The sequence below is a fragment of the Pleurodeles waltl genome, chromosome 9 (assembly GCF_031143425.1).
Source record: "Pleurodeles waltl isolate 20211129_DDA chromosome 9, aPleWal1.hap1.20221129, whole genome shotgun sequence".
In the NCBI taxonomy this organism is placed as follows: domain Eukaryota; kingdom Metazoa; phylum Chordata; class Amphibia; order Caudata; family Salamandridae; genus Pleurodeles; species Pleurodeles waltl.
In genome coordinates, this window is record NC_090448.1 from 218,822,092 (window position 1) to 218,894,180 (window position 72,089).

Below are 72,089 nucleotides of genomic sequence, written 5' to 3' on the forward strand. Positions count from 1 at the left end.
ACCCTTTGAACTTCTGTTTGGCCACCCTGTAAGGGGACCACTAGCTCTTGTGAAAGAAGGCTGGGAGAGACCTCTTCATGAGCCTAAACAAGACATAGTGGACTATGTACTTGGCCTTCGCTCAAGGATGGCAGAGTACATGGAAAAGGCAAGTAAAAACCTTGAGGCCAGCCAACAGCTCCAGAGGTTTTGGTATGACCAAATTTTGATTTTGAATTTTTGAATTTCAACCAGGGCAGAAAGTCTGGGTTCTGGAGCCTGTGGCTCCCAGGGCACTCCAGGACAGATGGAGTGGCCCTTACCCAGTGCTAGAGAAGAAGAGTCAGGTCACCTACCTGGTGGACCTGGGCACTAGCAGGAGCCCCAAGAGGGTGATCCATGTGAACCGCCTTAAGCTCTTCAATGACAGGGCTGATGTGAATCTGTTGATGGTAACAGATGAGGATCAGGAAGCTGAGAGTGAACCTCTCCCTGATCTTCTCTCATCAAACCCTAAGGATGGCTCAGTTGATGGAGTGATCTATTCAGACACCCTCTCTGACCAACAGCAATCTGATTGTAGGAAGGTCCTGCAACAGTTTGCTGAGCTCTTTTCCCTAACCCCTGGTCAGACACACCTGTGTACCCATTATGTGGACACAGGAGACAGCATGCCCGTCAAAAACAAAATTTTCAGACAGTCTGACCAAGTTAAGGAAAGCATCAAGGTGGAAGTCCACAAGATGCTGGAATTGGGAGTAATTGAGCACTCTGATAGCCCCTGGGCTAGCCCAGTGGTCTTAGTCCCCAAACCTCACACCAAAGATGGAAAGAGAGAGATGAGGTTTTGTGTGGACTACAGAGGACTTAATTCTGTCACCAAGACAGATGCCCATCCCATTCCTAGGGCTGATGAACTGATTGATAAATTAGGTGCTGCCAAATTCTTACGTACGTTTGACTTAACAGCAGGGTACTGGCAAATCAAAATGGCACCTGGAACAAAAGAAAAGACAGCATTCTCCACACCTGATGGGCATTATCAGTTTACTGTTATGCCCTTTGGTTTAAAGAATGCCCCTGCCACCTTCCAAAGGTTGGTGAATCAAGTCCTCGCTGGGTTGGAGTCCTTTAGTGCAGCTTATCTTGATGATATTGCTGTCTTTAGCTCCAACTGGCAGGATCACCTGGTCCACCTGAAGAAGGTTTTGAAGGCTCTGCAATCAGCAGGCCTCTCTATCAAGGCATCCAAATGCCAGATAGGGCAGGGAACTGTGGTTTACTTGGGACACCTTGTAGGTGGAGGCCAAGTTCAGCCACTCCAGCCCAAGATCCAGACTATTCTGGACTGGGCAGCTCCAAAAACCCAGACTCAAGTCAAGGCATTCCTTGGCTTGACTGGGTACTATTGGAGGTTTGTGAAGGGATATGGATCCATAGTGACAGCCCTCACAGAACTCACCTCCAAGAAAATGCCCAAGAAGGTAAACTGGACTGTAGAATGCCAACTGGCCTTTGACACCCTGAAACAAGCAATGTGCACAGCACCAGTTCTAAAAGCTCCAGATTACTCCAAGCAGTTCATTGTGCAGGCAGATGCCTCTGAACATGGGATAGGGGCAGTTTTGTCCCAAACAAATGATGATGGCCTTGACCAGCCTGTTGCTTTCATTAGCAGGAGGTTACTCCCCAGGGAGCAGTGTTGGAGTGCCATTGAGAGGGAGGCCTTTGCTGTGGTTTGGTCCCTGAAGAAGCTGAGACCATACCTCTTTGGTACTCACTTTGTAGTTCAAACTGACCACAGACCTCTCAGATGGCTGATGCAAATGAAAGGTGAAAATCCAAAACTGTTGAGGTGGTCCATCTCCCTGCAGGGAATGGACTTTATAGTGGAACACAGACCTGGGACTGCCCATGCCAATGCAGATGGCCTTTCCAGGTTCTTCCACTTAGAAAATGAAGACTCTCTTGGGAAAGGTTAGTCTCATCCTCTTTCGTTTGGGGGGGGGGGGTTGTGTAAGGAAATGCCTCCTTGGCATGGTTACCCCCTGACTTTTTGCCTTTGCTGATGCTATGTTTTGATTTGAAAGTGTGCTGAGGCCTGCTAACCAGGCCCTAGCACCAGTGTTCTTTCCCTAACCTGTACTTTTGTTTTCACAATTGGCACACCCTGGCATCCAGGTAAGTCCCTTGTAACTGGTACCCCTGGTACCAAGGGCCCTGATGCCAGGGAAGGTCTCTAAGGGCTGCAGCATATCTTATGCCACCCTGGGGACCCCTCACTCAGCACAGACACACTGCTTGCCAACTTGTGTGTGCTGGTGAGGACAAAACGAGTAAGTCGACATGGCACTCCCCTCAGGGTGCCATGCCAACCTCACACTGCCTATGCAGTATAGATAAGTCACCCCTCTAGCAGGCCTTACAGCCCTAAGGCTTTGTGCACTATACCATGGGTGAGGGCACCAGTGCATGAGCACTGTGCCCCTACAGTGTCTAAGCCAAACCTTAGACATTGTAAGTGCAGGGTAGCCATAAGAGTATATGGTCTGGGAGTCTGTCAAACACGAACTCCACAGCACCATAATGGCTACACTGAAAACTGGGAAGTTTGGTATCAAACTTCTCAGCACAATAAATGCACACTGATGCCAGTGTACATTGTATTGTGAAATACACCCCAGAGGGCACCTTAGAGGTGCCCCCTGAAACCTTAACCAACTACCTGTGTAGGCTGACTGGTTTTAGCAGCCTGCCACACTCGAGACATGTTGCTGGCCACATGGGGAGAGTGCCTTTGTCACTCTGTGGCTAGTAACAAAGCCTGCACTGGGTGGAGATGCTATCACCTCCCCCTTGCAGGAGCTGTAACACCTGGCGATGAGCCTCAAAGGCTCACCCCCTTTGTTCCAGCGCCACAGGGCATTCCAGCTAGTGGAGTTGCCCGCCCCCTCCGGCCACGGCCCCACTTTTGGCGGCAAGGCTGGAGGAGATAATGAGAAAAACAAGGAGGAGTCACTGGCCAGTCAGGACAGCCCCTAAGGCAACCTGAGCTGAAGTGACTCTGACCCCAATAGGGATAGGAATGTGACCCCCCTCCCCTTGGGAGGAGGCACAAAGAGGGTGTAGCCACCCTCAGGGCTAGTAGCCATTGGCTACTGCCCTCCCTGACCTAAACACCCCCCTAAATTCTGTATTTAGGGGCTCCCCTGAACCTAGGAAATCAGATTCCTGCAACTTACGAAGAAGAGGTCTGCTGAGCTGAAAAACCCCTGCAGAGAAGACGGAGACACCAACTGCTTTGGCCCCAGCCCTACCGGCCTGTCTCCCTCCTTCTGAAGAAAACTGCTCCGGCGACGCTTTCCCCAGGACCAGTGACCTCTGAATCCTCAGAGGACTGCCATGCTTCCAAAAGACCAAGAAACTCCCGAGAACAGTGGCCCTGTTCAACAAAGACTGCAACTTTGTTTCCAGAGGAGCAGATTTAAAGACCCCTGCAATCCCCGCAAGAAGCGTGAGACTTGCAACACTGCACCCGGCGACCCCGACTCGACTGGTGGAGAAACAACGCTACAGGGAGGACCCCCCGGTGACTCCGAGACTGTGAGTAACCAAAGTTGTCCCCCCTGAGCCCCCACAGCGACGCCTGCAGAGGGAATCCCGAGGCTCCCCCTGACCGCGACTGCCTGACTCTAAGATCCCGACGCCTGGAAAAGACCCTGCACCCGCAGTCCCCAGGACCTGAAGGATCGGAACTCCAGTGCAGGAGTGACCCCCAGGAGGCCCTCTCCCTTGCCCAGGTGGTGGCTACCCCGAAGAGCCCCCCCCTTGCCTGCCTGCATCGCTGAAGAGACCCCTTGGTCTCTCATTGAAACCTGTTGAAAACCCGACGCGTGTTTGCACACTGCACCCGGCCACCCCCGTGCTGCTGAGGGTGTACTTTTTGTGTGAGCTTGTGTCCCCCCCGGTGCCCTGCAAAACCCCCCTGGTCTGCCCTCCGAAGACACAGGTACTTACCTGCTGGCAGACTGGAACCGGGGCACCCCCCTTCTCCATTGAAGCCTATGTGTTTTGGGCACCGCTTTGACCTCTGCACCTGACCGGCCCTGAGCTGCTGGTGTGGTGACTTTGTGGTTGCTCTGAACCCCCAACGGTGGGCTACCTTGGACCCCAATTTGAACCCTGTAGGTGGTTTACTTACCTGCAAGAACTAACATTACTTTACCTCCCCCAGGAACTGTGAAAATTGCACTGTGTCCACTTTTAAAATAGCTATATGTGTTTTATGTAAAAAGTATATATGCTATTGTGATTATTCAAAGTTCCTAAAGTACTTACCTGCAATACCTTTCAAATGAGATATTACATGTAGAATTTGAACCTGTGGTTCTTAAAATAAACTAAGAAAATATATTTTTCTATAACAAAAACCTATTGGCCTGGAATTGTCTCTGAGTGTGTGTTCCTCATTTATTGCCTGTGTGTATGTACAACAAATGCTTAACACTACTCCTTTGATAAGCCTACTGCTCGACCACACTACCACAAAATAGAGCATTAGTATTATCTCTTTTTGCCACTATCTTACCTCTAAGAGGAACCCTTGGACTCTGTGCATACTATTCCTTACTTTGAAATAGTGCATACAGAGCCAACCTCCTACAGAAGCCGAATAAAATATATCTAGGTTAAGGTGCTAACGTGTTAAAATAACGTGCATGGATCTATGGCTAAAATGGCTACACAACAGTTTGACCTGTGGAATACAGTAGAAGGACTGCACCTGCTGTTGAGACCTTTTAGGAGACCTGAAAAGCTGGCCCTGCTCCCACTTTTACCCGGGACAAAGAGGTTTACTTCAAGGGTTAGTTGGCTGACCTCCTATTAAGCTACTGTGATACAAGTAGCTTCTAGAAACTCTTTTCTTGAAGAGCACAGCTTACCAGTTCCGAGTGGACCTGCTCTGGACCCTGGTGGTGGCTTCTGCCAGAGTGAGTCATGGCCCACAAGAACTGTTCCTGAGGACCAGGGAACCATGGCTTTATCAAAATGTACTCCTCCTACCATCCTGAAAAACCTGTGACTTGAAACCTTTTTGGCTCCGTAGACCTCTGGAAGAATTGGACAAACCTGCCAAGTCAATCCAATGAAGGTGCGTTGGGCCAAAGATGCAGGTTGCTCCCAATCTGAGCTTTTCTGCACCAGCAAATCAGTATTAGCGGGATGTCGCAGAAGGAGTATCCTGCCTCATAGAGCCCAGTTTGGCTACAGCTTGCAGTCTTGCTCTGCTGGAGAAATCTGAGTGCCAAAAAAAGTGATGAAAAAGCCTGAACATAGAAATCTGTACTGGGGTGAGGTGCCAAAAGTATACAGGTGGTGAAATTTCTCCTGCTTTGAGCTTTCCCTGCAAAAGTCAGTGGCTTCACTGGAACCTCCCATGCCTACCTCATGGACTCCTTCTCAGCCACAGTCTCCTAATTTGACTCTCTAAGGATTTTTGACCTTCATTTCAGAGAAGGTAACACTTCCAATCAGTTAGAACATGCTTTCTGTATCCGATCCGCACTCCTTAGCAGTCGGCCTTAAATCGCACCTATGTACCGGTCAAACGCAATGAGTTGACCGCGATTGGCGCTTAACCCCTTTTGCCCAATTTTCATTTAAACCTTTCAAAATTAATTTAACCAATTACCCATATTGGATTTCTGTGGTTTTGGTGTCATTTGACTCATTAATTCATGCTCTATTTACATAAATCAGGGTGGGATTTTCATTGTGTTTTGTCTTTGACATTTTAACTAGTTTTTAAATTCTAAATGCTTTACACATTTTCTTAAGTTAAGCCTATCTTCTCTGTGACATAGGTACCAGGAGTTGAGATCAGGTTTAAATGACTGAACCCTTTATTGGATTTAACAAGAATAGTGACATTATTACCTGTGGTGGACTATGATCCAACCCACCTAATAATTCACTTTCTCACAGCAGCTTTTAATTGTTTTTCTTTTTATCTATGTATGTATAGTTTTCATGAAGCACACACACAACATAGTGCATCTCAATGCACTAAGAAAAACAGACTTAGTTCAAATCATTTTACTCATTTCCCTGTTGAAGCTAGGGAATGATAGAAGGGTGTTGTTGGATGAGTGGAAAGGTCTGTTGGGGTGTATTGGGCCATCATGTTTCCAAGGAGCAGATGAACAGTACCTGAGAGCTGCACACCCAACAGGGGGAGCACGATTATATATATTTAAAAAAGTCAGTAGCTCTTCATAATATTTGTCCAAATATAATGGAGTAGTCCATCAAAATTGTTGACCCTTTGTTCAGTCCATTAATACACAGGAGACAAAGGTGTAGAGCCTGCTAGAGATTTCATTTAAATAAAATTCATTTAATTAGTAACCTGTATGAGTAAAATCTAGGTCTATCCAAAACCTGCACTTATTAATGTGCACTTTACTTCCAAAACTTTGCATGACCCACGTTTGTTTGACTTGTTTAATTTGCTAATGTTACATATTCCAAACAACTTTAACTCAGCAGAAATGTTTCTATTGTGAATCTGGCATGGTCTTTCCATGAAGCAAACCTCCTAGGCTAACAAAGAAAGCTATATTATGTTATTCTTTTTAACTGCTTGGCCTTCATTGGAGTTTCAAACCATGCTAAACTAATCTTAAACTTGCTGCTTTATTAATAGGGTTTAGTGTGGGTTGTGTGAAATACAATATGACCTAAGCTATTTGTGCACAGATTTATGTCTTTTCATTCAGAGACCAAGACAACTGGGAAAATATTAAATCTTATGAAATGTATCTTAAGTCAAAGCTGTATTTGTTAGAGGTTACCGTCTCAACATAAACTGTTTGTGTCTCATAGAATTTCTTGTCCATGATTGACTGACTAGTATCTCAGCTGAAACAATTGTCACAAATTGCATTATTTGCAATATATTATAAAACGTGCCACAGGGAAAGAACAGGGGGCAACAGCAGTTTTCAGATTTGGATTCAGTCTTTTTTTCTCAGAGCCACTGACTGCAAGATTCAGACAGACTTTGCTCTCTGACTAGACTATTCCCTATCAGCTTATGTTACAGTATTCTTTATGAGTATTGATAGATTCACTGTCCAGACTGCCTTCTAGTTATTTGTTCTTTTTTGCTATTTTCTGACTAAAATGATTTTTATTTACAGATTTGGAATACTAGAATAGGGCTAGATTGTGGGACACACTGTATGCAATGTTCTGTAAATCTTACTTGCCTAATAAAGAAAAGATTTAAAACTTATGATAAATAAAACCTTTAAAATCTAACTAAAACTCTCCTTATTGACTTATTGAATTATATATATTGACTTGATAGTTGCAGCTTTCATTTCCAGCCCACACAAAAAAATCCCCTCCTGGGTGTCTAAGAGTTACGGAGTATTTTATAGATTTAGGATTCTCCGCGAACTACTGTGAACCTAATTCTGGCACAGATCAGAAGCCCATGCAGGTTTGGCTGAGAATAGGATAAGTTATGTCTAATTTCCGTCAATAAAGTGGCCCTTGTAAACACGCAGAGGTGAAACAGCAGCTCCTAATAAGCATTTGATCCCTGTATTTAGTCACATGCTTGCACTTTTAATTCTATCTATGTATTCCATTCTAAATCCCTTTGTTAGTAATGACTGATAGTCCTTCACAACTCCCCACTCTGAATAGATATGTCTGTGGGTGGGATGCATTATTTTTGAAGTGGAGTTGGTCTAGTTTACCATTTAAATATGGATAATGTATGTCCAGTATTCTGTCAGTAGAGGGCTTTTGTGAACAAACTCTGATGAAACCATAGCAACAACAGGTTTAAGAGTTTACTTATTTTGTACAGGGCCTTACCTTTGGCAGCAACAATATTTGCAACATAGACCTTTTCGAGCCTTCTACTGTGATAGCAGGCTTCACTGTTTGTTTTTCTTTCAAGAGCAGTTATGTCTGTTTTCCATTTCAGACCTGATTAACATATGTCCATTTTATAAAACTTTATTCAGATGATATAACTGTTACTACTTAAGTCATACATTGATAATCACTACTGAATTCTTTTTAATAATGCAAAGCTGTAGATTTCCTTATATATCAATTCATCATGGCTGTCCCCAACCCCATATATTCATTCAATGAGCACAGATTCTAAGTATCAATTACAGAGTGGCAATATTTAACAGCATCATATTATTAGATAGCGGCCCTTGGTCTGTCCTGTGGCCTGGAAGGAAAGTGCAAAACAGGCCCCAGAAGTCCCATGACGTAGCTGCAGAGTTGGTGTAGCTGCATAATTTTAACCATTTCATTGGAGTGTATTAAATCTTTTTTCCAAGTCTTGTCTAGGGGTGGACTGGAACTCATCTGTTGCATCAAGACAAAGTAACAGTGTTATAGAGGTAAATTTTCTAGTGGACTGTGATATTTCTTCAATATACCTCACTAGGGCCACCAGCTGCAATATGTCTATGCTGGCATTTTGTGCACTGAGAAAACTACTCTGTGTCAATATACCTGCATATGAGAACAGAGCCAAGCAAAGTGCATGAATCCAACATTCTCTTCATTGTATTTTATATATCGGATGGGACCTTATTTAGTAAACCTGATATTTGTGTTGTATATCCTGTGCAGGAATCTTAAGTGTATAAATTTGTGGCATTGATTAAACAGGATATTCCACACTTAGGCACAGCTAAGCTTCCAGCATATGTTTGAAATTGGTAATCCAGTGCCTGCCTCCCAATTACATTTTGTCCCTAGTGATGTCCCTTCATAGAACCTGATAGTTTTGGTGAATTAAAAGGAGATCATTTTCCCCATCTCAATTAGTTGAAACATTTTAGTGAGAGAGAAGGGTTCCCCAGGAGATTGGAACTGTTGGCCAAAGTACTTTGGCTGCAAGCTGCAGCCGGTGGTGAAGAAGTATATTATTTGAATTGTCTCCATCACAGGGATTACATTTGCATCTATGTCCATTCTTGCAAGCAGTCTCTGAAAAAACAGCACCCATCCTACCCTTGCACTTTCAATCACAATCTCACTTCCTACCCTATCACTGATACACTGATAACAATTGATATCCCTTCAGTGGAGACGACACAGCTCTTTTCTCCTGGCAGTGGATAGACACACACATTGCCACTATCTGTCAACAAGTGTGCTGCTATCAACTTCTTCTTCAATGAAAACACAGAACATCCGACTTCACATCTACCACACCAAGCCTGCTTCTCTTCTGACACCCACCTCTCTTACTGCATGACGCAATTGTTATCCTTATAACCCTTGTCTATGGCAGATTATGCCAAAATCCTGACCTCCTCAAAGCCACCACCTATAAAGATGATGTCTTATATTCATTCTTTATGAAGGTCCTCCTCACTCATGACATCTTTTCCGAAGCTCTCACTCCAGGAAAATATTCCCTTACTCTTGAAGAAATCCAGAAAAAACCCTAATGATCTCACCATTACAAGCCCGTTACTCACTTACTCTTCATCAGTAACACCATTGAAAAAGCAGTTTATGCACAACTTCAAGATCACTTCAACTTAAACCATCTCTTGCATGATTACCCATACGGCTTCAGATCATGCTGCAGCATACCTTAACACGTACTTTAAAAATCATGAGGTCTCAAATGGCAACATCCTTCTGTGATTCTTCTCCTATCTATCCAACTGACACCAGTTTGTTCACATGGGCAACTCCATGCCCAAAAGATCCCTGTCACTCCCCCAGGGTTCCACTGTGCCACTGTCTTTTTCAGGCTTGAATCTCTACTCACAAATAACAGCATCAAAATTCAATAATACGCCAATGGTACCTGAAAATCTTCTCTGCTTAAGACATCTAATTTTTCAAACAGTACCCGCATTTTATCAAAACCTGGCTGTCCAGTTCCTATCTGAAGCTAAGTTCAACGAAGACAGAATACCTGTTACTTGCCAATAAGAACAAATAAGAAATAGTACAAATGTGGCTCAATCATATGAACCTTGACAGCTTTTCATCCTAACTTTCTCTGCATGCCAAGTCACATGAATTCACCTTGAACACCAACCTCACTCTGAAGGAACACACCGCAAAAAAAAAAAAAAGCAATGACAGCTTGGTGCAAGCTGTCTCTGCTAAAGGAAGTAAAACTGTTTCTTCCAGAAAACCACTTCAAAATTGCTGTACAAACCCTTGGTCTCTTGCATGTGGATGGCGGTAGCACCCTACTCTGTGTCCTTCCGGACTCCACACCCGCACCCCTTAAGGGCAGTCTACATGCCACAGCACATCACATCCAGAGCCTGAATTTTTTTTTAGCACATCACCCTCATCTCAATGGAACACCATTAGCTCTTGTACCTACCCGCTCCATATTTAAAACCAGCTGCATCATTTACAGAGCCATCATGACCGGTATTCCCTCTTATCTTCAATCCAAGTGCACTAACTCTAGTGGTTTTGGCACACCTGCAGCCAGGCATAGGTATGTTGTTAATGGGGGTGAATTATGTATTGTTTTTTTTAGCTCTGTTATCATTTGATTTCATACTTGTTTTTCATCCAAAGGTACATGTTCTTTGTACACCCTATGAAAAATAATGTAATCTCTTACAATTTTCTGGCAAGCCCTGATTGAGAATGTATCTGGTTTACCACATTCCTTATGACGATCTTCCTAATCTACTTTGGGTTTTTCTATTAATTCTTCAGATTAATTCTTCAGTTCTTTGTACTCATCCCTAAATTCCCAAGTGGGTGTCCCCTATGAATAACCAATGTTGCCTGTTGGGAAATAGTGACATGTGTAGTCCTAGATTGTATCTCAGCAGTGTTTTTATTTCTTGCAGTTTGTGCTGTTTGTCGTGATTCCACTGGAGGCCGCTTAAATGATTAATGTGTATTAACCAATATTTCTGTTTGTACTCCCGTTATGGTTTTGTTCATTGTTATTGAAGACTCTATTATCAATTGTAGAACCTTCTGCATTAATAATACTGTATCCAAATTGTATTTTACTGGAGGATCCTAAGTCGTAGATTTTGAGGTATCTTGATCCACATGTGTAGCAGTACACCTGGTGCACATGATTTCATAGCGCAATCTTGAAAATCTTTATTTTTCCAATTCAAATTTAGAGAATGTATTCATCTAGCATACTCTTTGATGAGAAGCAAGTTCAGTGATGAAGAGAGCTTGGCTTTTGTTGAATGAAAAATATAGTGAACTTAACTCCCCACCCTGTGAGTCAGTCCTTCTGGTGTTTATAACATTGGCTGCCAACTAATGGAGTCTTTTCACGCATTTATCGAAACAAGCCTTTTTCCTTGTTTTAAAATATTTGGTGACAAATAGTTTTACTGAGTCTGCGAAAAGTGAGGTAGAATGAACAGTTTTATCATCCTTTATTTCCACACTTACATTAGACTTCTTTATTTTATTTATATTTATTTATTTATTTTTGGGAAGTGAGGGACCTTTTGTTTACAGCTTATGCCATCATTAATCATACCTCTCTTTCACTGAGAGAGATCAATGCTACTCCCATAAATTTGTGGAGATTTAAATAGGAGGGCAAACTACAGATACCGAGGCTTTCTGAATGATGTCAAAAGTAAATAATAAAGGTACTCTAGAAGTTGTGTGTTAAATAATTATTCACTTGAGGATAAAGGGTTAGTAAATTTGATCCTACCATGAATAACACATTTTGCCTTTCAGATTTGGGATGTTAATGTCTCAGAGTGTCTTAGCATAAGACATGCTGTTTAAACAAAAATTGAAACATGCATTTAAAAGTATATTATCATTATACTACTCAGATCTCAAAGGCAATCAGACTGTATGTACGGTTCAGCAAAGTTCATATCAGCCGTTTTAATGCTTCAATCGACATTTAGATTAGTAAGCATATTATACAGGGATTGGGCTTTGAACACACTAACCCTTTGAGCGCTCCACTGACCGTCCCCACAGCAGGCAGGAGTCTATGGAACAAGCTGAGATCCTCCTGCTGTTTGGCTGCTGTTACTCAGAAAGACAGCTTTAGGCCCAAAATTCACCACCTCAGAGCCCCAGTAGTGCCTCTCACTCCCCTGGCTATCGAGAGAGGTGGTCTGCAGCACCACACAAGTTTGTGGTGCAGAGTCACAGGGAAGTGTGGCCAAAAGCCACAGCCACAGGTGACCAGTTGAAGTCAGCAAACGTCTGCTCTTCAGGCACGCTGAAGCAGTGTAATGTCAGTACCTGCAAGCTACCACGAGGAGGGGCACAAGTACACGTGGATACCTCTGTGGCCTTTCCTCTGGAGTGGGGGAGATCGAGAGGCACTGGATCCTTCCTTTCCTCAATGTTTGTCATGTCTGTACAAAAGTGTGTGCTGTGTGGTGGTTCATTCAATTACAAAGTTGGAAGGTGTCATAATCTGTTTTTGTGTTTGTCAGAATTCACTCTTACGTCTCCGCGTTTGTTTTCTGTGCAGGGAGTATGTTCCTATAAAGGAGACATAAAACCTTCTTTGTTGATGCTTTACGAATCACTAGGCCTAGATACCCGCAAGCAAACACACAAACCGAAAACGACAAACAGATTTACAACCTTTTTAGGAGGCCCTCTGTGATTTATACCAGAGTGTCAATTGATGTGCAGTGATGTGAAAAGTGACACATTGTTACAAGAAAATGTAGTCAGATCATGAACTGCAGTCTATTGATTTTAATTCAGACATTTAAATGTGTACGGTACGTTGGTTTCTTTATTGAAGAATTGATTTTAATAAGGCAGAAGAACCAACAAAGACAGATTGCTTTCATTGAATTTACATTGACCTGCATGAAAAAATATAGTAGTTATGAGAAAAAAATGCACGTTTTTTCCCTTGTTTCCGAGCAGACTATATTGTCTTCGCTTATTTATTGGTTTTATTACTATGCATAGGCTGAAGGAACAGTGAATCTAACAAATCCAATCTTGTGTCATCCTGCTGTGGTGTTATTAGACAGTTAAAAATGTTGTTGACTTCTCACATAAGGTTATGCACCTAAAGCAAAGCACAGGTGAAGGCACTTTGCCAATATAACAGTGAACATGATTGCATCTGTATTATGTGTTCAGAGTGATAACCCAGAGATAAGGCAGAGATATAAACAGAAATATTTTTATTTTTGCATTGGTATCGGTTATTAACTGTTAAGAACAAAAACACGTATTTGCGTTATGATTACATGCTTGTGGCATCGCCTAAGAATTATGTGTGCATCTTTCGTGTGAATGTATTAAGGTATTTATTTCAGTACTTTGTAATATATGCCCATCCATGGCTCGGCTTACTTTTTAATAGGGCACTGACTAGCCTGGACTGATCCTCTTTGCAGTGGTGCATTTTTAAAGCCGGAGCTGCACAAGTGCTTGAGTAAGGCAACACCTTGCCTGAGATAATATCATACGACGGCTGTGTGACAATCTGCAAGGCTTATTTCCATTTCACAGGAATGAGACCCTAATGATAGGTTCACCTAATCAGTTCCTGTAGGGTCTATTGACTCCAGTTGTTGGACTATGGGTTTTTAAACATCACTTGAACTGTCAGTTGCATTTTGGAAGTGGTTACTCGTGGTACATATTTGTTTCATTTGGGTATCTGTAGTCACCCAGTAGACGCACACCTATTTTTCCTACGGGACATTTGAGTGTCATTGTGCAAAAGATCCATAAAATTAAATTAGATACAGGGGAAACCATGTGTAACTGGCCTGCTGGAACATCCACCATGGGAGTTGAGCGTTGACTGATGTTGGTCCCCTGGTTGTGTAAACAAAGTGTAGCACAAAAGAGATGTGCCTTGTGAGCTCAACCAGGGTCCGTTTTAAGAACTCAATCTAGAAAGTGAGAACCATATGTCAAACAGCAACTTTGTTCGTACAACGGCTTGAGAACTAGTACCTAACAGAGAAAGGTTTGTGACATCAAATCAAAACTTTCCAATTGCCCTTGAACCTCCCCGGTTTGCGGGTTGAGCAGGCGGTCACATGAGCCCATTTGTAGACGGTAAGCTGTCAAAATGAGTGTCTGATGCATTCACCGTGGAAGATACAACTGCAAACGTATTCCACTGGTAAGGGACCTATCACGTCTTATGCCTACACTTTTATGTGTTGTGTACGACCAAGTGATTGAGAATAAGGTCCCATAGTTAGCCAGTAGTTCATGCCCAATCACCTTCACCCTCACTTTCTCGAAGTGAACTTCTCCTGGGGCTGCTCCTCCGTCTCTTGTTCCACATTTTTGTAAATGTAGATATCTTTAATTTACCCAGAATTTAGTAGGCTGAAGAGCTGCTTTCTGTCCATACAGACTCAGCACAATTTTAGTTTTTAAATGTGTGCACACATGCATTGCAATGTGTATTCACGTGTCAGTTATTATTCATCAATCAATGTGTAATGTGTGATTTGTGGATTAATGTGGCTTCATAATGCTAGTTTATATTTTCCGGGCTTTGAACTGCATATTCACATATGGATAACTTATCTCTTATCACATTCTTTTCAGGTGGTTACCAGTGTACAAGACTTTGTGAATCTCAAGCAACGGACGTCACTTAATAACGTTTTGTGCCCCTAAGTTAATCATTAGTCTCACTTAAGTAATTGTAAATCTAGTTCTGTGGTGTCAGGGGCAGCTTCTCTGAGTACGTCAACCACTAATCCACTGGCCAGAAACACATTTTTTTCGGAGGAGCTCCGGCAAACCTTCTCTTCACGGGAACAACAAAACACCAAAGAAAGCTACTGCAGTCTATTGATAAGTAACAGTGGATCAGATGCTCCTACTAGCAAGAGAAAAACAGTGCTGGGACACGTGTGTACGTTGACTGTTCTGCAGCCACCCAGAAATGCTTGCTCTTCCAAGGAAGCAACCAATGCTATCACCCTCAATAACTTGCATGTTACCACATTCAGTCCCGCAGCGAGAGGGGCCGATGGCCTTGAGAATGGCGCCCTGCAAGAAGTCGAACGTTATGAGCAAAATGCCTGTTAAGAAATGCCCTTGCCAGCGCCGTATTTCCTCATGAAAGCGGTGTTTGCAATGGGAAAAGAAACACAGCGCTCAACGTAGTAAAGTTTAAAACTTTCAAAATACACTGTATTCAAGTTTATCATACTTAAAACAGCTCCAGAGATATAAAACGTATACTTCTAATTAATGATAAGACAATGTTAGCAGCACCCATACACTCAGGAAAAACAGCTTTATATATTTTCACAGCAAGACAAGGAAAATGTTAAGAGTCCATAGTCTTCAGACATAAATAAGACTTCACCTTTTTTTTGCGTTCAGGAAAAAGTGTTACTCATCAACTGCATTGCTAAAATATTCGCATTGTATTTCCCTTCGCGAGTCAACAGGTGAGACCTGTTTCCAGCTGTTTACATATGTGGTGTAATCAGTGCTTAATTTGTAAATAAAAACGTATGGATGCCCAAAGCTCTCCTCTGAAACAGGCGGTTGCTGCAATTAAATGTGCGAGCACGGAATTTTGAGGCAGCGTGATCCCGAAGCCATCTCGGGCCTTTTTAATCTATTTACTGCCGCTCTCTGTCCCTTCAGCTAACTTTTGCAGCTTTCTGCTTTTTTCCCTTTGTGACGCTTTTTCATTTTTCTCTTCCTCTGTCTTTTCCATTTGTGGCTTTTGCTGGCAGTAAATGCTTAAGACAGAAAAAAAGTACCGTCCCTCAAAAAAAAGTGGTGGGGCCCAGCAGCGGAAACCACTGGCTCAAATTAAGCACTGTGTGCAATGGAAGAAAGACCCGGCCCTAGTATGAGGACAGCAAGGAAATTAAAAAGTCAATGAAAGGAAGAAAGCATGTAAACAGATACATCAGACAGACAGACAGACAGCAAAGCTTCACTTCCGTGGGACATGCTCAGCATGAAAGGGATTTCTACAAATGTACAGTGCTTAATTTGTAAAAGGGTAAGTGCCTAAAGTTTTGCTCAGAACCCTTCATTGATGATATCCAAGGACGGGGTGCCAAATACACGACTGGCTTTTGCACTGGTGATGGCTTGTATGACAGTCTTTTTTGGCAACTCTCATCCTCATGAGCTCCTCTTCAGATTCCTGCACTACCACCCGGCAAAAATGCCCGCCTCCCTCCATAGCCCCTCTCTCACACACATTTAATTCATTTTGATGGTCTGGTAAAGGCTAGCTTTACTGATCCACTCAGTTAGCCAGATAAAGTACACATCTGTTCTTTGCAGCAGACATATTAACCCTCTGCGCAGCCAAAACTGTGACTGGACAAAGCACTGATCTCTCTGTGTCAGGAACATTAATCACAAGAGTGAGCATGACATTTTTATTGTTGCCTGACAGTTGGTGCACATGGAACTTTGCTTTCGGTGTTTTTAAATTGTAAGTTATTGCTAAGTACAGCGCCCCCTCCCTTAAGGTTAGTGCTCCCTCCACAGGTCAGCACCCAGTGCGGCCACACTAGTCGCACCCCCTAAAGCCAGCCCTGTCCGAATACCATGGCTACATAATCTTGATTCCACCTCATGCATCTTTAGTCCTTTCCACTTTATCTCACTCCTTTCCCTTTTATCTCACTCTTGCAAGTTCCTGCTTGCCAGACCACGCCCGCAACCTCTGAATCCTCCTGGACAGCAAACTCACAATGAAACAACAGAACGCAGTCTCCTCCGCCTGCTTCCACACACTTTTCATGCTCCGAAGAATCTTCAAATGGCTCTTTATCGGCAAAAGAAATACCATCACTCAAACCCTAATCACCAGCCGGGGGGACCACAGCAAATCACTGCACGCAGGAACTACAGCTGAACTCATTCGGAGACTCCAGATGATACAAATCTCAGTGGCCAGACTCATACTCAACCTGCCAAAATGGACACATCTCACCTCACACCTTAGGAACCTCCACTAGCTCCCCATCCAGAAAGGATTCCAAATCAAGATATTGACATTCCTACAAAGCCCTCCTAGACCTAGGACCAGCATACATCAATCACCACCTGAACTTCCACCAACCATCTAGAGACCTTCTCTCTGCCTCCCTGTCACAGACACAGCCTATCCACTGCAGCCACAGCAAAGAACATTCTTTCTCCTACCTCGCTGCCAAGTCCTGGAATGGCCTTCCCCTCCACCTCTGGACATCCCCCTCGCTGGCAGAATTCAGGAAGAGACTCAAGACCTGGCTTTTCGACTGAATCCGGCAAATCTATTGTCTAGATACCCTCACGGCTGCTTAGCAGCGCTTTACAAATACTGATTAATTGACTGATATATTAATTGGTTTGACCATTTGTTTTGTTTTTTCGTCTTTCTCTTCCTCCTTCTTTCCACCTTGTGTCTTTTTAACTCTATTGGTCTTGGTCAACAACTGATGAGAAAAAATAAGCGCCAATCCCCAAAAATGAGTGCAGGAGGGCCCCAACTCGAATCACCAGCCCCGGGCTTATGACAAATTGAACTGACTTAAGCTTTTAGAGTTCCTGGAAGGTATCCACAGTGGTATATTCTAGTTGCAGAATATATTTCCACACATGGTTGTGGACTGCCTGCTCTGCCTCCTTCTTCATGGGATGCCCTTGCAAATATTGCAGGGTGCATAGAGGGATGAGAAAAGTGTGATAAAGTATGTCACAGTTGACAATGACACTCGCCAACACATTGAATGCAATCTCGACCACAGAAAGGTTGCCTGCCAAACACAAGTGAAATGCATGGATGATACTGCAGGGGTTGTAGATTTGTTTCACCTCTCAGGTTTGGGCCCACAACTAGAACACTACTGTCAAAAACAATACATTTAACTATTAGGGTCCTAGTGAGAGTCATAGGAGCCACTCCTTTGCTAATCTGGTCAGGCTGCACAGACTACTTTTTCATTGTGCAGAAGATCAGTAGTGAGCTCGATGGGGAAAAGGGAATGGTTATCATCTGGCTTAACCTAATTCCAAATTTGGCTTGACAGGTATTTTGTAAGGGTTACCAGGGGATAAGGATAAGGAAATATATACTGTGTACAAGTGAGTAAGCAAAAACAAGACAGCAAGAAACACTGTAACCTTAACTCTGCACTTCTACTTGTCTATGCTATGTGATGTCATTTTCTGATTACCCTGTAATGCAGACCTGCTATTTACTACAGGATGCTAGTCTTTTGAATAGTAATCAGTCTTGCACTCTAGACAATACTTATGTACCATCACACAAAAGGTCCACCTAACCAGCGGAGGAAAAAGAAAAAGGTACATTACATGTACTATAATCATACAAACTTAAATCATTAAGCAACTGCTAGTTTAGGCCTCCCCATTGCACAGTTACATATTAAGGGGCCCTAACTTAGTGTTTTTTGTCGCAGTACAGAGACTTCTTTGTAGATCCACGATAGCATGTAAAATATGTAAGATCTTGATATGTGTGGAGGACAGCAATGAGCTAGTCAGATTGGGTCATTGGGGGTTGCTAAGCGGCCGCTTGATGTGGTGTATTTGTGTGTGTGGTTTTTAAAGGCCTTGAGTTGTAATCAGGGAGAAGTTACTGTTGCTGTGATTAATGAAAATGCAGATTTCAAGAAGCGTCAATGGATGTACTTCATTTGTTTTTCAGGTGATCGAGCATTTAAAAAAACTTTATCTTCTCCCTTCCCTGTGGCCTACTGGTAGGCATTTGCCTGGTGGCCATGTATTAATTACTTTTATGATCCATCTGGAGTATGGTTGGTGGGGAAACTATGTATAGAATTTAAATAACATATGTCTGCTATGTATGTCTGTTATCCTCTTTATCCCCTTCAATATACAGGTCTGGTGCATAAATGGGTGAAACATGGCCCTCATGCCCTGTTGAAATTGCCAGTAAGCAAAAGATGGCAATGAAACATGTTGGCCTTTTTTCCTAAAATTGTCTGAACATGGTATGCTGTTTTAAACCATGAGTATGGGTATCAGAAATTAAAGACAGTTGGTACATGCCACACAACTCATTTTAGCGATTTTTTTCTGGTGAGGAGAAATCTCTCCTACCTATATGAGGGCCAAGGGAGGATTTTTTGAGAAGTGTGCTAGATGCAATAAGGTTTTATAGATGCACACTCACAACGTTGTTCTGATCTTTTATGGGTGTTGGTTCCTTCGTCTATATAGGAATGTTGACAATGATGCCAAAGCAATTTGGTAAGAATCTGCCAATTGCTCTATGATGGTTGCTTACGTGAGGCACTTAATATACATTTTTGTAAATCTTTATATCAATCTTTTCCTTATATGGTGTGTCCCTAGGCGCAGGACCTGCCTTTCTAATGTAACACACACACTCAGGGTGTCCTAAATAGACAGTAGAACCTCTGCCACCTCATGGAATCTAGGTGGTCCTCCTGTAGTTATAGATAGCTGTGTGAGGCATAATAAGGGCTGGTGTGATGAATAAATACCCTTTATTTATCACATTCGTTACCACTTGCTACTATGATGGATCTTGGTTTTTGATTCATACAGAGCATTAGCTTGCCCCTCTGCACAGTTTAATCAAGACAGAGTAGAGGTGTGTTACCTGACTGGTTGCCTTAATGGGCCTATCTTGACCACAGCAAGTTCTCTAGTAATGACTTGAGATGTCTATTTAGAGACTTATGAAAGCATCTTACTTGCATTTAAGAAGACGAGTATCTGGATGTGGAGCATTTTGCTGAGAAGAAATTTAGCATTAATCATCAAGAAGTCACTTCTGTGACTTGATTTTGTCAATTAGCAGCTGAAATTACTTGGTATGAAAAATTACTTTTTCATGAGTTTTGAAAGAAGAGATGATAGATGAGTTGGTTTGTCCGCAGTGTCACATTTCAACTTCTGACACAGTGATTTGTTTTTTGATAACCAATTTCCTATTAGTTTTCCATCCTAGAAAAATAAAATGTTACATGTTGTTTCTCTCCCTACATATCCAACCTCCTCCATCCTTCCCTGTGAGTGAGGCTCATTTAGCATATATTTAACACCTACACAGTTTCTTTTACAGTTAATCCAACACCTCAGGTCCTTGACCCCCAGTCCATTTAGACAAAACTCATATTTCTGGGGGCATCCCCTTGCCTCGTACACAGGCTTCTCCATCTGGGTGCACCAGTCAACTCCCCTCCTCCACTGCGCAACTGAATGTGGGCTGCTCACCAGACTGGATTTTGCAATGTAACTCTTTAAAACCATCAATACTGTGCCTATCAGTTATTTATGTACTCAGGTGCCCCCCATTCCCTCCATCATTCCCAATAAAACCATGATCGTAGACAACTCCACAGTCTGCCCCACCACCCTGTCTAGTGTTGACACTACCTGTTTCCAGTACTATGCAATAATGTGGCAAGACCATACCATGTGAAAGAAGTCTACCGGGGACCCACTACATCTCCTGCACTTGGGTGAGGGCCTGAGTCCTGCATGGTGCACGCGGTTTGGGGTTAGATACGCACAGTGCAGGTAATATAATTGAACTGGCCTAAATTTAGTTGCCATGACAAGCACTCGCGGCACCATTAAGGGGTCCCTCCAGCATTCTTCTTCCAGTGGGCCTACCAAAGCCTCCCATTTAGTTCTCAGAGGAAGAAGGGTTCTCGGGGCATTCAGCACAATCAAACAGTAAACAGTAAATTTGGGAGATCCCCCCCTTGCCCTGCGCCCCAGTAGTACCATGGGACTGAATTCTGGATATGATGTAGCCTCGGGTATATGGGATTTCAATGCGTGTCTTAGCTGAACACATTTGTGAAATTGCTTTTGTGACATCTTGTAGCCTTGTTGAAGCTCCTGAAAGGATTGAATATGGTCCCTGACCCATACATCACCCAGCACAGTTATACCAATTGTGTCCCATCTTGAGAAGCCCTCCAGAGCACTCACTTCCCTCAACCAGGTTCCCTCCCATAGCAGAGTTTGGAGTGTTAGTTTCTTCCACCCTCTGTTTGGCGCTGGGCCTCTCTCCACCCCCTGAAGACCATCCTTGTTACTTCCAGGAATGTCCTGCGTGATTGGATCCCCATACATAAGGCCTACAATTTGGGACAACCCCAGACCACAGATTTCCAGCCTGTAGGCCGGATCTGCCCAGCCCCCTGTGAGCCATTCATGAAGCACTATGACGTGAGATGCCAAGTGGTAGTAATATATATTGGACATTCCTAATCCCCCCTCATATGTGCTTTGTTGACAGACATTCTTGTTAAGGCGTCATCACTTGTCCCGCCAGAGGAAGGTAGTCACCAGCGCACCCATCTCTCTGATCCACTGGGATGGTAATAGTATAGGAAGATTTTGAAGCATATAAAGAAAGCGTGTCATCTGAAATAGGACAATACGTCTCAAGACATTGAGGTGCAATGAATGCCACTTCCTCAGGTCTGCGTTAACTCTATGAACAAGGGCCTTGACATTAAGCACCCAGGTAAGTGAGGATTCCAATGCTATTTTGATCCCCAGATACTTGAAAATAAGCCACCGTGTGGGCAGTTCTGAATGCCAGGCGATTGCTTCCTGTGCTCCAGTCATTGGGACCAGTAGCAATCTCTTTGGATTGAGCATTAATCCAGATGCTTCCACAAACAAGTTCAGGAGATAAAGGCTTCTGGGCCCACTCTCCGCCATGTTGTACAAGTACAGCTTGCTGTCACAGGCTGCAGCGGAGTTTTTTCTGCAGTGCTCCTCCACAGCCTGGCCTGTGCCCTCAGTCTGTGAGGACACCAGGAGGCCAGGTCCTGCTCTCGCCGCTCCTGCCAGGCCGGCCAACCAGCCTTCACAGAGGCCCGCCCAAGGCACAGGCTGCCACCATCTTGTGGGCCGCTGTGCTAGGCCCAAGAACCATCACCTTTTCCAGGGACCCCAGTCTTGGGGTCACTGTCTCTCGCTGCTGGCGCCTGTCAGAGGGATGGCAACTTCGGTGCGAGGCAGCTATTTGTGCCATATGGCTCCTGTTGGCGGCGGATGACGGAGGGGTCTGGAGCACGGAGGGGTCCGGAACACTCGCAGAGTGCGACCGACATTTTGACGCCCCAAGCCGCGCCCCCGATGACACAGTGATTTAGTGCTGTTAATTGAACATTGTATACAGGATAAGAAAGAAGAAAGAAGTCCTGAGGATGTTATTGGCATTTCCGTTCCCCTGATATTGCTGGACCTCTCACCTTCCTTCAACAAAGGTGACCAACCCTCGATTGGTGAATGGTGTTCACCAGCAATGTCCTTCACTGATTCTCCTCCTACCTTTCCAACCAACACCACTTTGTTCACAGGGGCATCTTCAGGCTGCAAAGGATACCTATCATTTGTGGAGTGCCACAGGATTCTACACTGCCTCCTGTTATCTTCAGTCATTACAAGGAGCTCCTTGGTGCTCTATCCATAGATAACAACATCAAGATTCACCAATATGCCAAAACTCTCAATAAAACACTCCTCTATTTCAGCCATACAGTGCCTCAGACACTGATTTCACATCATCCTGACCAGGATGTCTAGCGCCTATCTATAGCTCAACCCAACCAACCTATTATTTGTGAAGAACAACAGACAAGATACAGTACAAACTTGCCTCAATTGCATGGGCCTTGATGGCTTGGAATCCCAACCCTCGCTGAAACCCATATCACCTGGATTTACCCTGGACACCAACTTTTCACTCAAAGAACACATGATCAAAAAAACAAAGACCTGTACCAGCTCTCTTTTCTGGTGAAAGCATAACATTTGATCACACCACTCCCATCCTGATGAAACTCCAGTGCCAGGATTTCTTACCACCTCCTGTCATCTTCAATCATTACAAGGAGTTGCTTGGTGCTCTGCCCACAGATAACAACATCAAGATTCACCAATATGCCAGTGATACATACGTGCATGAAAGGCTCCTCTGCTTCAGACATCCAATGCCTCAGATGCTAATTCCACATCACCCAGACCTGGATGTCCAGCGCCTAACTGAAGGTCAACCCAACCATGACAGAATTCCTATTGTTTGCCAAGAACAACAAACCTGCTTTAATTGCATGAACCTTGATGGCTTGTAACTCCAACCCTCACCAAAAGCCATCTCACTTAGATTTACCCTGGGCACCAGGTTTTGCCTCAAAGAACACTTTGACAAAAAGGAAAGACCAGTACCAACTATCTCTTCTGAAGAAAGTAAAAATGTGATCACACCACTGCCACCCTGATGTAACACCATCGGCTCCCCTTGCCAGCCCACACCATCTTCAAAGCCAGCAGCATCATTTACAAATTCATCACAAACAGCATCCCCTCTTATTTAGCAGACAGTCTCTCTTGGATCTCAACACAACTACAGCCAGGACACCATGAGACAGCAGAGTAAGAAGAATAAAAAAGAAAAAAACAAGACAGGTCTTTCCATCTATTCACTCAGGACCTGTAACAACATTCCTGTATGCATCAGGACCTCCCCAATGTTGCTCCAATTTAGGAAAGAGTTGAAGACTCACCTCTTTAAAGAACACTAGGTAACAATGCTATAACCACCCACTACTCAGCTTCTTCTCCATGTAACACGATCCACTGTCTTTTGGTTTGGTTTGTCCTATGGAAATACCTACACATACATACATTAATTTTGCTAGTGTTTTTTTCTTTTGGTTGACTAGATGTTCTGGAAGACCCATTGCTTCAAGAAGAATGTATGCAAGCTGGAACAGCAAGGGGGCTTTTCATAGAGAAAAAAATAGAAAGCCAGTGTAAAGAAAGGTTGTGTCTATATTTTGTTGGTGTTGGACATACAATTCAGATTTGTCCCAAATGGCATCATAAAATGTATGAAAAGCAGAATCAATTCCTGAGAAAGAAAAAAAAATGTAAGTATGTTGGCATTCTCATTATCCAAGAGTATTGCTAGCAGCTGTTTTTTTCTTGTTCCAATCACCTTGAAAACAGAAGAAAGGAAAGTTGGTAATGCATCTGTATTGCTTGATAGTGGTGCATGATGTGTGTTCATTGATTTAGACTGGCACACTCAGGGGCATATTTATGAAAAATTATGCACAACTGAGCTAGCACAGTTGTGCATCATTTTTATTAACGTGAGCTAGCATCATTCTTTAGTGCCATCCTTGTGCCATATTTATGAAATGATGAAGGATGGTGTTAGGAATGCATAGCGTAAAAAAAAGCTCTAACAGCTGTGCAATGCCATAAGGAAAAATGACGTTAATGCTGCAAAAATGGTGCTACTCCATTTTGCGGCATGTAAACACGTCGCAAAGGGGTAGTAACATTTTAATACTGCATTAGCGTCAAAATAAAATGCAAAAGCAGGAAAGTGTGCAATTGCGACAGAAGATGGAATCAACAGGCCAGGAAAGACACCAGGGAGACCCCAAACACCCAAGTACCAGCCAGAAGGGTACAGAAAAATCACAGGAGAAGGAGAAGAGAGAGCGCAAGTGTTGCTTTAGTGAGGAGGACCATAACATCCTGGTCAGAGAGGTGATGAAGTACCAACATCAGCTATTCGTCACCTCCAAATTGCCAGTTGGTAGGAGAGACGCAATATGGCAGCAAATAGTGGACAAAATAAATAGTATCACTGAGGTGAACAGAGCTATCACTGAGTGCAAGAAGTGCTGGCACGATTGCAAGCGCAGGACTAAGGAGAAACTTGCCAGGAACAGTAAGGCAGCACTGTAGACTGGAGATGGAAGTCCTTCACCACAGAAGGACCTGGATGAGCTGGAGGAGATGGTTGCAGTGGTCATACCGGAGGAGCTGGTAAATGGAATCACAGGAGAGTGCAGACTACCAGGAAGCACCACAAATGCAGGGTAAGTTGCATGGGGTGATATCTGGAACTCCACTAATGTCAGAAATAGGAGGCACATATGACACCCTCAATGCATGCTAAAGGGTTGCATCCGGACACATAGGCCCTGAATCAAGACGCACCATTTTCACCCAAGCCACACATGTACTGATGCTTTGGTTGTGCTATGCCCTGCAACATATACACAACCTCAACATAGGACACTCACTATGGCTAAGCTCCACCATGTAAATATGCACCATATAGCCTGGTAGGCACATGCAAATAGTGTGGCTGTGCCATTATAACACCCATTGCATATAGTCAAAGCCCCTGTACCAACACAACAAACACATCAGAGACTTGGCTGGAAGTCAATATCACCCGAAGGGTGGTGTCAGCATGGTGTATCAGGCTAAATTGCTTCCCTAACTTAATGTCACATTGCCTTTACTCATGTGTGCTGCATCTTGCAGCACACATTGAAATGCCCTCTCCTCACAAATTGCTTGTACATGTGCAGGAAGGGGCACCTCCCTGTACATGAACAAATCATCACTTCAAGGCAGCCACCCCATCATAATGCTGCATCACATGGGAATGGCCACAAAATAAAATGCATACAACACATTGTGCATGTATGTGATCATCATGTGTGCAGCTGAACAAGTGGCTTCAATCTCAACATTTGACAAGTTAGATGGCTTGATCAAACAGAAAATGATGGTGTGCACTCCTGTGAAAAATTAGGCAGCATCACGCACCAACATTTTAAAAAGGCAGGGATGCACCATATACATAAGAATACACTGCACCCCTGTATACCTCTCTGCACGAGTGGTAATCAGACCATAATGTAATGTGCAACTCACCAGAGTATTTAATCAATGAATCAGGAGCCTGCAATTATTTGCTTAATCCAAGTATGTGGCCTGTGATCAAGGACGAGCAGTCTGAATCGCGTAAGGCCTGGAAATGTAAAGCATTCTTTGGAAATGACTGGTTTTGCTGCTTTCCAAAATAAAATGCAAACTGCAACCTGTTTTATATATATATATATATATATATATATATATATATATATATATATATATATATATATATATATATATATGTGTGTATTTTTTTTAAATACACAAATACCCCAACATGACCCCCCACCCAACTCCCAACAATAAAATAATGTTGAAAAACCCACCCCCTACTATACGTAACCTAACCTATGCCTATCCTACACTAACCTAAGACTACACATCTAAGGCCCCATATAAAAACTATACAAAACAGTAAAAGGGAGGGGAATTAACTGGGAGGTTGTGTGATACAATATTAGTTCACTTTCTGCTTTTCTTTCCATTTTTCTTTCTTTATCACAACAACCTGCAGTCCTCTGCTGCATCCTCCACCAATTTGGTCAGTCTGGCCAAAATCTGCCCAATGTCCCTTCGCATGTCCTGCTCAAACTGGCTTTGGACTACTGCTGCAGGTGGCTGTACTGGTGGCTGTGTGATCACTGGTGTAGCTGATGTTGAGAGCCTTAATCCAGCTGTGGCCCCCGCACCCCTGATGACTTGTCTCCAGTGTACTTTTATGGCTGTATTGGAGGTCTCCCATGGGGAAAGACATGCCGTTCCCCTGATGCTTTTTCTATTCAGAACCTCCTGGCCATTCGGCGATATGCAAAAACAACAAGTGATGGACGGAATGCTGAACATTGTCAAACATTCACCCCCAGTCACAGATCTGGGTTTAATCCATCGTTTTTTTGCTGCCCACGCCATTCCAGTTTGGACCCAGCCATATGCAAATCAGTCTTGACCCTGTTCCCCATGGGAACAGTCCAGCCCGAACTGCTAGGCCAGGCCTTCCCTGGACCGGAAACAAGCATCCTGGGACCGGTTTCGGGGTTTCACCCCTCATCAGCCAGGCTAGCTTGAATCCAGTGGCATGGGAAGCACGGGACCCACGTCTGGGCATACCCTTCCCACTTAGGGCGACAAACCTTCCCACTTAGGGCGACAAATGCAAAAACAACAAGTGATGGACGGAATGCTGAACATTGTCAAACATTCACCCCCAGTCACAGATCTGGGTTTAATCCATTGTTTTTTTGCTGCCCACGCCATTCCAGTTTGGACCCAGCCATATGCAAATCAGTCTTGACCCTGTTCCCCATGGGAACAGTCCAGCCCGAACTGCTAGGCCAGGCCTTCCCTGGACTGGAAACAAGCATCCTGGGACCGGTTTCGGGGTTTCACCCCTCATCAGCCAGGCTAGCTTGAATCCAGTGGCATGGGAAGCACGGGACCCACGTCTGGGCATACCCTTCCCACTTAGGGCGACAAATGCAAAAACAACAAGTGATGGACGGAATGCTGAACATTGTCAAACATTCACCCCCAGTCACAGATCTGGGTTTAATCCATCGTTTTTTTGCTGCCCACGCCATTCCAGTTTGGACCCAGCCATATGCAAATCAGTCTTGACCCTGTTCCCCATGGGAACAGTCCAGCCCGAACTGCTAGGCCAGGCCTTCCCTGGACTGGAAACAAGCATCCTGGGACCGGTTTCGGGGTTTCACCCCTCATCAGCCAGGCTAGCTTGAATCCAGTGGCATGGGAAGCACGGGACCCACGTCTGGGCATACCCTTCCCACTTAGGGCGACAAATGCAAAAACAACAAGTGATGGACGGAATGCTGAACATTGTCAAACATTCACCCCCAGTCACAGATCTGGGTTTAATCCATCGTTTTTTTGCTGCCCACGCCATTCCAGTTTGGACCCAGCCATATGCAAATCAGTCTTGACCCTGTTCCCCATGGGAACAGTCCAGCCCGAACTGCTAGGCCAGGCCTTCCCTGGACTGGAAACAAGCATCCTGGGACCGGTTTCGGGGTTTCACCCCTCATCAGCCAGGCTAGCTTGAATCCAGTGGCATGGGAAGCCTCATCAACCTCCATTATGTGGTGGTATCATTCGGCCCTCTTATGGAATTCTCGTCTCTGTACCTCTGTCATGTTGGCAGCTGAAATATGAGGAGAAGCAATCATCAGCATTGGGTGGAGGTTGTACAGCCATATAATGTACAATGCAACTGCAGATAACACATACAGTCCAACATACATACCTCAAAAATGACTTTACTCTTCATCTATGACTATTTCCTACCAGCTATCATCAGTATCATGTACATGTCACTGGTATGACGGAATCTAGAAACAACTGGGGCCACAGCTGAGTGACAAGATTGTCCATGATCAACATTTGTGTCTTTTAACTTGTGAGGATCACATGCCCCAACAAGTCTGGATTTCCTGTGTCCCTGTGCATAAGGGGGCTGTGCATGCAATCCATCACCTTGACACACCTGGTGAAACATCAAGGCTTGCCCAGTCATCATGGATGCAGGGTGTGGGCCATATGACAGGGTGTCAGGTAACTTCCCGCCTGCTATTCTAAGGTTTAGTAAATCAACATTGTGTCCTGCTGTAAGACCTAGCCTGAGCATACGCAACAAGGGGGCATGCCATTGCCCATGATGTGCCCACATGTACAACTGATTGAAACTTCCCAGAAAGTTTGGCTTTAAGCCTGAGCTGCACATCTGAGTTGTCAACATATTACAGAACTGAAGCCACCTACCCTGTACTATGTAGTGCTATATGTGTTCAACTGCACACACATGTTGGCTGTATGGGTGCCCCTACCCCCACAGTGAGTTTGGCACTGCAGTGGGTGCTGCAACAGTATCCAGAAACATTGTACATCATTTGCACATGCATGTCAGAGATCATCAAAGTACCAGGTATGCACACAGCATTCACATCATATGCATATGTGATGTGACCTACATAACCCACAAATACCATGGTGGCAGGACCACGTTGTGGAAACTGTTTGAGATCTGGTGTGGGAAAAATCATAGACTTTTCACACAACCATCTGGAGGTTAGTTGTATACTAAATTGTACACTGCTGTTTGTTGTGCAGCACAAAATGGCTCCTTGCAATACCACAGATGTATTATATCTGAAGGATACTGATGCAACTGTGGTGAATGTGTCTCATACATAAACTCCCTAGAGACCTCTGCAGATATCTCCCACATCTGTACCATCTTGTCAGTAAGTGTAAGCTATGTGTGGCACACTGTGTTAACAATGGTGCTGTGACAAAGTGGTTGTAAACAGGCATGCTATGTACATAAACAGCTGCCCTGAGGCCTATCATGGTAGACACCAACGAATAACTGGCTAGCCATAATAATTCCCATTTCACACAATTCCATGCCAGCACACGTTGCCCCTTGAACCACATGCAAGCAATTCTAATTGCACAACATTCTAACATACATGATGTCACCATCCATTCTCAAATTATATCAGATCATTGGTCAGTAAAACCATCTTTTATAGCATTCCACCCTTCAGACTGACTCACACCAAACCCTGGATCAGCACCCAAGACGCACAAGATGACACTTACTGGATGCATCGGGGTCTTTAAATTGCGTAACCTCTCCTACGGTGTAGGGTGCAGGTCCACCTGCAAGACATGGATGGAAAACACTGCTTAGTGTAATTCGTAAACATAAGTTAATGGACATACTGTTAACTTGTTAGGCTGAGTAAGTATGTTATCCTAGTGGTAGAGCAGAGTAACTGGCAAACATCTATGATCAGTCAATCACACAGTCTCAGATAATGTAGACCCACATACCTACAAACCATCACTGTCCCTGACACTCCTGTGGTGCTTCTCACTGCACAAATAATACATGGCATTGTCATGCAGGTGTCTGTTACCTCTACACCTCCATGACCAAATGGGACTTGTTCACACTGTATATTGCATCTAAGGGGCATGCAATGGTTGTTGCAGTGGTTGTCCCATTGTGACACCCATAACATTTGAGCCTGCCTCAGATGTTGTAGACATCTACCTCATTGTCACAGCAAACTGACAAACTACTGCCCAGGGTTTGTGTGGGTATTCCAAGGTGTTGAGGAATGACATGATACATCATTCAGTGAAGTAAGTAATGTGTGTGTGCCATCACAAGGCACACACATGAGCAATAATGCTATGGGAGTATACTCGTGAAGATAGTTGTACCTACCTACACATTGACTGATTGAAATCATGGATGTATTGCCAATAGTGTGTGGCCAGGCATTGTTGCCATGGTATACTATTATTTGTCCAGGGAGGGATAAGAACATTGACATAGACAATGCATCAACACAGAAACACTTGCACTGTGGTCCAAGGATGCATTTGTTGGTGCAGGTTACTGATTGATGTGCCAGTGAAGGAGTAGATGCAGGGCAGCCCCACATTGTTAGTGAGAAGTGGCAGGCCTGTGGAACTGACTTTGCACATGTTTGTAGTCATAGACATAGTATAGGGTGTATGTGATACGCAAGGAACTGGAATGGGGAAGTGCTAGTAGTCTGGACCCAGTGCACGGTCAAGCTCCCTTACATGTCCTTGGCCCATGACATAAAGGGCCAATAGAACAACAGGGGTGCAGCACCAATAGCATCAATACAGTCCTTGTGGTCCTCAGTGTACTCCTTACCCCCGCCATGTGTGCGCCTAATGAGAATTAAGACACAGCACGATGCAGGTAGGGTCCAAATTCATCTATTTATGTGTAGGTAAATGATGTACTCAGCAGGAGTTGCAACAGATCCTCACAACTTCTGCTGAGTACACTGGGGCCCATCTCATACATTTTTTACATTTTTATGCCCCCATATCACATCTGCTCTCAGCAGCTTTTCAGAGTGCCGGTATAATTGAACTAAGGGATTTCTCATCGTACTCAGTGGCTTATACATATACCACCCAAACAGGTTTTGGGACCCCCTTCCATACATGATGCATGGCGCAGGCCTCATTTGGTGATGCTGATTACCCAGTTGCCCTATGCATGCACCACAACACTTTGTAATGGTTGTGCAGGGAAAATGGTACATATGCCTAGCATCGGTTTCATTACTGTACATCTGACTTGCAGGCCTAAGGTGGCGCTGGGACTCATCATACAGGTAGCATATGACATGTCCGCATCCACAAGCATTACATGCAGCACTCAACTGTATCTGCAACTGTCATCACATGCAAAAGTAAGACCATTATATCGAAATGTGAGACTTACCAACTGCTCCACCAATCTGAAAACCCAGATGATCCAGCAGATCCTGCTCCCTTGTAACCATATCTGCCCATCGATGTTTGAGTTGGTGGTTGTTCTTTACGCTTCCATAGATCCGTGTGAGGTGGTGGAGCACCTTGCCCCACCGCAGCTGACATGCCTCTGTGGGGTAGCGAAAGATTACATGCCCACCCACTTACAGCACCAAAGGGAGGTAGTGCTGAACAAGCCAGATGAACCCCACCAGCTCATCGGCAGACATCCGCCGCATCCTCCCTTTCCCAGAAATACTGCAAATGCAATTCACTCAAAATGAAAAAATTAAGAAAACCTAACACCTAACCCAACTACCCCAAATACACAAACAACTATAATACCCCAGGCGAACACCCCACAATACAGAGACAAATACAGTACAATTACACTACAAAAAATCAAGTTTAAAGACAAATAGGACAACACCTACAAGACACAGCACAATAAACACTACAAACACTCCAAAAACACCAGTCTACCTACAACACCAGCTCCACACACCCTCACACAGTCACAGACAATAAGACTGTAAAGTGAAAGTGAACTCACTGTACCATGTTTGCAGGCAGGATGTTCTGTTTCATCACTTCCTGGGTGTGTGAGTCCCGTTTCCAGTCATGCATCATTTTTTTGATGCATTACGGTCATGCATAGTTTTTCTCATCATTAGTATGAAAAGGCCTGTGGATGTGCAATAGGCGCTCAGGGGCTAGTCATCTTTTAGCTTAGGGGTAATGTATGGTATATGCGTATGCGTGAAAAATGTTGACGCATGACTACATTGCATGGATTATACACCATGGAGGCGTGTGCACGTGTAATTGCCACTCAGGACCCTGGCGTCATTTTACAACGTGTAGTTGATGCGTTTGCTTCATTTTTTATGCATGGCAGAATTGCGTGAATTTTTTCATTGTAGGCATTGAGTGCACTCTGACTAACTTAACCTGTCACATGGGCTGTGCAACAATGTTGTATATGTGGTATGGCAACATATGCGTGACTGTCCAGTAATGTCATTAGAGTGACAATGGTATGTTGAACCTACAGGTTTGTTTATGAGTCTGCTGCATGTGATTACTCATACCTTGTGCATATGTGCATGTGTAGTTACACTGTGTCCACATACATGTTGCTATGTGTGTACATATGTGTATGTATACTAATTTGTGGGTGGACTACATTGTTATGTCTGAGATACAAATGTACTCATACCTAAACACAATATATGTGGTGGCATATGCCCAACAGATAGTAAGAATGTGACAACCATGACAATTTCTACTCACAGTATTCAGTGGACATGAACTGCATTGACATCACGTAAACCCTGGCAATTTGCATGTTCATGTGTGTCCACTCTGTGGTGTGAGGTCCGATTTTACTTCATGTTGCTCTGCTACACATGTGCCATTTGGTCCCCCATTCAACCTAGTTGCAGGAGATGTTATGTACACTTGTTGGTGAAAATTGGTATATGCTGTGTGAGTGTATAGACATGTGTTGTGTAATTTCTGTAACATATGATGACAGTGGTGTGTTCATGGGATGTGAACCCTCAAATTACTATCTTCCTGCATGGACACATGTTGGCATTTGGCAAATGCATGTATTGTCACATCAGTGCCACCTATGTTTCCGCATGTCAGAATATATGTGAAGGTAATTTCTTACAGTCACTGATCTTGTGACACCTATGCCCTTATTTTTGTGCAGGGTTGCCTTTTTTTCAGGATCCATAACATTACCTTGCCTGAGCCATTACAGTGGTACATGTGTGCTGGGATATTTGGCATATGTGTGCATGCCACCAACTAGGCACTCACATTTTTCCACATCATGTTTGTTATGATTGTCACAAACAATGGCATATCACTGTGTAACAGTTCTGCAGTCTGCAGTAGATGGCAGCCTACTCATCATCACAACTGTGTGAGTTTTTATGGAAACACAAACCCATGGTTGCATGTGAAGGGGCAAGTTAATGGAGCTCCAGTTTACTCAGCCCCCTGTGCACATGCATCAGGCCCCTGACAATGTCATACGTTAATCTAGGAAGAGCAGTGGTGTGTGGGTTTATTGAGCAAGGACCTAGGCTCTTTATGATTTCTACTCAGAAAAACTATGCACACTCCCCAGCAGACAGACATATGCACTATTGTGGTCATACAGACGAGGATATCACAGTTTCCTCTGCTGGACTCAATGTCAGCTTTCCCCCTCTCATGTACAGAGCTTGGGCCCTTGCACATCTGGAACATGTGACATTATTTGATGTCCTTAGTTGTTTCCTTGGACAGCTTGTTGGGCTTGTGTATCTGTTGTGACTTCAATATTGGAAACGTGCCAGGGGACAGATGGTGTTGTCTGTCACAGGCTCCTGTCATGGTAGCATGCGGTGGGCAAATACCATAGTATGCTCATAGCCAACATGACTGGGTTATGTACTGACCTGGCCACCCTCTCTGTACATATGTCACATTTTGACATGTAGACATGTAGAGTCAGTGTTGGTCTATGTGTGTCCCTTCTCCATGTATTCCTGCACTACTGGTAAGGCATGTATAGTCACCTACATTGCTCCCATTCTTTAGGCTGCTTGCACTTTGTACACATCTTCTACAGCAACATTGTCTGGACATTCATGGGCATGATGCAACATGTGACTTGCGTAATTGGAAGATGTACATATCTCCTTCTACTGGCTACTTGATAGTTACAGTTCCATTGACGGTATTCATGAGATGTAATGAGTTCAAACCTGCACATGTCATTACTCTTGCCACAGCACTTGTTTTGTCTCCATTTCACCTTCCGTGTTGCATTTGCAAGTGTCTGTTTGTGTCTCGAAGCTGTCCATCCACAACCTCCATTGAACATGGGTATGCATTTCTTCCAGCATGCCACAAGCTAGGTAACTCTTACCATGACTGAATGCTATTGAGATGTGAAATCATCTCAGTGCTGCACTGTATTTATGCCAATTGCAACATATATGGCTAAGTCTATTCCCACTCAGTTTGGTGTTGTGTCTCAGGCATTTTTCAACAATGCTGAACATAGTAGCACATCCCACACCTGATTGCGATGTTGAAGACCAAAACATGTATGGGCCAATTTGTAACTGTTGATATCATGCACTTGTTCTTTCATGTGAGTGACAATGAGTGGTGTGTATTGCTTTGTGCTGTGTGTTGTAGTTATACACAGCATACTAGGTATACATGCTGACACGTCAAGAATTGTTGATACTGGCAAACCGTTGCCACCTAGGGCATACACCAGTACATCATTCTTCACATGTTTGCCTGAATTTTCTCTAGGCATGTGTCAAGACAGCAGATTTGTGTAACAAGTGTGCACCTCATGTACATAGTGAATATTAGACAGTCTGCCTACATTCGACCCAGATACAAATTTGGAGGTGCATTGTCCTAATAAATCCATGGATCATGACTATGTGTCATGTATTTGGATAGTGATTCTGCACCCATAGCTGATTATTTAGTCTGGCAACCCATTGCGCACTCCACAGCCAGTGTGTGTGTGTGCCATACGTGAGGTACAGTCCACCATGTGCCACGGTTCTGCCCAACGGCAGTGCCAGGACACAATCCCATGGATACAATGTGCAGGCCCAGCATCGGGCAATTGTTATAATCCCTGGACATTTACTGAAGGACCACAGTTACCAATGATGTTCCACCCTTGTCACACATGTACCATGCAGGAAAAGCTACTGTCACCATGAGTTGTGACAGTGTTCTGTTCCTACATAACTTGATATCCATTTGTTGACAGCCCAGACCTTGTGTGCGCCCCCTTGCATACATCCTGTTAGGCAAGGTGTTGTTGTGGTGAATGGGCTAGGTATTAGCATCTTGCCCACTTGACGGAACAATATGTGTAGTGGTGCTTGGATATAGACCTTCAGGAGTCATATGTCCGCAAATTGTGTGTCACTGATATGTGAGATGGTGGCAGTAGACCCTCTCAAGTCACAAATGATGTTTCTACCATACTTGTCACCTTTGTGTTACTTACCTGCTCACTGAGGTTTGAGTCACATACCAACGGTGTATGTAGTGGAGAATGAGTAGACCAAGGAGAATTTGGTGCAAAGTAATTTATTTGTGCTATTTACAATGTGATGTTTATAATATAGTGACTATGTTTAGAAGTTCTCAACAATGTGGAGTCTCCTAAGAACTCCTGCAGCAGTATTCTGTTGTTCTCCCTCCATATGATCTGCTCCATCATCATCCTCCTCCTCTTTGGGGATATCAACCTGTTCATCCCAGGGGATATTTGTTTTAACACAGATGTTGTGCAGGATTGCACATGCCAGAGTTATCTTGCAAACAAGTGGCGGAGCAAACAAGAGGATTCCTGCTGTCAGGGCCAGGCACCCTGAACCTGGACCTGGACCTCAGGAGCCCTAATGTCCTCTCTATCACATTGCAAGTTTTCCTGTGTACCTCATTGTAAGCCCGTTTTTCCACCGTTGTGGGATTGACAAATGGGGTCATCACCCACGGCTGTAAGCCGTACCCTTGATCAGCTGCAAAGGATAGAGAGAAGATGTGTTTGTAAGTGTTAATAGTGGTTTGGAACATACCGTGGCAATTGTACTTTTTAATTGGAGTGCTCACACAGTCTTGTTTGTGGTATAGTGTATGTTCCTGTTCTTGTGAAATGGTTTCATTGGACTGTGTTGATAGACATGACATTTGGGGAGTGGCTCAAGGGCCTGGGAATTTTTATGTTGATCCCAAAATGATGGTTATGATTTAGGTAGATGTGTTGTGTAGTCCATGTTTGAAGCAGTGTTCTATTGTTAGATGGAACCTACTACCTCCTAGCACCACAATGGTGTCAGATGTTGAAACACCATAGTTGCCCTACAAAGCCGGACTGTGCCGTCCATGGTACCATGTGGCACTACGCATGCAGTGTGACACTTAGTGACCCTTTGCGGCAGATGATGGTTGTGCCAGCCATCGAGTGTACAAGAGTGCGTATCACACATTAGTAGGATGATGTAATTTGGTGCAGTAGTATCTCCTAGCTTCCAATACATGATTTTTGACAGACACTTTCTACACATGCACAGTGCAGGCTTTGGGAGGGTGCACAGCTATTTTTCACATGGGTCCCTTAATACGGTGCGTGCAAGGTCAGGCATGTCTTCTATACTCCTACTGAGTCCTACTATGACATCCCTGATTGTTAGAGTTTTTCACATACTCAGCACCATGGTGGACCGTTTCTGGTATTTGCAACAGACATGGTGGTGTTAGCGGGCACTGTGGGCGCATGTGAGGTGGCAATGAAGTAGGTGCTCACCCATTTCTCATGATTCAGCCCCATGGTCATCAATGGCAGATATTTGTGTATCCATATGTATGCGACACAATGCAGCAGGCAGATGTATGTGCACTACAGGTATGTCAGGGACGTGTAGATGATATGTATTTGGTTAGGGCACCACTTGGGTGGCATTTGATTTAGGTTCTGCTAGAGGCTTGCACACCATGGTTTACGTGGGACTGTGCCTATGTGTGATTTCCTCAAAATGATCATGGCCTATACCAATGACATGCCTGTATGCTTCTTTGTTTGGTGTAATGTGTGTGTGTGATGTGTATTTAGTTATCAACCTGTGGATGCTTGTAGTGGTTTGTGAGCAGTTTCTGTCTGCAAAGGGGACTTGGCTCCACCTGTCCACGCGTGGTGTGCCAGTCAGGGTGTGGCTGTGTTACGTACATTTGGGTGTATGTGTTTGTGACATGCAATGCATGCAGTGTTTTGTGACATTACATATGTGTTGTTGCCTGTACACTTCTGTGGCCCTGCCCATATGTATTTAGGTTTGTGTTTGTCTTGTTTGTCCTAGATGGTTGGTGTGTTGTGTGTTATGATTGACATGATGGCTTACCTATGAGTAGTCCACTGCCACATTGGCCATCCTTGAGCCTCACATTGTTGGTGCAATTGCGAAAATGTATGCATCATGGACGATGCTGGGATATTTCACAATGATGTTGGTGAAGAGTCCACGATGCCTGCACTTTGATATAATGTGTGTGCTTGCGGTTCCTATATAGATGTTCTGTTGCAGCAGGTGGCACCAGTTATACCTGGGTACAGTCCATTGCACCCAGCACATGCGGAAATGCAGCAATTTGAAAGAAACCTTATTTGGTCTCCTGCTGCAGATCCTGGGTGTTTGGGAAGCAGATGTTGTGGGGTGTGGGGCGTAGGATAGCGCCCAGGACATTTGGTAGAAAGACAGGGTAGGGTGACTAGAAGATACCAGCCACTTGTGCACCCGTCATCTGGAATGATCCAGACGCCATCGTATGGAGGACAAAAGGAGTTTTGTCATGGGTGGAATGTTATAGGGAGTTTGCACCCTTGCCGTGATGTGTGGTGCAATATGGTGCAGCAGGCATACAATGGACTCCCGGTTGAGCCTGTAAATCTGGACCACATCTTGAACCCTCATTCCAAGGATGGTTGTGCACTAGCTGAAGATCCACTCCCTCCTTCTGCGCTGCCTTTGTGGCTGCTGTGGTGGTGTTTGGGGTTGCTGCGGTGGAGGAATCTGCTGCCTTCGCAGACGTCTGTGGCGTGTACCAAGCTGGAGCAGTACCATTTCCATGTTGTCCTAGACAAGCCCATCAAGGTATTGATTAGTCTACCCTGGCATTAGACCGGAGGGGTGTTGTGTTGGAAATGACCATTTCTGTAGGGTCATCCCCAGACTGTTTGCTTTCCTCCTCCGATCCTGTTTTTGTTGGCTTTGGGACTCTGGGCACTTTACAACTAGTATCCAGTACTAAAGGGCATGTGCTCTGTGTCTAAAATATGGTAACATTGGCATCTCCATGACTGTCACATTTGATTTAAGGGTAAGTCCCAAGTGAAGTGCGCTATCTGTGTCCAGGACCTGTAATTCAAATGCTACTAGTAGGCCTGCAGCACTGATTGTGCCACCCAATACCGTAGCCTTTCAAACATGTCTCAGGCCTTCTACTACAAAGCCTGTGTACGCCGTTTAAACTTCCATTTCGACCTGGCAAGTGTACCCACTTACCAGGCCAAAATGTTCCTTTTTATTGCATGTAAGTCACCCCTAAGATAGGCCCTAGTCAGCCCCAAGGACATGTTCTTATACATTTACCAGGTCCAGATAGTGAAAAACTCTTAAACTCATGTTTCACTATTGCAAGGACTACATCTCCTATAGGCTAGCATTGAGGCTGCCTTAAAACATCTTTAAAATGTAATTTCCAATTGTGAACATATAGAAATATGGAGTTTGGTGTCTCTGTGCTCACAATTTTAAAATACATTTTTCGGGAAGGTGTTTTTTAAATTGTAGGTCTGAAAATGCTATTTTTTGTTTGTCTTCAGAGTTTTGTCAAGACCACTTTAATGCTCAGGATGTTATTGTTCTCTAAGTAATGAGATAACAAATTCCACATCAAATTTAGTTGTGGCCTTCTTTCTTCTTACCTCTATACATACATTTTCTATAGTTTTTCCCAGATGTAAGCATTTCTCATTTCCCTCTCAAAGGGATTATGATTATTCCATGCCATCTGGACCTGGTGCCATTGTTCATTTTGTATACGTTCATTTCTTATCAGAGATGGAATGGCTTACTTGCAAGGGAATTTGCAAACATGGCTAATTATACCATCTTCTTCACCTGCAAGAGCTCCTTTGTATTTTGTACGTCAAAAAGGTCAAGATACCTGACAATGTATTGATTATAGGGGTTTAAATCCAATTATATTAATGGATCAATATCCTTTAACTTCCATGTCACATACAAGGGCATCCAAATAGAAAATGGCTTTCAGTACCGAATTAGGTCATTTTTAATATTGTGTAATACCATTAGGCGTGTACTCCTTGTGTCGTTTTTCAATGCTTTATGGATCCAATGTTCTCTGATGTTATGAATAAGTTTGTGCTGTTTAACTAGATGGTATTTTGCCATTTTCCTAGACTCCTATGGAACCACAAAAACATGTAAAATGGTTGTTAGAAATTGCCCTTTCTGCGGGTCATCCCCTGAGGTTTTGCATTCCTCCTCCTCATTTTTTGACCTTGTTTTTAACTTTAGCCATTCGCCGTCTTACCTTATCTCTGAATATACATCTAGGTTTAAGTGGCAGCTATGCTAGTGCATTCTGTTCAGACAGCCACAAACAGGAAGGGCTGGGTGTGACAGGAGATACATCTGCATTCATCTGCATACTGATAGTCATTGTGGGCAAGGAGAGGAAGAGGCAATTCACACTTACATTTGAATAGGCTATGCCCTGCCCTCACACAAAGAGCTGATTACCCCCTACTGCCTACTGATAATATGGAGCCAGGGCTTGGTTGAAACGGATCCTCATGCAATTCAGAGAATTTTTTTGAAGTTACCCCTACATCAAAGGCCATTTGGGTATAAGTACTGAACTTCTGACACCATATACTCAGAACACTTCTGGACTGAGGATATTCTACCAGGAGGAAGGACTGCTGTCCTGTCAGGAGGGCTGCCGCTTTGCTGTTTGTTCTCCTGTTTTGGCCTGCTGCCTACTACTTCTTGCCTGAGAGTGAGAGGACGGGATCTAACTCTCTATATCCTACAATCTACAATTCTGCCAAGTCCTGATTGGGCTTGTCTTCTGTTTAACAAGTCTCTGGGATATCAAAGACTTCACCTGCATCTCGCTACCAGCACCTGGACTCCTCTGCTGGTGTTCTGCTCTGCCAAGCGGTGCCAAATCCGGTCCTGGCAACCTTGGGGGTGAGTGTGGTGCTTCAACCAAAGAACTGATGCAACAACACTGGTGCATAACTTGTAACTGACAGATCTCGCTGCAAAAATGCCACTTTGCTGCTGCCTGCACCGAAACCGCAGGCACCACTCGCAGACTGCGCAACAAAATGACCCTGACTTACAATGCTTGACCGTAGCAGCACTGATGCATCTGAACCAGTACTCATCGCTTGTGGACATCAATGCATCAATGATGTTGCCTGATCAGGAAACAACACATTGCCTGCAAGTGCAATGCCTCCCCTCCTCAAGATCAATGTATTGTCACTGAGCATTGACGCAACATAGGTACTGTCAACGGGTCTGCATGACTCCTTTACCTGGCCCATGTTCCATCTCAATCGGACTGCACTTTTGGATTTGCACTGGTCCAGTGTCACCAGAAAGCTCTAGTTGGAGCTCTAGTCTTCTAAGCACTACGTTTTGATGTAACCCTTACAAATTGATAACTTGGCTTTTGTTTGTTGGATTTTTGTTGTTTTGGTCTTGTTTGACTCAGAAAAATATTGGCTAGTTTTCTAAACTGGTGTAGAGTCATTTTGTGGTCTTTTCACTGTGTTACTGTGTGTGTGCTGAAATAATTTACACAATGTCTCTTTAGTTTAGCCTGACTGCTCTGTGCCAAGCTAACAGAGGGTGAGCATAGGTAAACATTTGGTGTGTATCTTAATTGCCCTGACTAGGATTCTCGTACCTACTTGGACAGAGTGCAAACATCTGCCAACCAGAGACCCAATTTCTAACATTGGTGATCAACGGTGAGGATAGGACCTGTATTTGTGCATTGCATACAGTGATTGGTGTACACTATGTCCATATCTCAAACCATTATATACCAATATGTGTTATTTTTCTCTTTGGCAACTTTTTGAGTTTTTGCAACAACCATGTCTCAATCTGGAAAGCCAACAGTTGCAATTGCATGAGAGGAGTTTGAGCAAGAGAAACTGGAAACCTACACGTTGTCCTAGCTCAAAGATATCTGCACCAATTTCAAGTGCTCTTTTAAAGGCTTTACTAAAAAGAAGGAGTTGCAAAAGGCACTGAGGGCCTGGCTAGTAGTCATGGAAGCAACAGTGCGATCAGAGGAGGCAGTGTTGTGGATGGCGAGGAGGATAGGCATCTGGAGTTGTTGGACAACACAGCAATGTCTTTGGGACGAGGGGTCAGCGTCAATGGAGAGAGGATCCCCTCTAAAGCAGGCAGAAATCTCTCCTCTAGAGGTCTCTCCCCAGAGGAGCGGGGACACAAAAGGGAAGCTAGGAGATTGAAGTTGGAGCTGGCAAAGGTCAAAATGAGGAAAGACCGGGCAAAGGCTATGGAGAAAAAGAGATTGGCCATTGAGGAAAGGAAAATTATTTTGGCCCATGAGCTGGGCATGTACGAGCTGGACCTGAAAGCCCAGAAGGCTGAGTCCAGTGCAGATAGTGGCAGCATATCATCAGTTTCCTCTGACAAGAGAGTACACATACCCAAGAGTCTGGTAGCTGATTACAGGGTAGGGAAGACATAGATCACTGGTTTGAGACCTATGAGATTGTTCTGTAAATGCATAGGATCCCTGAGGAGGATTATGGGGCCAGTTTGTGAAAGCCGTTTCTAACTGAGGGGAGGAACACCTTACTCACACTGCAAGGAACTGATAAGACTAGATATTCCACCATGAAGGATTCCCGTATTAGGAAATATGGGTTGAACCCAGAGATGTACAGGCAAAAGATTAGGGAGGGTGTTAAGATTCTTCCTCAGACCTGGATAGATTGTGTTGATTCTTTCTGCAAGGCACTGGATAGTTGGGTGAACGGCAGTAATGTGACAGGCTATGAGGTGCTGTACAATTTATTTGCACAAAGGTGCATGTTTAGTCTTTGTTTTACAGAGCTGTGCCAACACCTGGTTGACAGTAAGCTCTCTGACCCCAGGGAGCTTTTTAAGGATGTGGACTGCTGGGTCAGCTCCCGGGTCCACAAAAAGGTACCTGGGAGTGATTCCAAGAAGGGTGGTTAAGGTTCCCCCTAGCAGAGTGAAGGGGAGGTCGATGGAGACCCAGGCAAGTACCAGGGTAAGGGAGAAGGAAAGGCTTCCCAAGTCCCTTCTGAGAAGGAGGAGAAAGGGTCTGGTGGGCTGTCGCCCAGGGTGCCCCACTTCCAACCCTGCTGCTTTGAGCCTTTGCAGCTAGGACATAAGCAAGGGGACTCTGTCTGTCCACCACTGGTGGGAACTCTGCAGGAGTGGCCAATGTGGCATTAGGGTTAAGTAGTCCCTAGGGGCAAGTCACAGACTATACTGTGTTCACCCTTAGTTGGGAAAGGGACTCAGAGGGTGAGTTGGTGGTCCCTGAGAGTGTGAGTGATCACTTCCACCAGGTGACAGAGAATGTAGTCCTAATCACTGCTCTGAGGGACAGTGCGTCTAGCCACACCATGATGCTAGAAGGGCTAGTTTCCTCAGAGCAGTACACCGGCCAGGTGTGTAGGGTGATACCAGGTCATGAGCAGGACTTCTTCCACCTTATGGCCCTTGTATCCCTAGAGTGGGGTGGGGAGGGGAGGTGACCCAGAGCAAGGTTATTGTTAGTCCACAGATGCCCTTAGACTGCCTTCTGTGGAATGACCCGGTGTCAGGGGAGCTGGGTGGGGAAGCTGTCACAAGCGCCCTAACAGTTCAGTTTTCTGGGGCTACCACTTCCAAGCAAAGGGTACAGGACTCCATATGGAGGTGCAGGGTGAGGGATAGCCCACCCCTGTCTCCTATCCAGCCTCACGGTACAAACCAAACACTGGTTGACCCATCTCAGGATAATACCCCAGAACTGGTGAGAGGTAGAGCGGAAGAAGGGTGCGGAGCACGTGAGGCTACTGCCCCTAACTCTGAGAAGCATCAGAGATCAAAGAGCCAATGGATGACCTGTGGCCTTGCTCTTGACACTGACAGCTGGCAGTGGCCTCTGTTGGTTGCTTCTCCTTGTGGATAGAGTTTTTCCTGGGTTGGGGACAGAAGTCAGACCCAAGGGGTGGAACAGGCCACATCACTTTGTTGTCCATGGTGGTGCTGTCTGCCTACTGGGATACATCTGTGAGCAAATTAAGGTTAGGTGCTGCACAGATGGAGTCCACAGATGAGGAGAATGGTTCCCACTGGGTCAGATCAGTAGACTCTGAGATGATAGACAGAGGAATCCAACTGGCGTCAGAGAGGGGTAGAACTGGCTGGTGCCCCTGCAGCAGTGGGCCATTGTCCATGTTCTATCGCCCTAAGCAGGGAAGCCCATCAAGGTATTGATTAGTCTACCCTGACATTAGGCTGGAGGGGGTTGTGCTGGAAATTACCATTTCTGCAGGGTCATCCCCAGACTGTCTGCTTTCCTCCTACTCTATTTATGACCCTGTTTTTTTGGCTTTAGGACTTTGGGCACTTTACTGCTACTATCCAGTGCTACAGTGCATGTGCTCTATGTCTAAAATATGGTAACATTGTCATCTCCATGACTACCATATTTGATTTACTGGTGAGTCCCTAGTAAAGTGTGCTATCTGTGCCCGGGACCTGTAATTCAAATGCTACTAGTGGGCCTGCAGCACTGATTGTGCTACCCACTACCGTAGCCTTTCAAAAATGTCTCAGGCCTGCTGCCACAAAGCCTGTGTGCACAGTTTAAACTTCCATTTCGACCTGGCAAGTGTGCCCACTTGCCAGGCCCAAACGTTCCTTTTCATTACATGTAAGCCACCCCTAAGGTAGGCCCTAGTTAGCCCCAAGGGCAGGGTGCAGTGTACTTAAAAGGTTGGACATGTACTTTTATATTTACTATGTCCAGATAGTAAAAAACTCTTAAACTCATTTTTCACTATTGCAAGGACTATCTCTCCTATAGGCTAGCATTGAAGTTGCCTTAAAATATCTTTTAAATATAATTTCTAATTATGAACATATAGAAATATGGAGTTTGGTGTCTCTGTGCTCACAATTTTAAAATACATCTTTTGGTAGAGGTGTTTTTAAAAAATTGTAGGTCTGAAAATGCCACTTTTAGAAAGTTGGCATTTTCTTTCTTTCACCATTCTGTGCCTTACCCTTTCTCTGACTACAGATCTAGGTTTAGGTTACAGATGTATTTGTGCATTCCGCCCAGACAGTCACAAACAGGAAGGGCTGGCTGTGATAGGAGATAAATCTGCATCTGCTTACCAATAGTCGTCCTGGACAGGGAGAGGGAGAAGCAGTTTACACTTACATCTGAATAGGCTGTGTCCTGCCCTCACACAAAGAGCTGATTACCCCCCTGCTCCCTAATGGTGGTCTGGAGCCAGTGCTGGGCTGAAAAGGATCCTCAAGCATTTCAGAGAATTCTTTTGAAGTTACCCCTACATCAAAGACCATTTGGGTGTAAGTATTGGACCTCTGACACCATATACTCAGAATACTTCTGGGTTGAGGACATTCTACTAGAGCAGTGGTTCCCAAACTTTTTCGATCCCCGGCTCCTTTGACCTATTGGCCGTGTTGGCCACGGCTCCCCATTATGTTACTTTTTTTGGGCGGGTGGGGGAACGTAATCCCAGCCTGTACCTGTACCTACACTATTTACAGTTTGACTTCTTAATTCTCTCGTTCAGGTTCCTGAAAACCATTTATTTTAAATTATTTCTTTTCTTTTGTCATAGGGATATTATTAATGGTACTCTGGCGCCCTCCGCTGGTCACAATAATTAATGCAGGGGGTTTTGTTTTCAAAACCACGGTGAAAAGCTACCGATTAAAAGCACCTCCGAGTGGTTTCCAGACTGTGTGCGGCGCCCCTGGCTAATTTTGACGGCACACCAAGGAGCCGCGGCGCACAGTTTGGGAACCACTGTACTAGAGGAAGGATTGCTGTGCTGTCAGGAGGGACTGCCACTTTGCTATTTGCTCTGCTGTGTTGGCTTGCTGCCTGCTACTTTGTGCCTGTGAGTGAGAGGACTGTACCTAACTCTCTACATCCTGCAATCTTTAGTTTTTCCAAGGGCCTGGCTGAGCTTGCCTCCTCTTTCTGAAGTCTCAGAGATATCAAAGACTTCATCTGCATCTTGCTACCAGCACCTGGGCTCCTCTGCTGTGAGTCCTGCTCTGACAAGTGATGCCAAATCCAGTCCGGAGCCCTTGGGGCGAGTGTGGTACTGCAACCCAAAAACAGATGCAATGACAAAGGCACATCACTTGGAACTGACACACCCCACTGCAGAAACGCTGCTTTCCTGCTGCCTGCACCGAAGCCACGGAAACCACTCGCCAACTGCGCATCACAAAGACCCTGACTTAGAATGCAGCCCCAGCTTGCCTGAAGCAGCACCAATGCATCGAAAACAGTACTATTCGCTTCTGGATATCAACGCATGCCCGATCAGGAAACAATGCAGTGCCTGCAAGCGCGACTCATCCCTTACTCTGGATCAATGCATCGTCACTGAGCATCAACGCAACAAATGTAATGTCAGTGGGTTTGCATGACTCCTGTTCCCGGCCGGTGCTCCATCACGGTTGCACTGTACTTTTGGATTTGCCCTGGCCCGATGCGACCAGATAGCTCCAGTTAGAGCTGTTGTCTTTTAAGCACTGCATTTTGATTTAAGCCTGAAAAATTCATAACTTGACTAGTGTATTTTAGATTTTTGGTGTTATCAAGCCTCCAGCAATGTCAGTTATCTTGTCAGCCTGGGAAGCATAAATTAGAGAAAGAAGAGAAGAAGATTTATTGTCTTCGATTTAGATGTAATGCCTGTGGCCTTTTCTGTGGATCCAAAGAAAGTATCTGCTATTTAGGAATGGTCTTCTCCTGCTAATGCAAACAAGACTCCAGGCTTTCTTGGATTTGAAAGCTGTCCTTGGCAATGTGTTTGCAGACATAACAATTGACTCACTAATTTCCTACAAAATAGAAACTATAAAAATAGTTTTTTGTTTGAATGATCAAACTGAAGGGGTGTTTAACCTGATCAAAAACAGTTATTTACTGATGCAACAATTGTATTTCATCCTGATACTTCCTAGAAATGTATTGTGCAAACTGATGCCCCTGAATGAGCTGAAGGGGCAGTGTTGCTGTAAACACAAGAAGTTGATGGCAGCCATCAAGGTAGATGACCCTATTTCTTTGCACTGTACAATTTCATTATCCTATATTATTGGTTTCCTGATTCATGTGCTACCTCTTTGTTATCCAGAGAATGTTGACTTATGATTGAGATTTGAATTCTCATCATGTGGTTGGAATTGTTCAGTCAGTCATTCTTTGGAAAAAACAAAATGTCTCAAGGACAAGCACATCCAAAATTAATTAGAAGGCCTTCACCTAAAGACCTCTTTAGTTTGATTAAACTAATTGCATTTCAGCCAACAAGTTATTTTTGTTCCAACTAGTGAATTAGAGTTGGATGTTTTTAGAAAGATGTCATGATTCTACTGTTTCGTCTCATGGAGAAGTTGTGAGATTTTTGATGGCCAGTTGCTTATCTGATATTCAATAATATTCCTTACTTCTCTTATTGGAGCCCAACAGAAATCATCACATTCAAAAACTTTGGCTATTTACAACAATTACCAGTGGTTCCTGAAAGGCAAGCATATAATTTCTACACATTTTATAATGAATCTTCCTCCTTCAGAAAGATGATGACGTTCAATAGCACTCAGTCCCTTATTTTTCTTATGATTTGTTAGAGAGCAAGTTGAGTTACTCTGTTCTTGAAGTAAAGCTGCTCTCTATGACGATGACTGGTACTGAATGGAGACATTTTTGATGCGCTCTATAGAACCAGTTGCAATTTGAGCTGATTATTGGATTTTAGAATGTTTAAGAAATCTTCAACAAACACACAAAAGGTGATAGGGAAAATGCGTGTAATTTGTCTAACTGCTGATAATCTCTTGGTGTAGTATTCCAACCCATCATTATTTTCTTCACCGTGCCACCTCAGTTTGGACCCAGACATATGCAAATCAGTCTTGCCCCTCCTCCAATAGTAAGAGACTGACCCAAAATGCCAGGCTAGGTCCTCTGTGAACCAGAACACAAGTAACCTAAGACCATTTATGCCTTGAATAAGGCTTATCAGTTGGATGGGGTGGCACAGTGAGCATAGGACCCATGTTTGCCGCTTAGGGTGCTACATAAAACACACAAAGGTCATGGGAGAAATGCTTATAGTTTGTCTAGCTACTGGTAATGTTTAATACAGGAATAGTCATCAAGGTAAGTGGGCATATATATTTGGTAGTGCAATTTCACGATCACATGTTCCTGGTTTCATGATTCATGCGCTGCTTCTTTGTTATCTAGACAAATGTTCACATATGCTCAATCATTGAATTCTAAAATTGTGGCTGGCATTGTTCAAACAATATTTTTTCTGCAGAATTTGAATGCATTAAGGTTAAGGTAATCTAAAGCAATTTCGAAGACCATCCTCTAAAGAGATCTTTAGTTTGGTGAAATGAACTGTATTTCCTCCAACACATTATTTATGTTCCAACTAATGAATTGCAGTTGGATGTTAAGAAAATGTGTCATGATTCTACTATTTCTGATCATAGAGAAGTTATGAGCTTTTTGGTGGCCAGTTGCTCATTCTGATGCTCAGTAATATCTCCGTTGCCCTATATGAACCCAACATAAAAACTTCACATTCAAAGCCTTTGTGATATTTACAGCAGTTACCAGTGGGTCACGAGCGTAGCATATGATTCCTAAAAGCTTTTTAATGAATCTTCCCCCTTCATAAAGATACAGGGTAATAATGGTCACCTTTTCAAATTGCTCTATTTTCCTTCTTCACCTAAGTTGTCTACAGCAGAAGAAATGGCTTAAGGAGTTATGACTATAGTTTTCGTCTTCATGGACTACCCCATACCATTTTTTATGATAGAGGACCTCAGTATCTTTGACATTTTGGGAGGCTCTTGGTAACGCAGTAGGAATTAAACAAACTATTTCCCTGGTTATTATCCTCAAAATAATGGACAAACAGAGCAAACCTTGACAGATGTGAAAGTTTCTTGTAACAGTGCAACTCTTAGTGCTACAAAGGTTTCACCTTTGGCTGTATGCAAGGTTTTCATTCAAAAGCCTTTCCTTCTTTTCCTCATATTGACCCATTCATTCCAGTAGCTATTGATCATTTGAGTCAGATACTGAAACTTAGATAAGAGGTTTCTGAATGTCTACGCCTTTCTAAAGTCAAGATGAAGGAATATCCTGACTTTGTTCCCTTTTGTTTATGCAGGTACATTTTCGCTTTCTTCTCATTTTTTTCTTCTTTGTTCACTCCACTCACTTTATCCTGGTCTATCGGTCTGATTATTCCTACGACATCTCATCTGAAGTTTCCTCATAGATGCAAGATTCATTTTGTCTTTCATTCTTCTCAAATGAAACCAGATGTTCCTGGTCCATATGATTGGCTTCTCTCTGAGCCTCTGCCAAACATGGTACAAGGATAGGCAAAATGTAATATTAGAGAAATCTGTGATCATCAGATGATTTGCGATTATCTTCAGTTCTCCGAGTCACCAGAAAGGTAATACATCTAGTCAGCATTCTGGGGAAGATGCTCCTTCTGTACATGCGCCCTTGTTGATTCATTGTTTTCGTTGTGATATGCCTTGAGCTTCAGGAGAGGGCATATTATTACATTAATGGCAGAAGCAGAACTGGGACGAGGAGTGGGTTTGGGAAGACGGTGCACTAATATCATGACCAGGCAGTGCACTGGAGGACTGAGCGCTTAATTCGTGGCTGGACATCATCACAGCTTAGACCGCATCAGCATTCCACAGCCGTGGTCATCTGACAGGGCGCTCTGTGACGTAAGAGGAGCATCAGCTAGGAAGAGTGTGTTAGAGTTCGGCACTGGAAAACAGATTACACACTTGGGGCCTGATTACAACTTTGGAGGAGGTGTTAATCTGTCCCAAAAGTGACGGTAAAGTGACGGATATACCACCAGCCGTGTTACGAGTCCATTATATCCTATGGAACTCGTAATACGGGTGGTGGTATATCCGCCACATTTGGGACGGATTAACACCTCCTCCAAAGTTGTAATCAGGCCCTTGGTCTTTTCCTTTGTGTACTTTCTTGACACCATCCATTGAACAAAGGGCATAGCCAAGCCTTATTACATTCCCTTTTCAAGAGGGCGATCTACCCGGGTGCTGTGGTGTGAGCTTCCTAGTCCAAGATGAAGTTGTCTCTTTTGCTGTGATGCCAGTTCTTGTTTGATTCAGATAAAAAGGAGGCATTAGGAAGTGATGAATATTTTACAATGCACTTGTTGCCTTGATTTTCGCACAGTTGCTTTTATCTTTGTGCTGGTTTTTGCTGCTTGCAACTTTGGATCTCTTACTAGATGTCATGGATTGTCTCTTTCCTGTACTCCAATGTCGGGAGAATTTGGTGCCTTGCTTATCTACTTCTACATTAATATCCATGCTCAACTAAGAGTTGCAAGATTCCCAAGAAGGGTTTGGCCCTTGTGGCTTTTTCCTCCTAACTGGAAGGCTCCAATTAGACATGTGACAACTTTCATATGTACTGTTAAGAACAGGAAGGAACCATGGCTACTGGAAATAACCTCTTTTGCCTTTGGAAATCAAATGAAAACTTGGCGGACATTTACAGATTCAAATTCTTGACAGTTGTGTTTTGATCTTTTATGGATTCAACTCCAAAACATAGCGAGATTATCTTACATTGGTCTTGCCGAGACTGCAATGTTGGTTGACAGTGCCTTTGTTTGGGATTTGATTGTAAAGCTGTGGTGAGATGCATGCTAACCTTTAAGGTAATATGAAATGGTTTTGGAGGACAGTCACAAAAAGTGAAAGTCTGTGTTGGCAAAGTGTATGAGATAGCATCTGCCTAAGGTAGGTCAATCGAAGCTTGATGCTGATTGAATGGACATATATTCCTAAAATGACAAGTGTTCAGGCACAACTTAAATAGCAGCTCCGCCCTATATGACCAGTAAGTCCTGCTGCAAAAGTCAAGATCAAGTGTATAAAATTTATGATGGCCTGTTTTTGTGGAAATTCACTATTGAAAGTACTAAAAGCGATGACTGGAGGACATGAGATAACACTGATTGGGGGGCTTTAAGGCCGCCATGAAGGAACACTGACATTGAGCAGTAAAAAGTAAGGTATAAGGATGTGTAGGTTTCTGGGGAGGGGACTATGCAGCAGATACATTGGTCATGAACAGTATTTTCAGGAATGAGGGCACAGGTTTTTATGATGCCTCCCATTCCTTTGATAGCATGCTGCAAGTTGCAATATAGGATGTAACTCAAACTGCCATAAATCAGTTTCTGACCTATTTCCCATTCAGTTAGGTTTGTCACAGAAACAATTCCAGATGAGCAAAGTTCAAGCTCAATATGACAAAAACATTGCCGCAGCAGAATAGACTATTGCAGAATCCAAGTCAAATTCCAGATACATGAAGGTGGGAGCCATCTTGATGACCATTTCAGTTGCAAGAAAAGAGAGGGATTCAATATTGATCATACAAAATTGATTCCATAACCGTTCTGATAATATCCATCCCTAATTCCATAACCCAGGGAACTGAACAAGACCTCTCATGTCCTTTGGACTCTGTCAAATAATGCTCTTAGGCAGCTGGATGCTTTAATAGAAGGCCATACAGAGCACGTAACATGCTTATGGTACCAATGGGATCTTCCCAGCTTGCAACTACTTCTTACTTGTTTTTCGTCCACTAGCTTTTAACTTAATCTTCTATGACACAATATTGGGCTGATCCATGCAGGATGGAGGCAACCCGATATGCACTGGTTGTTGTAGCGGGATGCTTGCAAGATGTGCAGTTTTCCCAACAGTTACATGAGTATGGTGGATCTCACGAGTGTGGCAACAGTTTGAGCCTGGCTGAACTACTTAAGCCTGGCCTATCTGGTGCCTCTCTCCTGGCTTTGTTAGTTACTGAGTTGTGAGTTCATTGAGACAGCTCCTCGGTTCTGAATCTTCTGGCATAACTCTAGCAGAGAGTCATTCTGTCTGCAACAAAGTCTCTTTAATACTGCACCAGTATCAGTACTTGTAAAAGAAGGCAAGGTTAGCACTGGCATTGGAATCCTAGTAAATTACCTTAATCCATATGCTCTCTTTCCTTTGTGCAGCCACACATCAATCCCTGCAACAAAAAACAGGATGCTATTGTAGCAGTGCTTACTCTTGAAACCATTCAGTACAGCAAATGCCTTCTCGGAGGAGCTTCTGTAAAAACATTATGCTTTACTGTAAAACTGCAGAAAAGCCTAAATTTCTGACATACAAGAACAGACAGCTATGAAATAACAAAGTACTATACTCTGTAACCTACTTTGAACACTAACAGGTTTTCAATCATTGCTTCCAAATAACTGTTAAAAACTGAGAGATGGAAAAGTAAAGTAAGCGAGAGTGAAATATCTCTATCTGCTGTCTCCTAGCTTACACCAATACAATGAGAGCTATTATTATGGGTTTTTGTTTAAGACTTTTAAAATGCAAACTGTTACACTTAAGGGATGTATTAGTATATGTTTCAATCCATTTCTAATTGAACCTTTTTAGGGACCATTATGAGTCCTCTTGTATACTCCGAGCCTCTTAGAAAGTAAGGAGCGCTGATTAAGGAACAGCCAAGTTGTGGGAAGATGCATATGTGATAGAATGTATAATCTAAGTAAATCATTGAGGCATATGCACTTGTAATGATGTGTCCTCTCAAAATATTTCTCTCTAAATACCGACTTTGCCTTCCACTCCAGATCTTTCTCAGAAGAGTACCATATATTGCCTTGTCAATATCTCACCCAAAGTCTGCAACTGTTTCTTAAACCCATTCCCCTTTTCCCCACTCAATGACACCAATCCAAAAGTAACTCAAAACTAGGTGGATGTAGCAATGCAGACATAGCATGGGATTCACGTCACTCTTGAAATCCACTAAAATACTAAAACCATTGTCCTGGTCATCAGAGAAAGCCAGGCCCACATAGTTCACTCACCCAAGTAATTTACATCTTCAGACATGACACAGACTGACCAAGTTAAGATGTTGACAAAGATCCTAAATTATATTTAGACAGGGTTACAAAAGTTGCAGTTTTACAGCTAGTAGCATATAACTTAACACAGCACTTAGGTGGTTTGCAGGCACAATTCTGATTCTTGGTCATTACCAAACTCTTGTAGACCTGGGTCTATAATGTGAGCTCTTCTCCATCTTGCTTTAATTCAGTAATTTTCAGGGCTGCTTCAATGCAGAGAGCAATAGACTTAAACATAAAACAGAAACCTTGCGGTTAAGTGTGATACCTTGGCCTGAAACAGCAAAAGTGGAAGAAGCAGTCCAAAAATTATTATAGACAAAAAAAAGACTGTAGAGACCAGACATACCTCAGCTTCTGTAGAATCGATGAATGGAAGTGGGACATAGGTCATCTTCTAAAGATGACAAAAAATACAAAGCAATCATCTTTCCTGTCAGATAACATCAGAATATTTTTCCATGCCCCATAACTTAAACAATGTCTATAATTTCTAATTTGTGTGACTTATTACATTTTAAATTAATAATTAACCTTTGGTTGGGCATTAAAGTACTTGAAGGTAATCATTATTATGACTATGTCATTGCTCTCTTCATGACCTGCTGCTTAGAATCTTTTACAGCAACAACAAGATGATGGATGGAATAATTGAATAAATCTCAGCCACTAGGAATCGCTCATTCGCATTTTAGTTGTATTAAGCCCATGATACCACTCTTGACAAAGGTCCACGTTATGCAAATCAGTACTGACCCTGCTTCTAGACGGAACAGTCCATCCCGTACTTCCAGGTGAGACCCCCTTCAGAAGGGACCACAAGCAACCCCAGACTAGTTTTGCCCTTCGTGGGGATCAACAGTAGGGTGTAGCTCTAATCCTTTAGGCATTCACTGCACAGTAATGGATGTCAATAGCTAACTAACGTTGGGAAAGCCAATATTTAGTATCTATCTAGCACGTTTTCATAGCAGTATGTGAAGATAATAGTTTGGATTTAGGATTAAAAAAATCAAAGAATAGAAAGTGAAGTCTTGGGCATTCCAGCAGAGGTAGAAGGACACACCAAACAAGCCAATAGCTACTGCATCATGACTTGCATGACCAGCTATCAATAGGAGCATTTAAAGATGTAAAATAGTGCCTTCGGCGTTTCGACAGAGCCAGAAGACCACACCAAAAAAGCCAAAAGATAGATTGTGAGACTAAAATAATTTTTTAGCCTGATTTAGGATGTGATTGACAATATTTCAAGGCATTAGCTGAAGGTTCCTTATCCAAAGAAACTCCTGGCTAAAATAAGGTGATTCAAAGTTGAAATGAAAGGTGCAGGTAACACTACAGATCAAACCTAAAAAGTAGTCAAATATGTACATGCGTAGGCCTAATGTGTGCATTGCATACTTTCTATTTCTAATGTATGCATTTATGGATCCACAAAATGTTCTCGTTTCCTGCTTCAAGTGCTGTAGTCCATGGAAATTCTTCCTCTATAAACATTCTGGTTGTCACCATCTGCGAGAAGCTAAATGTGTTCAACACTTGCTTCTGCCCGTCTAACTTAAATTTGACATTTATTTACGTGCTTAGAAGCGGCACAAGCTGTGCTGTATAAGCATAAACCCAAGCAATTATTAACTTTCGCCTTGTGGTCAAAGTTTTGTTAACTCGATTATTTTCCCTTGAGGTTATAGACAAGAATCGAGACAATTGAAGTTACAAAAACAAGGTTGAAAAATGTCATATTGGTACACCAAAGGGAATTGTAACATCGAATTATTTTTGACAGCGAAGCAAGAGAAAGCACAACTTCGAACGAGTCCTGGGCATATTACACTGTCTACTAGCGCGCGCATCATTTCTGTTGAAAATTAATTGATGTGTGTTTTCATCCTTATTAAACTGATGTAAATGCTGAAATCAATAGAGCTTCGTGTTGGCTGATGAAACAAAAACACGAGTTCTTGTATTAAAACATCGAATAATAATGGAGTGCAGAGAAAATATGCAGCATGTAAAAGAAAATATGCAGTAGTTAAAATCACGAGTTGTTAGTATGCACAGAAATGCATACAAATACTTATTTCGCCAGTAGTTCTTTCAAGAAGAACAGGGTTTTACTTTCAAATAACAATCACCTAAGTCAAAAAGACATAATATGCCCAGCTGTATAAAATAGCCCGTGGCAACTGGGTTAGAGCTGTCAGCTTTATACATGGGGTGCCTGACAAACATATTACACGTGCAATTCAAAGCTGACCTCATACTGCACCTGAATTTAAACCTGTGCGTAGCACAATATTTTATACCCTAAAAAGGCTGTTAACACGTCAACAACCTCTACAGTTCACTGGCCCGTCTCACCAGCATCTGGGATTGTTCTCACCAGCACGGAGAACATAATGCATTCCTCCTTACAGTAGCCTAGAGTCGACAAATGTATTTTCAGAATTATATGAATGTACTTTCTAAATATTGGAATTAGGACAAAGATGCCTGCCCCAGTGCCTGACCTTTCCAAATACGTATAGAAGCTGCACTAACGAAAATAGCACATGCTTACTGACACAAGGTAGTGGCACAGTCTAAATCGCACCGGTATTTCAAAATAAAATGAAACAAGAAATAATTAACAATAAGAACGTCGGCGTACTGTCCTTATAATTAAAAAGAGCTTTCAAAATAATCGAGAAGCTGGCTGCGGTTTTGATGGGCAATCAGATGTGATTCTGAAACGATTGGCAGGATTCACTGTGCAAGCCCAGTGTGAAAATCCCTGATACCTGCATACGCGCGTGGGACGAACCTCGTAAATGACCAGTACACTCGAACATTACATATGCATCATAGCAAAAAAATTATTTTGTACCACTCCATAAGTGTCTGCAGGCCGGAACACAATTGGACAGTTTACATTCTGCTTCAAGAACGGCACAAGAATGGCCAGCACCGGTGCAAAGTTCTCCCTGAACCGGTGGAAAATTGCCAGGCATTGATGTCAATTTTATTACCCGGCCTCTGTGACTGGAAATTGCAGATGGGGAATATGATAATGCATTCGTTGCAAGATAAACGAACATTTTTTGTTGGTACTATACATTTTTGTAGAACAAATGTGCTTAAAATATGGATGTATACCGATGCTCAACCATTAATTAAACCCCGGGTTTAATATTTAATAACAGAAAGCATGCCTCGCGCGCACATCCCTTTTCCCCAGCTCTCTGACAAGGCCCTCCTTCGCCTGCTAGCGTTCTGCGGCGTCCATTTATTTTGAAATCGGCTCAGCCTATTAAGGCATTCTTTCCTCTTCGGATATGACAGCTATTCTCAAAGGACATAAACTCATTTCTGAACAATGTACCAGAGACCTGCAGAAGTAAACTGCGATTTGTCTCCCCTGAATAGCACTCACCGGCCTGCGCACAAGCCTTGGTAACCTCCCAATGAACTTTGCCTATGGATGTTTATCTACAGCTTGCAAGTAATATGGATTTATTTCAGTAATATAGCGAGCTTTTGGAGATAATGTTGGAAAGTAAGCGATACCTTACTGACTTCTTGTAATTTACAACTTGCCATATTTTAATGGATTTTCTTTCTGGTGTTCAGTAAAACTTTGGCTTTACTGACTTCGCCATGATCTCAGATATTTGCTTTTAATTACCTACTGTTTGACTAAACAAGACGAATCAACATTTCCACAGAATAACCGCTCATATGCGTGTGGCCCACATTTTTGTAGCACCTTTTTGTCATTGAGGATTATTTGAATAAGAACACAATTTCAGAGTTTCCCGATGAATTCTAGACTTTGCTTGAACAGGCATCGACAATCAGAAGACGTCAGGTGAGCACATTAAAATATATGCTACAAGACACTAAGCAGCCACTGCAAACAAGCATTGGCAAAGAAAATAGGATTTTGTTTCACATCTGAAAATTATTCTTCATTGTTTTGCGAGTTTGTGTGTATGGATGTGTGGATATTTAAACTCTGGTCACTCCCGCAACCCTGCCTTGTCTGTAGGTTGCATGGAATGGAAGAGTGCTTATTAGTGACCGGGGCATGAAAAAACTCCCCAAGGGGACCCGCCACAAAGGTGCCAAACACATGCACTTCTTATGGCGTAAGCCCTCTAACGAGAGAGGAAATGTGGTGCTACATATAGTGTTTTAAGGCTCAGGGCGCTGCAGTGGCTGAGGCAGCTTGGAGTGTCAGGGGTTCAGCTCATCATTGTCAGCATTGCGTGGATAATTGTCTCCTTGCAGTGCGCCGCTGAGTGGGGAAAAATCTCAGCGCTTCATTTTTTCATGCACCTTTTCCTGCTGCTGGGTGATCCTCCACCTATTTGAAAACCTCCTGCCCAACAGTGCACATTGATGGCAAAATAGTGAGTGTGGCAGACATTGTGTTTCACCTTGTCACACTTTGCCTGTCTATTTCTGAGCTTTTCTCGTGGCCTCCTATTTATGCTGCTTCGTTTTATGAATGGATTTTGGATATCATCTAGTAATACAACTGTGTTTGTTTTGCATGTGTTAGCCTTGGCATCCTTGGCGTGGTCTCCCCTAACTTCTTGCCTCTGCTTCCCAGGTTTTTGATGTGCGCTGGACTCTTTTTTTGCTGCTTTTGATACTCGGGGCACTTTACCACTGCTAACCAGTGCTAAAATGCAAGTGCTCCTATGTAAAATGTATGTGTAATTGGCTTATTCATGATTGGCATATTTGATTTACTAATAAGTCCCTAGTATGGTGCACTAGAGGTGCCCAGGGCCTGTAAATCAAATGCTACTAGTGGGCCTGCAGCACTGGTTGTGCCACCCATGAGTAGCCCTGTAAACATGGCTCAGGCCAACAGGTAAGGATTTCCAGTTCTGGCCTTCCTCCTGTAGGAGGCAAACTGGGCTTGTGTTTAAAAGCTTGGCTATCTATAACCTCAGATCCTTGAGTTGTCCAGACGGTTCAAGGTTATTGCATAGAGTTGTATTAGGTGCCTTGGCAGACACATCTTCCTTGTCCTCTCCTTTTTTCCCGAGACCAATTCCTTCTAGTTCAGGACGAAGTACAATCCTTACTAACAAAACAGGCCATAGAAGAATTAGTTTACGACCCTTCCGGGTTTCTCAGTACCATTTTTCTAGTTCAGAAGAAGAACAAAAAACATCGTCCCGTTATAAATCCGAAAGATTTCAACAATTTCGTAGTATACCATCATTTCAAGATGGAGACTATTCTCCATCTCAGGGGTCTCCTTCTTCTCAATGATTGGTTGGTCCGGCTGGATCTTCAAGACGCTTATCTTTCGGTGCCCGTTCATCCCCCCTTCAGGAAGTTTCTTCAGTTCCAGTGGGTGACCTCCTTCTTTCAGTTCAAAACTCTTCCTTTTGGCCTTTCATCGTCCCCTTCGTGTTTCACCAAGATCCTCAAACCAGTAGTAGCTTTCCTCAGAAGTGAAGGGTTAAGAATTATCGTCTATCTCAACGATTTCCTTTTCATGGCACAAGATAAGTCTTGCCTCATAGATCAATTAAACCTTTGTGGGGATCTCTTGTCACCACTGGGGTTTCTCATGAATCTTCAAAAGTCAGTTTTAATCCATTCCCAACATCTTGAATTTCTCGGTTTCATAGTCAACAATGTGAATTCAGTGTTTCAACTTCCTCAACACAAGGTGTCTCTGATAAAGAAAGAGATTCGCTACGCTTTATCCCTCCCTCACTGATCTCTAGCTCGTTTGGTAAGCCTTCTTTCTTCCTCCATTCAGGCGATCTTTCCAGGTCCCCTTCATTTCAGGGCTCTTCAGAGGTCGAAAATCCGTCATCTTTGCAAAGGTCTGGCCTACTCAGATCCGGCCGTTCTAGATCCTGAGTCCAGGGAAGAGCTTTCCTGGTGGATGAGTCATTTAGACGCCTGGACCAGGAGAACAATTTTCTCTGCCGCCCCAGATCTTGTCTTAGAGTCAGATGCAAGTCTGACAGGTTGGGGCACAAGATGTGGTCAACTCTTGTCTGGGGGCCCATGGTCCGTTCAGGAGTCCTCAATGCACATCAACTGTTTAGAGATGCTTGCAGGTTCCTTTACAAAAGACAGGGTAAAGAAAGTGTTCAATTCTTCTGAGAATGGACAACCTGTCTGCAGTCAGGTATGTAAACCATTTAGGTGGAACGAGATCCAAACCTTTGGCCCTCTTAGCCAAGAGTTTGTCAGAGTTTAGTCTCCCAAGAAATATATCGGTCAAGGCAGAATACCTTCCAGGCAAGCTGAACGTAGTGGCAGATTGGTTTTCCAGGCACACTTACGACTCAAGCGATTGGCATCTTCACCCTTCCATATTCAAACATCTTTCTCCATTCTTTGGAGGTATGTCGATAGACTCTTTGCTTCAAGGATCAACTCTCAACTTCCTGCCTTCCTCAGTTGGAGGCCGGATCCGTTAGCAATGGCCACAGACGCTTTCCTACAAGTATGGCCTCCCTCTCTTCTGTATGCCTTTCCTCCCTTCCTGTTTCTTGCCCGGGTGCTAGCGCAAGCCCTCAGACAGCATTCCTGGTTCTTATCACTCCATTCTGGCAGTCCGAGCCTTGGTATCCAACCCTGTTGGAACTTTCCTCAGCCCTTCCAATATTGATACCTCCTTTTCCCGATCTTCTCTTGAACCCTCAGGGTCTTCCCCACAATCTAATTCTAGTGGGCTCCCTTCATCTCATAACGTGGAGAATTGTGGGGCTTCCTGGAGAACCCCAGGAATTTCGGAGGAGGCTCTCCAGTTCATTCAGCAATCCTGGACCCCGGATACATCAAGAGTCTACCGCTCTGCTTGGTCGGTTTGGTGTAGCTGGTGTGTGGACAGGGAGTCAGATACCTTTTCCTCAGATATCACCTTAGTGGTAAATATTTTGGCCTCCTTAGCTTCACAAGGTAAATCATACCATACAGTGAATACTTACAGTTCTGCAATCTCTTCAGAACATATCAGGGCGGATGGAAGACCGGTTGGGGAACACCCATTGGTTTGACGACTTTTAAAGGGAGTACGTTTTGCTAAACCTCCGGTTCAAAAATACACTGTGATGTGGGATGTTGACTCAGTTCTTTGATTACTACTCTCATGGTCGGATAATGCTGAATTATCGTTGAAGCATTTGTCTACAAAATTGACTATGCTCCTGTGTTTAGTCTCTATCAAATGTGCTTCAGATGTTAAAGCTCTGGATGTTTTCTCCTTTCATTTTTCTGCTTTAGGTGTTTATTTTAAAGTATTTAGACATACCAAGACCTGTCCTTTATCCCTTTTTTCCTTCACAACCTAAATTGTGTGTGGGTAATTGTTTGAAAACTTATGTTTCTCGACATGCAGATCTCAGGGTTCCCCCCTAGTCACAATTGCTTATTTCCTTTCAGAAACCACACAAACCTGTCTCAGCTCCCACCTTGGCTTGTTGGGTGAAGTGGCTCATGTTCTTGGATGGTGTTTCTACCCTCTTATGGCGCTCATTCGGTGAGACGAGCTATGGCTTCTCTAGCCTTCTGGGCAGGGGCTAGTTTACAGGATATTGTCAGATCTTCAGATTGGTCAATCGTTAGTACGTTTAGAACCTTTTATTGTAAACTTGTTGATCATCCACTGGACACTGTTATTTCATTGCTTTAAACAAGCATAATATGAGCCTCCGGTCTTGTAATAAAACTGAGATTTTCCTAGCCTTGGTGTCAGAAAGGCTAGATTTCATTAAAGACACGGAGGCGAGTATTATCCCACCACATTTCTTTAACCCTCCCTGTTTCTTTTTTGCAGTGGCCACGTCTTCAACCAACTACGCCGCTTCCGATTGATCTTCTTCCAGTTTCTCCTGGCCTGGAAGCTTCGTGCAGAAGTTATTACTCTCCAGTTTGTTCCTCTCACTTCCTCATGGATCTCTGCAAAGATTTCTTCTCCGCTATTATGACTTTATATGTTGTTCTGTGGTTCCTCTCGAATTCTACTTTGGACTAACTATCGCAAGAAAAGAGGGCTTGTTGCTCTCAGTCAAGATTGTTATGTGGAGACTCGACGTGGGATTGGTCAGCCCCACTGTGATGTTGTTTTGTAGTTTTTCTCCCAGGGTTTCTGGGATTTGTAGTTCTTGGCTGCTATTTATAAAGTAAGAAAAGTTAAGGCATAATACTAGTCTCCGTGTCTTTAATAAAATCTAGCCTTTCTGACACCAAGGCTAGGAAAATCTCAATTCTGACACATTATTTCCCTGTTCGGGATATTCAGCCTTTGTCCAGCCGGTCACATGGCACACCTGTTAGTGTTACTATTTAAGAATTTGAGAGGGAGTTCAATCCCTTGACCTAGATTAACCTATAGTGTTGGTTCGCTCCCAAATATATCCGGGATTAGAGTTTTCACGTCCAGGTCATGGGATGATTCACATCAGAGACCCATCCTCCTTTGAATGTGTCACAAGATATTCATATTCATTCCCACTAATGGCGTAAGTGCACTCTAACATATGAAGCAGTTTGTGGCATTGGTACCGTGTAATGTGTAAAGTCAGAGACCTTAACATTGAATTTATAGTGCAGTCGTTGGGGAGTACGCATTTTGTTTTTCAACCTCACCTGATTGATAATGAGAATATCAGCGGGTGTTATGAGCACACATTGTTGTTTTCGAACCCCACTTATTGATCATGTCACTGTTGGCGTTTTCAGCACCTTGGATGCCTTTGAGAGGGATGCACTGCACAATCATTGGGGAGCATGTCTTAAAAAAATTATAATAACCTGATAGACAACTGTAACTTCGGCGGGGGTTAGCAGCACGCATTTTTTGTTTTTGAACCTTACTTGATTGATAATTTCACTGTCTGCATTTTATTAGTGTCTTGCATGTCTATTGCAGGGACGTACATCTGCATATATGGAGTTCCAAGCCTCTACCTTTATGGGTATATTATTCTCTTTGGGCTTGAAAATGATTTTGTGTTTGCATTATGTGTTTAGCACTTCAGCGAATTGACATGCATGATTACAACGGGCACTTGGAGTTCGGTCGGGACACAGTGGCTTAAAAATACTCACAAAGACCGGCAGCCAGGAAGTATCACAGGACAAGATTCAGTCACAGTTATATGCATGCAGCACATTTTTTCAATTTTGGTTCAGTTTTTTATGCAGCCAGTACACTGATTTATTGTTTGAGTCACAGAGACCCCTAAAGAATGGTCACATGACCGAAATCCATTGGGCAATATAAGCCATTATGTCATGAAGATTAATTGTTCATTAGTATTTGATGACTGCCAAGCCTATGAACTGGGGCATGGCTTGGTCAGGAAGACTGGAAGTGTGTGAGCTTCAGATTTTCTGACAACCAGTCTGCTATGACAAGCAGGTTGCATGAGAGGGGCCTAGGGGGCAGTGCAAAGTGGGAGGAATGTGGTTTGGTAGGAGTACTAGGAGAGAAAACAACGTTTTCTGTAAAATAACCAATATTTTGAGGACTTTTACTCAGAGTGCGTGGGCTTTTTTTTCAAATACTTGGTGAAATCCGATTGATATCTCACAATCAGTGCTTTAAATGAGATGGTACTGTCCTGTACTGAATACCGGCACTTTTTTTTTTGAGAGGGAGAGTACCTGCACTTTTTGGGAAAAATGTAATACTTTTAATTATAGAGAACCGGCACTTCTCACAAACAAGCAGGTACTCTGGTAAAGAGTACCTGCACTTCTAGTTTTCCATTTTCAGCACTGCTCACAATACCCGAATCAAAGCACCCAACTCTCTGCTGTCGGTTACATCAAAAAGTTGGGCATAACAAAATTGCAGATATTGGTAGAGATAGTCAAGGATTTTTGTCATTTCTTTCGTCAACACCTCTTTTTGGTAATAGCAGAGTAACTCCCCGGCTGCCAGAAGACAGTAGTCGATTGGCACTCCGGGCATCTGATGGATTACAGTAACTGTTGGCCTGGCAGTTCGAGCTCAACTGCTCCCATTGGAGCCAGGTCAAGACCGATTTGCATATGGCTGGTTCCAAACTGAGGTGGCATGGTGTGTAAAATAGTGATAGGCTGGTATGTGGTCCTGAATAATTACCAGTGGCTGGGATTAAATAAAGCATTCCAATCATCACTTTTTGTATATTTCAGTTTGTCACCCTCAGAAGGATGAGTAAGCCCATACTTGGGTCCCTTGCACATTGTGTCACTGCCACCAAGCTATACCTGGCTGATAAACCCTAATCAGGAGAAACCGGTCCTAGATAGCTAGTGTTCTGCTTCACAGGGAGGTGTGGCAGTTCGAACTGGACTGTTCCCTTTGGAGCAGGGTCAAAACTAATTTGCATATGGATTTGTCTAAATTGAGGTGGCATGGTGTGCAAAACAATGATGGACTGTGATACGGTTCAGAGTAGTTGCCACTAGCTGAGATCAATTCAAGCACTCCATCCATCTCTTTTTGTATACTTCAGTGTGTAGCGCTAAGTGGGACAGGTATGCCCAGGTGTGGGGCCTATGCATACTGAGTTACTGGAACCAAGCTGTACCTTGCAGATGACCTCTAATCAGTGTGAAACCAGTGATAGTTTGCTTGTGTTTAGGGAAACCTGGCCTGGCAGTTCAGGGTGGACTGTTCCCATTGAAGCAGGGTCAAGACTGATTTACATATGGCTATGCCCAAATTGAGGTGGCATGGTGTTGGACCTGACATCCTTGGAGTGGTTTCATGTAACCTTTTGCCTTCAATCCTGTCTATGCTGATTTGATTTTTGTTGGCCTTAGGACACAGCACACATTACCATTGCTGACTAGTACTAAAGTGGTCTCTCATTTAAACATGGTAAAATTGGCTTTCACCCAGTTGTCCTTTTTCATTTACTTGCAAGTCCCTAGTGAAGTGTTACTACATATACCTAGGTATACCCAGGGCCTGTCAATTAAAAACTACTAGTTGGCCTGCAGCACATATTGTGCAACCCTCTTAGGTAGCCCCTTCAAACATGTCTCAGACCTGTCTTTGCAGTTTTAAACTGCCATTTTGACCTGGCCAAATAAACCTCTTCCCATGCCCAAACCTCCATTTTAATACATAAAAGTCACCCCTCGGGTAGGCTGAACTCAGGCAAGAGGGCAGGGTTCAGTTGCACTGTAAATAAAAGGTTAGGCATGTGCTTGTACATTTTACATGTCTTTGTAGTGAAAATCTCCTAAATTTGCTTTTCACCAGAGCAAGGCCTATCTTTCCCATAGGATGGAATTGGGTTCCCTTATTATATATAATAAGTGGTACCTATCAATTGGAAGCAAATAGGAATGCCTACTTTTGCATCTGAAAAACTATAATTTAGAACCATTTTAATGGTAAAGTTGGATTTTAAGTTACAAATCTAAAAATACCACTTTTAGAAAGTTATCATTTTCTAGTCCTAACCATTTGGTGCCTACAACCTGTTTACTCGATCACGTGACTAGGTGTAGCTGACAATTGGCCTTTGTGTATTTTTCCCACATTGTGAGACAAAGGGGGAATGAGTAGTCGCAGGATGGGCCATCTCAGACTTGATGGGGGTGGGGGCTGGAATTTCACATACCACATGTACACATCACAAAGACTCCACCTAAGCACACTGACAAATAATTTGACATTAGTTATATGCAACTGCAGACAGGATGGAGCCAGGGCATGGAGGAAGGAAATTCCAAGCACCTCTAGGGTTAGAAGACACTAGAATCCTTTCCTACCTCAAAGTGAGTGCCAGGTATAAAAACATCAACCCTCAGATCCAACTCTTCAGTACACCTCTGGACCTGTATAAGGCTCAGAAGGACTGCTGTGCTGCTCTGCAAGACTGACTGTTACTCTGTTGCCCTGCTGCCTGAGTGTGAAGTACTGGACTGTATCTTGAACCTAGGAGCACCATAGTGACTCCAAAGGCAAGTTGACTGGTTTTCTGTTCAGAGTCCCAAGGTCAGAAAGACTTCAACCAACTTGAACCCAGGACCTGGACTCTATCTGCTGTGAGTTGTGCCCCCAAGTATTGCTCCCCAGTCCTAGATATTTGGAAGTGGGCCTGAAGGTACTCCACCAGCCCATCTTTGGTTATGTGAGCAGAACAGTTGCAGCGCGACACATCTCCTTGCAGTCACATCGGAACCACTGCTGCATGAAGCATCCCTGACGCAGGACTATGCATTGCTGTCCGCAGTTTCCACAGAACTACCACTGCACAATGCATTCTCGGTGCAGGACTTTACATCGGAAGCCCATCATCAACGGCATCCTCGACGACCATGAAGGAATCCCCATTGCAGCCAATCAACTTCCTTGTAACCTTCTCTGCACAACTCATCTTTGACGCAGGACTTTGCATCACAAGCCCCTTGTTGATGGCATCCTCGATGATGATGCAGGACTCCACATCACAGTCCTGAAGCTTCCTCAGAACCGCCACTGTGTGACACATCCTCATCATGGGATCTCACTCCGCTTAGCAACCAGGATTTAAGGTACTTGGTTCACTAGGTCTTGCTTGGTCTCTGAATCCAGCTTGTACTCTATTGCGGCTGGCCTAACTTGGACTTTGTCCCGATCCCACGTGACTAGATAATCAAAGTTGGCGCTTTGTGCTTCTAGGATCTATTTTCACTTAAATCTTGGCATATAGAATTGCATACCTTTTGTACTACTCACTGGGTTTTTGTCATTTTGGTCTCAAATAAGTAATTAAAATTCACTCTATTTTTCTAAAGTTGTGTGAGATTTTTTATGTGGTGTGTTTTCACTCTGTTGCTCTTTATGGTGCTACATAAATACTTTACGCATTGCCTCGAAGTTACGCCTAACTGCTTTTGTGCCACGTTACCAAAGGATCAAGCACAGGTTAATATGGGATTGCTTCTGACTTCTCTATGACAGGATTTGTGGATTCTGCTTGAGTTGGGTTTCACGCCTCTCAACCAGTAAACTAATATCCTACACATGGTGTGTGAAATACAGTGGATTGAGATGCCGCCTAAGTAATTACTAGTGGCTGAGATTAATCTAAGCATTCCATTAATCACTTTTTGTATAATACTCACAGATAGCATCAAGTTTCACCAGTATACAAATGATACAGAAGTTTACTTGATAGTCTCCTCTACTTCAGACATCAAGTGCCTCAAACACTGGCTGCACATCATCCATACCTGGATACTCTGCCTCACCAAGACAGAATTCCTGATATTTATAAAGAACAAAAAATACAGTACAAACCTGCCTCAATGGCATGAACCTTGATAGCTTCGAACTCCAACTTTCACCAAATGCCAAGTCACTTAGATTCATCTTAGACACCAAAATCACCCCAAGGAACACATTGCCAAAAAAACAAGAAAGATGGCTTGGTACCAGCTCTCTCTTCCAAAGAAAATCAAACTTCCTGAAAAATGACTTCCAAACTGCTGTTGTAGCTATCCTACTCTCGCATCTGGTGATGCGTAACTCCATGGCCTCCTTGATTCCACACTGATACACCCCGAGGGGTATTCTGAGGAAAAATGATCACATCATCACGATCCTGATGGAACTCTTTTAGCTCCCTTTGCGTGCCCACACCATGTTTAAAACCAGCTTTACCATTTACAAAGCTATTACAACCAACACCCTCTTTTATCTTGTGGACAAGCTCACCATCACTGGTGATTCTCTGCACACCTACAGCCAGGACACTATCAGGCTGCAGACTAAGAAGCCTAATAAAGAAAAACGAGCTTTCTATCTTTACACTCAGGATCTGGAACAAAGGGCTTCTTTACGAGCCTGACGGTTGAACCGCCGACACCGCCAGGCTGCAGGCAGCCTGGCGGTCCCGGCGGTATTAATCTACCAGGGCAGCGCTGCCCTGGGGATTACAAGATCCCATCCGCCAGCCTTTCCATGGTGGTAAACACCGCCATGGAAAGGCTGGTGGAGTGGGGGCGTCGTGCCATACATTTGGCATGGGCAGCACAGGGGCCCCCATGCACAGCTCCATTGCCCACTTTGGGCAGTGAAATACACAACAGGTGCTGTCACACCCAACGCACCATAACATTGCTGCCGGCTCAATTATGAGCCTGCGTTAATGTTGTGGTGAGTGTTCCGCTGGGGCAGGGGAACACTCCTAATATGGCTGGCAAAAGACCTCCAGGACTGGCCGTCTTTTGCGTGAAGCGGCTTCGGTGGTCCTGTGAAAGGACGGCTGAAGTAGTAATGAGGCCCAATGTCCCCATATCCATCTTGACCATCCCAATGCTGCTCCACTTTAGGAAAGAGTGAATTACTCACCTTTTTAAAGAACACAATTTCGCAATGTATTAACTGTCATCAACCCAGCTTCCTCTCCTATTACTTGTTGACTTTATGCTTGCCTTTTGACCATGTACAGTGCTCCGCTGGCTTTTGGCTAGGTTTGTGCTACAGAAATACCACACTAATACATACTCAGTGCTGAGATGTTGTAGAAGGTCTCCCTCCTGTGCAGTAAAGTCTGCCCAGCAGTGATGCACATTGTGTTGGGAGTGTCTTAAAACCAATTATGTAGTACATGATCCATCTCAATTGCCCACGGATGACATGTATGTCTGGTATACCATTCTTAGACCTGCTTCCTGGGCCTGGGGAGATGTTTGTGTTCTAAAAAATGAGTACCACCCTGACACAAAAGTCATTATATGACCTGAACAAGTAGTACCAGGCCTGTTGCGCTTCTCTATGTTCTGTTGCTGAGAATAATATATAAAATATTTATATATGTGTGTGTGTTAAAAAACAAAAATGACACAAACCTGTAAAAATATTAAATATAATAAAAAGTCAGCAACAGATAGGTCAAGCAAAAAACCCCACAAAACAGGCATTGTAGTGGCATAAAAAACAGGCAGGATCACATAGTTGGATTTCCAGCCAGTTAATAACTTACTAAAACAATAATAAAGTGGCTGAGTGTTATAAGAGCGTAGTGTCAAGTTGCAATAGCATATTGTGAGCTTCCTCTGTGCAAGCATACGCCTCGCGGATGTATGTCTCGCGACAGACAGACAGAGCAGTGGCCAGGTACGCTGGAAAGGGACCTAAGAACACTTCTTATCACGAACACATGGGAAATGGAGTGCTGATGATAAAACGAATTGTACGAGCCCGGTTGCATGAATAACACCTGTAGGTCTCACGAGCATAATGTGTGCTTTTGTGTGATTTCTCTTCCCCAATATAGGTGGCGGAAGCAGAAAACAAGAAGCAATAAAGATCTGTGCTTGGTACCAACGGAAAAAGATAGAAATTTCATGCTGAAATCCATGCTTTGTAGGCAAGCTAACTGTGAGATTCCTGACTTAGAAACTTTTGACTCAATCGATAAAACATGAAAAACGAAAACAGAGTCACAGACTCGGCAGGCCTACATAACACCACCAACAAGACTCAGTTTATGAATATTTCATTTCCCAGCAAGTTTTGGCTGCTTTCTCCAGCACGCTCATCCTACAATAGCCAACATCAGGGAAAAAGTGAACCCAGGAGTGATTTGGCACCGTGATTGAAGAGATTAAAACGATTCTACATACCCGAGAGGCCGAAGAATGGTTACATTGCGATTGGTTTTGAAAAAGGACATTTATGGGAGTTATTTACCATAACATAAAACTGAGGAGGAAGAAAGAAATGCCTTCTCAAAGCGAGTTCTCTAATGGATTACCATGCACTCCTATAAAACTCTAGTGCAGCAGGCATACCCAGGTTCATGTTTTCTCTCCATATGAAAATGGAATTAATGGGTCTGCGTTTGGGAGACTTCCCAACATTGGATCTGAAATTGCATGTAAAAGAAAATAATTTCTGCAAAGGGTGTATTCCCTCAGATCATTTGTTTCTGCCTAGCACCCCAAATTGAGTGACTACAATTTCTGCACTAACGTTTTAATACATTGGGAGTGTGAACATGTCGGCAAGCAGTAATAGCATGTTTTAATGAGTAAAATATAAGGCTACATTTGCAGACGATTAGACACAAGCTGCGAATAAACCACAATAAAAAAGTCAGAAAAGAACGTTGGGCCAGATGAATAAAGCGCTTTTTCCGGTCGCAAATGACCCATCAGGCCATTTGCGACTGGTAAGATGCTTCTTGGAATGTACCAACCCTATTTTGCGATAACGGTCGGTAACCTATTACAGACTGGCAAAATAAGGTTTGCGACTCGCTATTCAGAAGGGGCGTGCCAAAGGCGTCCCTTCACATTAGCGACTCACACCGGTATGTAGGAATGTTTAGCAACTTCAAGTTGGTGGTAAGCCATTTGCAAATGGGAAGGGGTCCCCAAGTGACCCTTCCCATTTGCGAATGGGGTGCAAACATTTTTTAGGAGCAGTTGTAATGCAGCCCATTTTTCTTTAAGGAAAATGCGATGCATTACAAAAAAAAATATTGCTTATTTAAAAAGCAGTCCCAGACATGATGGTATGCGGACCCCAGCAGGCCACCATCCCTGTGATTGTGGCCATTCCCAAGTGGGCTGCGAATTGCGACCTGCCTCATGAATATTAATGAGGCAGGTCTCTTGCGACTTGGGAATCGCAAACAGTGTTAAACCAACGGTTGTACGTAGCAGTTTGTGATTTTCTAATAGCGAAACGCAAAAAATTGCTATTAGGAAATCGCAAACCTAAAGCTACATACATCTGGCTTTTTATGCCCTCTGCGCAAAATTGCTTGTTAGCATCAGCACCAGGATTACATTTAATCAGGAGACTTTAACATGGTTTTTGCTGCAACTTTTAAGATGAAATTTGTTGTGATTTGTATGCAATGATTTTTATAAACTAAGCATCTACAATAGACTTTGAATTTGAGGAGGAAGAGCTTTGACATCAAACATGTAGCTGACTCCGTCCCATGAATGTCATTCTAGACATGACAATGGAGCATAAGAATAAGGTATCTCGATCAATTATCTTTCTACAGAACACAATAAATCGAGATATCTGGTTCTTCGGTCCCATTGGCATGTCATTATGATCCGAAGAGCTAAACAGTCTCAATTCGCCACCTCCGGCTTTATCCATCCACCCTCCCACTCCATCGACTTTGCATGCCCCTTCATTCAAACATTATTTTATACATTTTAAATTCGTAATATCCGCATTTTACTATTTTTCATGGGGGTAATTTTTCAATTGTGATATTTCATTTCTAACTTGAACGTTGTGCAATTTTTTTTAAATTGTTTTTATTGACATTTTGCTTTATGCTTCTTCGATACATAGTATCACAGTAGCATACATACTTCAAGGCATGGATCATAGTCCAATTGCATAGATCATATACAAGCATATTTAGCAGACAAGTAAGGCAAGTGTTTTAATCCTTTATCTGCTTAAACGCCATGTATCTGTATCCATCCTCGCTCTTAATTGCCTCGCTTGTACTTCCCCCTGTCAACTTTCAGAAGTTCACGTACCTTATTCAAAAGTCAACATGCCTTCAAACTCGAACTAACTTTAAGTGTAACCTTGCGCTAATGGGGTGAGTCAGCACTGGAGGAGGGTTTATTGAACAGGGATGGCAGTGTCGTGACAGCTCAGGTGAGCTCGCTAACTTCCTTTCCCACAAGACCACTCCCCAGTTTAGGCTGTCTGCCCCACTGGTTAGTGTCTCAGTGTATCTTGTGGTAGGGTCAGGGCGCTCCCATCTACCTCACCGCTAGGCTCCCATTTATCCTCCGCTCTGCAGTTAATCACCTTTTGTCACCTGTACCCCGGTATTATGTTGGTCAGCACCTATGACGATATCTGTGTGTCCGCGGGTTAACTCCCTCTTCTAGTGTATGCCCTTCCCATGCGTCCAGTATCTCCCCTCAGATTGCTCAGATTGGGGCGATTGGGTGTTGACGGATCCCCTGTGCTCCTACCGTCTCAAAACCTGCAACTCAGCTCATGCCCATGCTGTCACATCTCGACTCCAATCCCCCAAAGGAGGGCTCCTAGGCGACTTCCAACACATGGCGACATGACGCCTAAGGAGGGCCAGATCCAGATCCAGGAATCTACTGCCAACCTTCCCAGAGGGCAACTCGGTTCTCAGGCCCAAAAGGCAGAGAGAGGGGTCCAATTCCATTCCTACGTCCAGCGCTTTGCCTAAACCTTGTGCAATTAATGAAGAATATGTTTCACATTCTAACTGCTCAAAAAATACCCCACCCTTGGTTACCATGCAAAACCCATTCCAAATCACAAATTGCTTTTGGTAAAGTCTGCTTAACTTAGCTGGAGTACTGTTAGACCTGACAGCCTTAGGGTAGTCACCCCTAACTTTTTGCCTGCCTCCCTCCACTTTTTGGACACTGTTTTTGCTGGTTTATAGACTCTGCGCACTTTACCTCTGCTAACCAGGGCTAAAGTGCATATGCTCTCTCCCCTAAAACATGGTAACCTGGAATCATACCTGATTGGACTATTAATTTACTTATAAGTCCCTAGTAAGGTGCACTCTATGTGCATAGAGCTGGTAAATTAAATGCTACTAGTGGGCCAGCAGCACTAGTTGTGCTACCCACTTAAGTAGCCCCTTCTCCTTGTCTCAGGCCTGCCATTGCAAGGCCTGTGTCTGCCACATCGACTTGGCATTTAAAAGTTCTTGCCAAGCATAGAACTCCCCTTTTTCTACATATAAGTCACCCTTAATGTGTGCCCTAGGTAACCCCTAGGGCAGGGCACTGTGTAGGTAAAAGGCAGGACATGTACCTGTGTAGTTATATGTCCTGGTAGTGTAAAACTCCTAAATTCGTTTTCACACTACTGTGAGGCCTGCTCCCTTCATAGGCTAACATTGGGGCTGCCCTCATACACTGTTGAAGTGGCAGCTGCTGATCTGAAAGGAGCAGGAAGGTCATATTTAGTATGGCCAGAATGGTAATACAAAGTCCTACTGACTGGTGAAGTCGGATTTAATATTACTATTCTAGAAATGCCACTTTTAGAAAGTGAGCATTTCTTTGCACTTAAATCCTTCTGTGCCTTACAATCCACGTCTGGCTGGGCTTGGTTGACAGCTCCTTGTGCATTCACTCAGACACACCCCAAACACAGGGTACTCAGCCTCACTTGCATACATCTGCATTTTGAATGGGTCTTCCTGGGCTGGGAGGGTGGAGGGCCTGCTCTCACACAAAGGACTGCCACACCCCCTACTGGGACCCTGGCAGACAGGATTGAACTGAAAGGGGACCTGGTGCACTTCTTAGCCACTCTTTGAAGTCTCCCCCACTTCAAAGGCACATTTGGGTATAAAACAGAACCTCTGCCCTACCTCATCAGACACTTGCTGGAGAAGAAACCTGAACCAGAAACTACATCCTGCCAAGAAGAACTGCCTGACTGCTCAAAGGACTCACCTGTCTGCTTTCTACAAAGGACTGCTGCCTTGCTGTTGCCCTGCTGCCTTGCTGAACTCTTGTCTGGCTGTGAAAGTGCTCTCCAAGGGCTTGGATAGAGCTTGCCTCCTGTTCCTTGAAGTCTCAGGACCAAAAAGACTTCCCTCTTTTACTTGGACGCTCCGTGCGCCGAACATTTCGACGCACAGCTTGTTTCGCGGCGAGAAAAATGCCGCACTCCGACGCTGATCGACGCAACGCTCTTGGGACGATCGAAGATCCGACGCACGGCCTTGCAAGGACAACGCCGCCCGACCTCTAGAGGAGAAATCGACGCGACGCCTGCCGTGAGATCGTAATTTCAACGCGCAGCCCCGCAGATCGAAGTCTAGAGGAGAAATCGACGCGACGCCTGCCGTGAGATCGTAATTTCGACGCGCAGCCCCGCAGACCGACGCGCAGCCGGAGAACAAGCAGGAAAATCCACGCACAGACCCGGGACATCTGGTAATCCCCGCGATCCACAGAAAGAGACTGTCCGCACGCCGGAAAACGACGCCGACTTCCCCGTGTGGAAAATAACGACGCAAGTCCGTGTGCGCTGGGGAGAAATCGACGCACACACCCTTTTTCCACGCACCTCTTCTCTTGTGGCCCTCTGAGGAGATTTTTCCACTCCCAACCAGGTACTTGTGCTTGAAAGAGACTTTGTTTATATTCT